This window comes from Thalassophryne amazonica, chromosome 3 (assembly GCF_902500255.1).
Source record: "Thalassophryne amazonica chromosome 3, fThaAma1.1, whole genome shotgun sequence".
Classification (NCBI taxonomy): Eukaryota; Metazoa; Chordata; class Actinopteri; order Batrachoidiformes; family Batrachoididae; genus Thalassophryne; species Thalassophryne amazonica.
Window position 1 is genome coordinate 63279980 of NC_047105.1, and position 61434 is coordinate 63341413.

Below are 61434 nucleotides of genomic sequence, written 5' to 3' on the forward strand. Positions count from 1 at the left end.
CATCACAGATGCTGGCTTTTGAACTTTGCGCTGGTAACAATCTGGATGGTCTTTTTCCTCTTTTGTCCGGAGGTCCATGATTTCCAAAAACATCTGGATGGTCTTTTTCCTCTTTTGTCCGGAGGTCCATGATTTCCAAAAACAATTTGAAATGTGGACTCACCAGACCACAGCACACTTTTCCATTTTGCATCTGTCCATTTCAAATGAGCTCGGGCCCAGAGAAGGCAGCAACATTTCTGGATGTTGTTGTGTGGCTTTGCATGGCAGAGTTTTAACTTGCACTTGTAGATGTAGCGACGAACTGTGTTAACTGACAATGGTTTTCTGAAGTGTTCCTGAGCCCACGCAGTACGATCCTTTACACAATGTAGGTTTTTAATGCAGTGCCGCCTGAGGGATCAAAGGTCACAGCATTCAGTGCTGGTTTTCGGCCTTGCTGCTTACGTGTAGAAGTTCTCCAGATTCTCTGAATCTTCTGATTATGGACTGTAGATGATGGAATCCCTAAATTCCTTGCAACTGAACGTTGAGAAACATTGTTCTTAAACTGTTGGACTATTTTTTTCATGCAGTTGTTCACAAAGTGGTGATCCTCGCCCCATCTTTACTTGTGAATGGCTGAGCCTTTTGGGATGCGCCTTTTATACCCAATCATGACACTTACAATTAGTTCCCAAATGCTTATTGAGTGTTGTTAGAAGGAAAGGTGAGGTAACACAGTGGTAAACATACCACTGTCCCAGCTTTTTTTGAAACATGTTGCAGGAATCCATTTCAAAATGAGCAAATATTCACACAAAAACAAAGTTTATCAGTTTAAACATTAAATATCTTGTCTTTGTGGTATATTCAATTTAATATAGGTTGAAGAGGGTTTGCAAATCGTTTTTATTTACATTTTACACAACATCCCAACTTCATTGTAATTGGGGTTGTACACTGCATTCCAATTTGTTATTAAATATTGTATAGTCATGCTAGTTTCCACATAAATTTCTTCCCCCTCCAACTTTCCGTGATATGAATCATCTACAGGAGTAACTTTAACTGAAATAATTGCAACACTGTAGAAATCTAACATTTGCAACAGATGACCAACTGGATTTATTCAGGTGCAAATTTCAAGTTTGCCCAAAAAACAAAACAAAACTATTTTTCATCAGGTATAGTTAAATAACATTGTTTCAATGTTTGTTTAAAGTACTTTGGCAAAGGACAGGACACACTGATCTGTGCTTCATCGCCTTGCAGCAATGTTAACTGGCGGGCGTGCAAGTGAAGAGGAAGGTAACGGGTCTTGCTCTGTTCCACTCCAAGCTTTCTCAACACCTTCTCCGGTAATATCTGTTGAATACAATATACCATTGAGCATCTGAGAGATTTAAACACTTAACATAATGAACACCATGGTTATTCAAAGTGTATTTTTCTGTGTGTATTATAAATAAGTGCATGTAGCAACATCTCATGCCTTCTGGGAATTGATTGTTGGTCCAGTTACCAAAGAGACTGTTAAGGTAATTGGGATTTAAAGGCTTCCAGTGTATTCCAAAAACTGTTCTACCTGTGGGGCCAGCTTGTTCCAGTGGGAATACTTGTGGTCACCCAAAATAGGGCATGAAAGTGCAAAAGCCATATGGACTCTCATCTGGTGCTTCACTCCTGTGGACAAAGAACCAAGTAAATTTCTGAGACCCCCAAAAATAGTAGTTTAATAGTAGTTTGCATGAACTGCCTGTGATATGTTGTGTAAATAAAATAAGCACAATTATCTAACCAGTAAGTGGCTGGAGTTCCACAAGGCTGCACCCACTGGTGCTATCCAAAACTCTGTACTTGGTTGTTGCAGGATGAGCTTGTCGATTCTTGCGGACTCTAATTTCACCGTCACCTGCATCGTTCATTTTGTAAATTGGGCTAAGGCCCATCTGAAATCAAAGGAGGTGTGAGTTTCCAGTTACTCAAAAAGGTATTGTGAAAATACCTTTACATAAAATATCAAGGCATTCAGCACATACATCTGCCCAGAACAACTACTCTAGACAAGGTACAACACTTGAGAGTTTGACATAAATTGGTTAGAATTCTTGTGAAAATTACTTTCAGTCCGATTGGGGAAAAAAATAAAAATATGCTGGCACAGTCACTGGCACATTTTGATGAATTTACACTAAATGAATGGTACAAACAGTTTTCTTTAGACAAGTCTGGTCACAGACATATAAAAATTTCCAAGTCACTGAATGTCTCTCTTTATTCACATCAATAAATAATTGGGCTGTCACGACTACGTCGACTATTGAAGCAATCGACAACTAATTTAGTAGTCAACGAGTGGTTTATTTTATTTAAAGGACATGTCGCATGTGTTTTAACGTCCCAGTTAGCAGCACAGCATCAAAGTACTAATGATTGGAAATCTCTCTGCGCACGTGCTCATAATTAGTGGTTTCTGATGCTTTTTATTCCTCTCCCAAAGGGAGGAAACTGGTGCATTTCCAAAAAATGTCTCAGTCGGCAATTCTCTCATTTCTCTGCGTGTGACCAAGATCAGAGATCAGAGCATAACAGATTCATCCCACACAGAAACACAAAACGAATCTAGTTCTGTCCGATAACAAAGCTTCTGAGCTTTTCTTTGAAAGCTGTGGCTTGGATTTACAGAGGAGACGACACACTTCACCTCAAAACTTAAATTTTTCAGAGACTGTCAGATGTTGGAACTTAAAGTGTGGTTGCGCTGCTGTTTGTATCACAGCTGCTGGTCCTGCTGTGGACATGCAGATATGTCTCCTATTACAACCCCTGGCAAAAATTATGGAATCACCGGCCTTGGAGGATGTTCATTCAGTTGTTTAATTTTGTAGAAAAAAAGCAGATCACAGACATGACACAAAACTAAAGTCATTTCAAATGGCAACTTTCTGGCTTTAAGAAACACTATAAGAAATCAAAAAATATGGAATCAATTCTGAGGAAAAAATTATGGAATCACCCTGTAAATTTTCATCCCCAAAACTAACACCTGCATCAAATCAGATCTGCTCATTAGTCTGCATCTAAAAAGGAGTGATCACACTTTGGAGAGCTGTTGCACCAAGTGGACTGACATGAATCATGGCTCCAACACGAGAGATGTCAACTGAAACAAAGGAGAGGATTATCAAACTCTTAAGAGGGTAAATCATCACGCAATGTTGCAAAAGATGTTGGTTGTTCACAGTCAGCTGTGTCAAAACTCTGGACCAAATATATGGAAGGTTGTTAAAGGCAAACATACTGGTAGACCAAGGAAGACATCAAAGCGTCAAGACAGAAAACTTAAAGCAATATGTCTCAAAAATCAAAAATGCACAACAAAACAAATGAGGAACCAATGGGAGGAAAATGGAGTCAACGTCTGTGACCGAACTGTAAGAAACCGCCTAAAGGAAATAGGATTTACATACAGAAAAGCTAAACGAAAGCCACCATTAACACCTAAACAGAAAAAAACAAGGTTACAATGGGCTAAGGAAAAGCAATCATGGACTGTGGATGACTGGATGAAAGTCATATTCAGTGATGAATCTCGAATCTGCATTGGGCAAGGTGATGATGCTGGAACTTTTGTTTGGTGCCGTTCCAATGAGATTTATAAAGATGACTGCCTGAAGAGAACATGTACATTTCCACAGTCATTGATGATATGGGGCTGCATGTCAGGTAAAGGCACTGGGGAGATGGCTGTCATTACATCATCAATAAATGCACAAGTTTACATTGATATTTTGGACACTTGTCTTATCCCATCAATTGAAAGGATGTTTGGGGATGATGAAATCATTTTTCAAGATGATAATGCATCTTGCCATAGAGCAGAAACTGTGAAAACATTCCTTGCAAAAAGACACATAGGGTCAATGTCATGGTCTGCAAATAGTCGGGATCTTAATCCAATTGAAAATCTTTGGTGGAAGTTGAAGAAAATGGTCCATGACAAGGCTCCAACCTGCAAAGCTGATCTGGCAACAGCAATCAGAGAAAGTTGGAGCCAGATTGATGAAGAGTACTGTTTGTCACTCATTAAGTCCATGCCTCAGACACTGCAAGCTGTTATAAAAGCCAGAGGTGGTGCAACAAAATACTAGTGATGTGTTGGAGCGTTCTTTTGTTTTTCATGATTCCATACTTTTTTCCTCAGAATTGAGTGATTCCATATTTTTTTCCCTCTGCTTGGTCTAAAAAAGTAACCGTTACTGACTGACTGATTTCTTATAGTGTTTCTTAAAGCCAGAAAGTTGCCATTTGAAATTACTTTAGTTTTGTGTCATGTCTGTGATCTGCTTTTTTTTCTACAAAATTAAACAACTGAATGAACATCCTCCGAGGCCGGTGATTCCATAATTTTTGCCAGGGGTTGTAGAAAAACTCAGACGCTATTTTCAGGAGATAATGGACTCTCTAATGTGCCACTAATGGACCAGTGGACCATTCCATGCCTGACAGTCGCATTTGCGATCACGCGTGCATGTGACGTGCGTGAAGGCCTCTTTGTGCTGTGGACTTATTTGGAAATCTTTAGTGGGGTGAGTGGAATGTTATTTTTTTCTTCATCTTTTTGTGTTTTCAATGAAAGTATTTTTTTCTTTGAGTCTGTGGATGTGGTGTGCGTGCGTGCGTACAACAGCTGTTTTAACCCCAAATTTAGACAGACTTCTGGCTGAATTTGAACAATATATATAATCAGTATTAAGGGTATAGACTCTCAAACATCATAAAACTGTCAATCTCTGAGGAACTTTTTAAAAGAGAATCAATGGTGAATAATCCCTTAATAAAAACAGCTGACATGCGGGTTAACGGAGGAAAACCGTCCTTAAACCCCGAGAAAAGTCAACAGGCTACATAATGTGTTCACAAATAAAAACAAACGTGACCAGCCGCTACAAGTCCCAAAAAAACTAAAACTATTTTAAAAATCCAGTGAAAAGAACCAATAGTGATAACCAGTATAAGGCATTGATGCGTACACGTTTCTTTCCACTTGGACCGAGAGCAGATTTTGGTCATTCATATTTACAAACAGATTGTGTTTGCAAATTATGTATGATCTGACTAGTCGACTAATCTCAAAAATAATCGTTGACTAGTCAACTATCAAAACAGTCGTTTGTGGCAGGCCTAGCAGTGACACACCAAAATCTAAGTCCTTTTTCTGTTTATACGAGTAAATTAATAAAATATCAAATGACAAGGATCTATTTTATTCATTATATAAAACAAATGAATGTTCTTTTTTTCATTCTTTCAATGGAATGAATACTTCATGAAGTGAAAGAATGTTTCATTTGACTCTGCCTTGTTGAATGGAATGCTCCATCTTTCACCTCATGAAATATTTGTACCATTGAACTCAAACATTCATTATTTGTATGCTAAATGGTCACCATAAATGACCACAGCTCAAAATGTATACCGCTGCTTAATGACCAACCACTAAAAAAGTATTCAATAATTAGAGTGCTACTCATTTGTGTGCACAATGCTGTCAATGTCTCAATGTCTGATGACTAGAACAAATCGGAGTCCACCTCTCTGAACCTACATTTTGACTACATCTTGGTGATAGCTCTATATTTCAGGGCTGTGAAATGAAAATTGTGAAATCCGAGGAAAATTTGCAGGGGGTAGATTGTAGAATATTTAAAAAAAAATCAGGGTAAAAATATCAATAACATACCTAATAATAAAAAGCCACACATTCTTGTGTAAATTCCTGTAAATCCACTCAAAGCCACGTCTTTTTTCCCCATGAAAAAAGTCTACATTAATAAAAACTAATTTACATTGTTGTGTAAATTCATGTAGCCTAAATTCATTCAAAACCACAATGTCTTTTTTTTCAATCAAAGAAAGTCTAGATTAATGAAAGAAAAAAGGCACAATATTTTCTGAAATCCTGTTTGAACAGCACAATGTTTATTTTTCCAGAGAGAGAAAAAAATTCTTACCAGTTCACTTTTCCTGTTTATCTTTGTGTTGATGAAGCCAGCAACAATTCCACGGATTCTTGTCCTTATCACACTTTTTCAAAACGTCTTTCTCGCCATCTACGCTCTGTCTGTCGCTCCGTAACACAGACATGCTGCAAAACTGTTCTTTTAAAAACTTGAAAGTTCTAAAAGTTTGCGATGTCCACATGCTACATTCAACTAGCTTCGCACAGGAGCCACACAGCGTCACCCCAGCAACCAACCAGCCCCGCTTTACGACAACTGTCGTAACAGCCAGGCTTTGAGTGGCATTTATTTTCCTCGAACATCCGTGGATCCGAGGAAACTGATTTGTATCTGTAACACACAGATCACTTAGAAAACTTGCATGATGTCTTAAAAAAAGAGAATGCTTTGCGATAAACATTTTAAAAACTCAGTAACGATCACAATTAAAGAGTACAACACTGACACTCCCACACCCCTCCCCATGATGAAATTTGCGGAATTCTGCGGATCTGCGGAGTTTTCACAGCCATGATATTTCTTTACACAAATATTTTCAGCTCTGAATCTCTGTCTGGACACTTAAAATATTGTGAAGAATCGATACAAGTTAGCAAGCAAAGACAACACTTTTGTTTGCAGATATTTTCAGATTTTAAAATGTTACCAATAATATGCTCCTTTTATACCCAATCATGACACTCACCTGTTTCCAATGAACCTGTTCACCTGTGGAATGTTCCAAACAGGTATTCTTTGAGCATTCATCAACTTTTCCAGTCTTTTGTTGCCCTGTCCCAGCTATTTTGAAATGTGTTGCAGGCATCCATTTCAAAATGAGCAAATATTTGCACAAAAACAAAAAAGTCTATCAGTTTGAACATTAAATATGTTGTCTTTGTAGTGTATTCAACTGAATATAAGTTAAAGAGGATTTGCAAATCATTGTATTGTGTTTTAGCAGAGTTGTAGTCTTACACACCTCTCTGCAGCTTCTGTCCCCCTGCCATCCCATTACCCCATCCCCGTAGAGACGGTGCCTGCTCCCAGACCACCAATAACCAGCAAAAAATCTATTTAAGCATAAAAATTCACAAAGAAAAAATAATATAGCACCTTCAACTGCACCACAGACTAAAACAGTTAAATGTGGTCTATTAAACATTAGGTCTCTCTCTTCTAAGTCCCTGTTAGTAAATGATATAATAATTGATCAACATTGATTTATTCTGCCTTACAGAAACCTGGTTACAGCAGGATGAATATGTTAGTTTAAATGAGTCAACACCCCCGAGTCACACTAACTGCCAGAATGCTCGTAGCACGGGCCGAGGCGGAGGATTAGCAATCTTCCATTCCAGCTTATTAATTAATCAAAAACCCAGACAGAGCTTTAATTCATTTGAAAGCTTGACTCTTAGTCTTGTCCATCCAAATTGGAAGTCCCAAAAAACAGTTTTATTTGTTATTATCTATCGTCCACCTGGTCATTACTGTGAGTTTCTCTGTGAATTTTCAGACCTTTTGTCTGACTTAGTGCTTAGCTCAGATAAGATAATTATAGTGGGCGATTTTAACATCCACACAGATGCTGAGAATGACAGCCTCAACACTGCATTTAATCTATTATTAGACTCAATTGGCTTTGCTCAAAATGTAAATGAGTCCACCCACCACTTTAATCATATCTTAGATCTTGTTCTGACTTATGGTATGGAAATTGAAGACTTAACAGTATTCCCTGAAAACTCCCTTCTGTCTGATCATTTCTTAATAACATTTACATTTACTCTGATGGACTACCCAGCAGTGGGGAATAAGTTTCATTACACTAGAAGTCTTTCAGAAAGCACTGTAACTAGGTTTAAGGATATGATTCCTTCTTTATGTTCTCTAATGCCATATACCAACACAGTGCAGAGTAGCTACCTAAACTCTGTAAGTGAGATAGAGTATCTCGTCAATAGTTTTACATCCTCATTGAAGATTGATTCTCTCCCCTCAGCCCCAACCAGTCCCAGCAGAAGACTGCCCCTCCCTGAGCCTGGTTCTGCTGGAGGTTTCTTCCTGTTAAAAGGGAGTTTTTCCTTCCCACTGTCGCCAAGTGCTTGCTCACAGGGGGTCGTTTTGACCGTTGGGGTTTTTACGTAATTATTGTATGGCCTTGCCTTACAATATAAAGCGCCTTGGGGCAACTGTTTGTTGTGATTTGGCGCTATATAAATAAAATTGATTGATTGATTGATTTTATTTACATTTCAATGTCCCAACTTCATTGAAATTGGGGTTGTAAATTACATTATGAATTAACGTTTGTTGTCAGTACATGGACTAGGAAAAGGTAAATGAAAGAGGAAGGGAAACCTTGTGATGTGGCTGAATGCCTTTGACTGCCGTTTCAATGATGGGAATGTCAATCACTCCTTCCGACGGCACAGGTACACCGACTGTGATCGCCCTGAGGAAGCATAGAGAAAATGTGTCCCATGGACAAATTAATAAAAAGATGATGAAACATGAAATCACGTTCATGGAGGCATTTTAATCTATATCCACATTATTCCAGTTACCAATATTTTGTCTGCACTTTGTTATTTCTGCGGAGGTCAAGCACATGCTCTGCTACTACTTCACTCCTTGCCAGCAGAAGAGTGCCTGACGTCTCCTTCTCCAGTCCAAGGCAAGGTAGCAGCTTGGATTTAGAGGCCATCTTCATCCCATCCATAATTTTAGCAACAACATCAAGCACTGATGTCACGGATGTGACACCAGTGTCACCTGAAAGAGTTATAATAAAAATGTCAACTCCATTCTCGTTAAAACTGTACACAACTTGATCACGTAGATGCAAAGGTAAGTAAAAGTCTCTTATTATTGATGACTGGGAGCCATTGCCTCATACTGGGCAAGAGAGAAAACTATGGACCCAAAGACCATCTGTACAAAAACATCCCTTCCTTTTTTGAGTCTGTGTAATAATCAGGCAGGCTGGAGCAATCGATCACAACAGCAATACTGTCCCACATATTTGAGACGCATCGAACTTCAAATACAAGGGTCAGCTGAAAGGTTTTAACAATCAAGATATTGAAGTGAAACTTGTACAACAGTAATACTTGTCGTGTTTGACTATCGTTACACTGCTTTTTGCCTGCAATTTCAGACATGCGCAGAAAAACCTTCACATGGACGCACATAGCAGTTGGTAAAAACAGCGGTGTACATGGCCGTTCAGTTGAAACAATGTGCTGTTATTGAATTGTTTATGGTGGAGAGTTGTGCATCTCTGGATATTCACTGATTAGTGTTGTCTGTCAGTACAGTCAACAGGTGTGCAAGGAGGGTGAAAATCCAGCGACAAGTCTGCATTACCAAGCCCATAGTGGGTTCCCTGTAACATCCACATATGCACAGCATCAAGTGTGGGTGTAATCGAACAGCTTTTACAGAGTTTTTGGAACACAGCAACACATAACTCTGATCGATATGTGGGAAGTTTTGCAAAAACTGCACGCACACATGAAGCGGGTTCATTCTGGAAAAGATGCAATTTTTCAGTATGACGACGTTCATCCACACGACTCAAACACAGGTTCCATCGCCGCAGCGCAAATCTTACCACACCAGCTGTACAGTTTGGACCTCGTGCCCTCCAACGTTTTCAAGTTGAAAGAACACCTGAAGGGGCACTGTTACACTAATGATGCAGAGGTGCAAGCTGCTGTGCGTTACCGTTGCTGATAAGATACGCAATTTCTTCACTCACAAGATGCAAAAACTTGTCCGGCACTGGTGTAAAGTGTGTGGAAAGGGAAGGTGACTGTGGGAAAGCAACAATACTGTCTGACAGAGAACAGGCATGTGATTCATGTGACCACTGCCTCAAGGGGAAGGTGATGGTCTAGTGGTTAAGTGTTGGACTTGAGACCAGAGGATCCTCGGTTTAAATCCCAGCCTGACTGGATAAATCACTAAGGGCCCTTGTGCAAGATCCTTAATCCCCTAGTTGCTCCCGATGTGTAGTGGGCGCCTTGCATGGCAGCAGCCTGACATCAGGGTGAATGTGAGGCATTGATGTGTAAAGTGCTTTGAGCGTCTGATGCAGATGGAAAAGTGCTATATAAATGCAGTCCGTTCATGTAAGTACTGTATCTTGCTCATTTTGAAATAACTGCTTGGGAGGCAGAGCTTTTCAGCTGGCCCTCATATGTAACAAAATTTTAATAGGTAGTTTGCAGCAGCTGATCTGCTCTGTGTAAGCCTGATCCCGTCAGATCTCAGAAGCTCAGCAGTGAGGTACCTGGTTAGTACTTGGAAGGGAGACCTTTTTGGAACACCAACGGCTGTGTGTGTTTCTCCAAGTTACACTGGAGTTGCGTCAAGAAGGGCATCCGGCGTAAAACATTTGTGCCAAATATGAATGTGGATCGGGCTGTATTTGCTGTGGTGACTCCGAACAAAACGGGAACAGCTGAATGGACAACAACAGTTTGCATCATCTCAGTTTCAGCAAGAGAAATTTGAGAAGCCATCCATCCATCCATCCATTTTCTTCCACTTTATCTGGAGTCGGGTCGCGGGGGCAGCAGCTCAAGCAAAGCCGCCCAGACCTCCCGATCCACACACACCTCCCCCAGCTCCTCCGGGGGAACCCCAAGGCGTTCCCAAGCCAGCTGAGAGATGTAGTCCCTCCAGCATGTCTTGGGTCTTCCCCGGGGCCTCCTCCCAATGGGACGTGCCCGGAACACCTCTCCAGCAAGGCGTCCAGGGGGCATCTGGAAAAGATGCCCAAGCCACCTCAACTGACTCCTTTCAACGTGGAGGAGCAGCGGCTCGACTCCGAGCTCCTCCCGAGTGACCGAGCTCCTCACCCTATCTCTAAGGGGGCGCCCAGCCACCCTGCGGAGGAAACTCATCTCGGCCGCTTGTACTCGTGATCTCGTTCTTTCGGTCATGAGCCAAATCTCATGACCATAGGTGAGGATCGGAACGTAGATCGATCGGTAAATCGAGAGCTTTGCCCCCTACTCGGCTCTCTCTTCACCACGATGGTCCGATACAGCGACTGCATCACTGCAGATGCTGCACCGATCCCTCTATCGATCTCACGCTCCATCCGTCCCTCACTCGTGAACAAGACCCCGAGATGCTTAAACTCCTCCACTTGAGGCAAAGACACTCCACCGACCTGAAGAGGGCAAAGCACCTTTTTCTGGTCGAGAACCATGGCCTCGGATTTGGAGGTGCTGATTTTTATCCCGGACGCTTCACACTCGGCTGCGAACCGCCCCAGTGCACGCTGAAGGTCCCGATTTGACGAAGCCAACAGAACCACATCGTCCGCAAACAGCAGAGACGAGATTCTGTGGTTCCCAATTTGAGAAGCCACAATCACTCATTTCTAAAACATAGCAAAAACAAATATTTTCCTACTTATCACATCATGTGTTGGCATGTGGCTATACTAAAATACGAAATGAGCGAAATGGAATTACGAAATGAGTGTGAAATGGAGCAGAATGACCCAGTGTCTGAAGTTTCATCTCTTGAACACCAGATGGCGCACCTGCCGAGTACATGTACTGAGCACCTTACAATTAAATAAAAGTACAGCACTTATTTGGAGTCAGTCTGCTCCATTTCCTTACATTTTAGCCCTATTTCGTATTTTAGTATGGCCCGCCGGCATGCAGTATGAATATGTAGCAGATTAATGAATTTTGCAGTACAATGTCCGCACAGCTAACTTTCCCCCCTTTAAATCTAAACCGTTATTCTTCAAAAAAGCATCTATATGAACTAGTGGACAGTCTGTGGTTTACCTCGGAGCGGGACTCCGTAGGGTTTGTTGATGATAACGTAATCTTTGTCCTGGTACAGGATGCTTCTGTGAAGGTGTTTGGCCAACACGTTAGGGTGAACGTTTTGGAGCTGCTGACTGAACCGCTTCAGGTCCATGACCCTCTTCTGATGAGCGGACACTGGAGGCTTTGACTCCTTGGTTCCAGTCTGGGTCTTCTCTTGCTGGATCTTCCGGGCCAGGTCGAAGGCTCTCAGGCGGGGTTTCTCCGCCGTAACTGAGCCCGGACCGTGTTCAGCAGCGGTAGCCTGACTCCGGCTAAGGGCCTCCGCTACCTCCGTACACCGACAGCCATTTGTTCGACGTTTAACTGGAAAGAAAATGATATTTCGGCCATAGCTCCAGTCTCTCATACACACTATTCCTTTCCAGTGGTTCATGGTAACACCGTGTGTAAGCTAGCACTGGACTACACGATGTTGATGCTAGCTAACTGTCGCCCCTTGCTTTCAGAGTAAAAGCACAACTAAAAATATCTATATAGTTTTTTTAATGCACAGTTACATTTTTTAAAATAATGTTAATGCTTTATTATATGTTGAGTATGTAACAAGCGACTAATTGATTGACTGCCTGTGTTTTAAAAAGTACTTGGAAATCCTCATGAAGTCGGACATCCGGGACATTGGCCATGTGACCTGCATAGCAACAGCATTACGCTGCATTACCCTTCCTGACACAATTCCATATTACATTGAGAGCAGGACGGGGTGGTCTCGACTCTGGGACCTTCTACTCTGTAAACAAGTTCTCTAACCACTTGTCCAGTGTGCTGTTATATTTATTCATCCATTTTCTATATCCACTTATTCCATTCAAGGGTCACGGGGTGGCCGGAGCAGAATCTTGCATAAAAGAACTGGGTAAAAATAACAGGAGGAAGCCGGAGGGAACCCGCTCAAACACGCAAACTCCACACAGAAAGTACCAGATGGGAAGATCCCACAAACGTCTTGCTGTGGGGCAACAGTGCCAACTACTAAGCCACTGTACTGCCATGTTGTTAGTTATAGAATAGAATAGAAATACTTTATTCATCCCAGGCTGGGAAATTTCTTTGCAGTAGCAGCATTTACACTTAAACAGTGCACCCTTGTTCCCACTATTAATAGTAGAATAAAAGGAATAAAATAGAAATGAAATATATAAATTAAAATTCAAAATAAAGAAAAAATAAATATGTACAGCAAAGTGTGCAATAATAATGTACAGTAACAGTATATTAGAGCCGATATATGGATTAGCAGTATACACCAGATTTCATGAGGTGTCTCAATATACTGATAAAAGATGGGTCAGCTTTTATTATACAATGTGATAGCATGTGGCAGGAAAGATTTCCTGTATCTGTCCCTCCGACAGCGGAGCTGAAGCAGCCTATGTGAGAAGCTGCTCCACTGTCCGACCACTGTACGGTGGAGAGGGTGCTGTTCATTATCCATGATGGACAACAACTTCCTCAGTGTCCTCCTCTCCACCACCATCTCCAGCGACTCCAGCCCTTGACCAAGTGCAGAGCCAGCTCTCTTAATGATCTTGTTCAGTCTATCTGAATCCCTGGCTCTGATGCTGCTGCCCCAACACACAGCAGCAAAGAAAATGGCACCGGCAACAACACTATTGTAGAACATCTCCAACATCTTGCTGCACACATTGAAGGATCTCAGCTTCCTCAGGAAATAGAGTCTACTCATCCCCTTCTTGCACACAGCGTCAGTATTAGATGCCCAGTCTAGTCTGTTGCCGATCACCACTCCCAAGTATTTGTAGTCCTCCACCTCCTCCACCACCTCCCCCCGATCCTAAGTGGCTGTAAAGTCGTCTTCTTCCTCCTGAAATCAATCACCATCTCTCTGGTCTTACTCATGTTCAGCCTCAGGTGATTTCTTTCAGACCACTCCACAAAGTTGTCCACCAATGTCCTGTACTCCCCCCCCCCACACACACACACACACACCCCCAACAACAGCTGAGTCATCAGAAAATTTCTATAGATGATATGACTCAGAGTTGTACTGAAAATCAGTGGTGTATAAGGTAAATAGAAAAGGGGAAAGCACAGTTCCCTGAGGAGCTCCTACGTCACTGACCACCACATCAGACAGGACACTGCCCAGACGGACAAACTGTGGCCTGCCCGTCAAGTAATCAGTGACCCAGGAGACCACTGAGTCATGGATACCCATCCCCCGCAGCTTCACACCCAATAGCAAAGGCTGAATGGTATTGAAGGCACTCGAGAAATCAAAGAATGTGATTCTCAGTGTCTCCTCCACCATCCAGGTGCATGTGGGCTCGTTGCAACAGGTAGATAACGGCATCCTCGACTCCTAAATGGGGCTGGTAGGCAAATTGCAAAGGGTCCAGAGATGACATCACCTGTGGCCTCAGCTGGGCTAGGACCAGTCTCTCCAAGACCTTCATCACATGAGATGTGAGAGCGACTGGTCTTTAGTCTTCGAGGTCCGATGGCCTTGACTTCTTGGCAACTGGAACCATGTAGGACGTCTTCCACAGCAGCGGGACTTTCCCCTGACTCAGACTCAGGCTCAGGCTTAATGGGATCATATACAGTGAGGAAAATAAGTATTTGAACACCCTGCGGTTTTGCAAGTTCTCCCACTTAGAAATCATGGAGGGGTCTGAAATTTTCATCTTAGGTGCATGTCCACTGTGAGAGACATAATCCAAAAAAAAAAAAAAAAATCCAGAAATCGCAATGTATGATTTTTTAATAATTTATTTGTATGTTACTGCTGCAAATAAGTATTTGAACACCTACCAACCAGCAAGAATTCTGGCTCACACAGACCTGTTAATTTTTCTTTAAGAAGCCCTCTTATTCTGCACTCTTTACCTGTATTAATTGCACCTGTTTGAACTTGTTACCTGTATAAAAGACACCTGTTCACACACTCAGTCAATCACACTCCAACCTGTCCACCATAGCCAAGACTAAAGAGCTGTCTAAGGACACCAGGGACAAAACTGTAGACCTGCACAAGGCTGGGATGAACTACAGGACAACAGCCAAGCAGCTTGGTAGAAGACAACTGTTATGATTATTTATTAGAAAGTGGAAGAAACACAAGATGACTGTCAATCTCCCTCAGTCTGGGATTCCATGCAAGATCTCACTTTGTGGGGTAAGGATGATTCTGAGCGAGCTCAGAACTACACAGGAGGACCTGGTTAATGACCTGAAGAGAGCTGGGACCACAGTCACAAAGATTACATTAGTAACACATGATGCTGTCATGGTTTAAATCCTGCAGGGCAGCAAGGTCCCCCTGCTCAAGCCAGCACATGTCCAGACCCGTTTGAAGTTCACCAGTGACCATCTGGATGATCCAGAGGAGGCATGGGAGAAGGTCATGTGGTCAGATGAGACCAGAATAGAGCTTTTTGGAATCAACTCCACTTACCATGTTTAGAGGATGAGAACAACCCCAAGAAAACCATCCCAACCGTATAGCATGGGGGTGGAAACATCATACTCTGGGGGTGCTCTTCTGCAAAGGGGACAAGACGACTGCACTGTATTGAAGGGAGGATGGTGGGGTCATGTATTGCAAGATTGTATTTCAAGGTCCTGGAGTGGCCTGGCCAGTCTCCAGACCCGAACTCAAATCTTTGGAGGGAGCTGAAACTCCAAACCTGAAAGATCTAGAGATCTGTATGGAAGAGTGGACCAAAATCCCTGCAGCATTGTGTGCAAACCTGGTGAAAAAGTACAGGAAACGTTTGACCTCTGTACAAAGGCTACTGTACCAAATATTAACATTGATTTTCACAGGTGTTCAAATACTTATTTGCAGCAGTAACATACAAATAAATTATTTGAAAAAAATCATACATTGTGATTTCCGGATTTTTATTTTTTTTTAGATTATGTCTCTCACAGTGGAGACCCCTCCATGATTTCTAAGTGGGAGAACTTGCAAAATCGCAGGGTGTTCAAATATTTATTTTCCTCACTGTATGTGAGCCTGATCCCCTCAGATCTCAGAAGCTAAGCAGTGTGGGGTCTGGTTAGTACTTGGATGGGAGACCTCTTGGGCACACCAGCGGCTGTGTGTGTTTCTCCAGGTTACACTGGAGTTGCATAAAACTTGTGCAAATACCAATGTGGATCTGGCTGTATCCGCTGTGGCGACCCCAAACAAAAAAACGGGAGCTGCGGAATGGACAACAAATATGTCTTTTCAGTGAGCGAATGGCAGTTGTCTGAAAACAGAGATAATGCATTTTAAAATAACCCATTTCAGGTACTTGTTCCTGTGCCTGTTGGTTAAATGCAGAAGACGCTGCTTGTCATGGTACGGTGCACCCGGGAAGTATTCACAGCACTTCATTTTTTCCACATTTTATGTTACAGCCTTATTCCAAAATGGAGTCAGTTCTTTTTTCCATCTCAAAATTCTACTCACAACACCCCATAATGACTGCATCAAAAGTTTTTTTATTTTATAATGTTTTGCAAATTTATTAAAAATAGAAGAATTAAGCAATCACATATACATAAGTATTCACATCCTTGGAATTTTGTTTCTCATAATCAGAGTCCTTCAGGTGCCTTTTGTCAAATTCCAGGCAGGCTGCCATGTGCCTTTTACTAAGGAGTGGCTTCCATCAGACCAGTCTACCATACAGGCCTGATTGGTGGATTGCTGCAGAGATGGTTGTCCTTCAGGAAGGTTCTCCTCTCTCCACAGAGGAATGCTGGAGCTCTGACAGAGTGACCATCGGGTTCTTGGTCACCTCCCTGACTAAGGCCCTTCTTCCCCGATCACTCAGTTTAGAAAGGCAGCCAGCTCAAACCCAAACGTCATCCATTAATGGATGATGGAGGCCACTGTGCTCCTTGGGACCTTCAAAGCAGCAGAAATGTTTCTGTACGCTTCCCTAGATTTGTTCATTGAGACAGTCCTGCCTCAGTGGTCTACAGACAATTCCTTTGACTTCATGCTTGGTTTGTGCTCTGACATGCACTGTCAACTGTGGGACCTTATATGTAGACAGGTGTGTGTCTTTCCAAATCATGTCCAATCAGCTGAATGTACCCCAGGTGGACTCCAATTAAGATGTAGAAACATCTCAAGGATGATCAATGGAAACAGGATGCACCTGAGCTCAATTCTGAACTTCATGGCAAAGGTTGTGAATCCTTATGTACATGTGATTTCTATTTCTTTTTTTTAATAAATGTGCAAAAATGGGCAGCACGGTGACTTAGTGGTTAGCACTGTTGCCTCACAGCGAGAAGGTCGTGGGTTCAATTCCCGTGGCCTTTCTGTGTGGAGTTTGTATGTTCTCCCTGTGTGTGTGTAGGTTTCCTCCGGGTGCTCCGGTTTCCTCCCACATCCAAAGACATGCAGGTATGACTGCTGGGATAGCCTCCAGCCCCCCGCGACCCTTAATTGGACTAAGCGGTAGAAGATGAATGAATGAATGAATGAATTTGCAAAAATAAAATAAAAAAATCACTTTTTTTGGGGGTGGGGGGGTTATTGTGTGTAGAAGTTTGAGGGAAAATATTATGTAATCCATTTGGGAATAAGGCTGTAACATAGCAAAATGTGGGAAAAGTGAAGCGTTGTGAGTACTTTCCGGATGCACTGTACTTGTGAGCATGTGATACAGAGCATAGACGTATGTCACAGAAGTTGAAAAGAGCCATTTGTTTCTAAGCCACCACTTTTGTCTGCATGTTCTCTCCGTGTTTGTGTGGGTTTCCTCCCACATTTAAAGACATGTAGGTTAGGTGAAGTGGAAACTTTATAATTGTGCAGGACTCCCTTGCAAAAGAGGTCTCGATCTCAATGGGACTAATCTGGTTAAATAAAGGTTAAATCAAATACAATTTTGCTTTTAGCATGGAAGATTCTACAATCACAGACTTTTATTTATTTATTTATTTTTTTTTTGCCTGTGTGAGACACTGTTAAAACACAATTCTGCTGTTTTGTCTGGAGTGTGAACATGTTAATTCTGGGTTTGGGGTCACATGCATGGAGAAAATGTCCAGATTTTAATCTGCTGTCTGGGATGTTAGAGGATGAACAGACTGCTGATTTCTGTCTAGAGTGCCTTGATTAGAGAGAATGGCACCAACCATGGTTCCAACTGCACTGAACTACTGAATGAACCTTTTGTTTTCAACATTTTTAAAAATCATTTAATCACGTACAGCAACACATTCAGGTACAGGTACTATCAAAATAAATGTAAAAATAGTTCAGCTAACAAATTTACAATTTATGATGATTTATTTAATTAATTTAAAGCCTGATTTTATGCTTCTGCTGCTCTGTAACTCCATGTCATGCAATGACATGCGTGACAGTTTTAAAGTTCTCCGTCGCTGGATTATGCTTTATTCTGGACTAATTTGACTCTCAACAAGCTTTTCTTTCTACAGTCATCACCTCCAATTCAAAAGTAAGTTGAACAATTTCCTCTTTTTCCGCTCAGTGTTGTAAAGTTGCAGGGTTTTCTAATCCTTTTGTAATCAGCGTGCGCACTGCAACAACTATTAAAATATGAATGTGTGAAAGCACTAAAGTGTCAAATCATAGCCTTTTGTGTCTGATTTAACAGGCGTATGTCCAGGCTGCGGGTCTGAGTCTGAACACGATGTGAAAAAAAGTAAACGGTCTGGCTTTTAATCACAGAAATGACTCCGGTCCCACTTTCCACAAATCGGTGAGCGTCAGCAATGAACTTTATTAGTACCTCTGTTACTGTGCACGTCCAAACTGCTTAGGTTTTTTGTTTTTTATGGAAATACGTACATTGCGATCGGAGGGGACATTTTATCCAATGTGGATGAAAATCCGTTATACAAAATCTGTTATATACGGTGTTTATTACATGGAAAACAATACAAAAACACTGGGACTTGTTTTGTCCGGTGAGTGTGAATATCCAGTTTATACGGTGATGATTCAGGTGAGTTTCACTGTACATGGGACTGAGCAATAAATTTACCTCTCAAAACTTTGATGATGATGTCAGCTTCCATCTCACACAGCTGACTTTATTTTCCCAAATTTTTCTCTGTTCGTATCTGAAGGGAATCTGTACATTTTGATGCCCTTGTTGTGTCTATTTTGCATCCAAATGCACAGCAATGTGGCATTTTCAGCAAAATATAAAAATAAAAAAAATAGCTGGATTTACATGCAGATACATTAACAACAAAAGCTATTTTGAACCCAAGATGGCACCATGAGTCACGTGACTGATTTTTTTCCACTCGTCATGTCGCCACTTAGTGAAGCAGATAAGCATGATTTCTTGCCAGAATTGTTCACTTGGTGATACAAGCATCAGATTTTACATGAATGTTCCTCATAAATCAGTGTTTGAGAAAAAAAAGTGCTGGCCACTTGAAAATCCAATATGGCGGCCAGGTAGGGGTCAATGAAGAATTACACAGGGGTCAAAATCTAAAAATGCTCCAATCATATTGAAAGCTATACCACATTATGTGTCTGGTCACAAAGATTGCAAAAAGGTATAGTTTGGACTACCTATGACTGAATGTTCTGGAGTTATGGGGTAAAAACAGCAAGAATGGTGACAAAGGTCAGTTTTGGTTTGTACAGGGGTCAAAAGTTAAAGTTGCCCCAGTTTCAGTAAAACGTGGTGCAAATTATTGGTTGAGTTAATAGGGTTTCAAAAAAGAATAGTTTGCACCATGTGTCATGCTCAGTTGTCACGTTACAGGGTAACATCTGTCACATGCCATAGAATCCAGTGGACGTCGACATTGTTTGACATTTACTTTGCAAACCAAGCATTCAACATAGTCAAAACTATTCCATTTATTAATCCTATTAGTTCAATCAATAATTTGCGCCACGTTTTACCGAAACTGGGGCAACTTTAACTTTTGACCCCTGTACAAACTGAAACTGACCTTTGTCACCATTCTTACTGTTTTTACCCCATAACTCCAGAACATTCAGTCATCAATCATCCAAACTATACCTTTTTGCAATCTTTGTGACCAGACACATAATGTGGTATAGCTTTCAATATGATTGGAGCATTTTTAGATTTTGACCCCTATGCAATTCTTCATTGACCCCTACCTGGCCACCATATTGGATTTTCAAGTGGCCAGCACTTTTTTCGCAAACACTGATTTATGAAGAACATTCATGTCAAATCTGATGCTTGTATCACCAAGTGAAGGATTGTTTCAGTTATCTGCTGCACTAACTCTCTCAATTTCTGTCAGGTATGCAGCAACCTCACAGGTTTTTATTTTGAAATACAGGCTCTTATTGTGAATGTGCAACATTAGCACTTGTTATCTAAAATGACTGATTTCTCAAAAAAAAAAAAAAATAAAATATATATATATATATATATATATATATATATATATCACCTTGATGTTTTCACGACTTGAAGCCTCACAAAAAATACACAAGTGTGCCAAAGGATGAAAGTCAGCTCTTTCTGCTTTGGATACACTACACATATAGTGCAGCAGATAACAGAATATTTACAGAGGAATCCTGCAAATGGTGATAGAAGCACCAAAGTTCATCATAAATACATTACTCTTTTGAATAAAACGATTGGCGTTTGAATTTTCAATAAGCTGCCAGGTAGGGGTCAATTGAAGAATTACACAGGGGTCAAAATTAAAAGACGCTCCAGTCATATTGAAAACTATACCACATTATTTATCTGATCACAAAGATCCCAAAAAGGTATAGTTTGAACTATCTGTGACTGAATGTTATGGGGTAAAAACAGCAAGAATGATGATAAACATCAATTTCAGTTTGTACAGGAGTCAAAAGTAAAGTTGCTCTAATTTTGGTTAAAAGTGATGCAAATTATTGGTTAAGAGGGTTTTAAAAATGAATGGTTTGCACAATGTATAATGCTTAGTTATCATGTTAAAGGTTAAGATATGTCACATGTCATAGAATCCAATGGTTGTCGACATTGTTTGACCTTTACTTTGCAGACCAAACATTCAACACTGTCAAAACTATTCAATTTATTAATCCTATTAGCTCAACCAATAATTTGCACCACATTTTACCAAAATTGGAGCAACTTTAACTTTTGACCCCTGTACAAAATGAAATTGACCTTTGTCACCATTTTTGCTGTTTTTACCCCATAACTCTATAAGATTCAGTCACAGACAGTCCAAACTATACCTTTTTGGAATCTTTATACTCAGGCACAAAATGTGGTATAGTTTTAAATATGATTGGAGCGTCTTTTAATTTTGCCCCCTGTGTAATTCTTTAGTTGACCCCTACTGGCTTCTTATTGAAAATTCAAATGGCCAATCGTTTTTTTTTTTTTCAAAAGAGGAATGTCAAAGAAGTATTTGTCCCGGATTTGTTGCTTCTATTGTTTCATTTATCTGCTGCACTAATAGAGGAATCCATATCCCAGACATGCTATGCAAAAACAGAACAGGAGAATAAAGAGCAAGATTAAAAAATTAACAGGAAATGTAACTGGGGACAATACTAAAACTTTTACTCCAAATTAGTAATAGCAATCTTAAAAAAAAAAAAGATTTAGCTACGTTTCGAAACCTTTGCAACATGTTTCGGAGCATGCGATCAGGAGTCTGTATCAGAAGAGGAAGATGTGCTTAACGCTGGCACCTGATGGGCGGCTCATGAATATGCACCCATATCAAATGATGAATTTCATACTTAAAAGTTCACTAGAATATGTGGTGTTGTTGTTGTTAAGGCCACGGATAAGAGAAAGGAGCACCTCATCAGTTCCCATCTTTCCCGGTATACCTCCATCCACCTGGTGGCGGTAATGTACAATGTTGTACTTTGCCAACTCCCATTCAACATAACAAAACATCACCAAGAAGAAGACTCCCACTCGCTCCCTTCCTTTTTTTAAGCTAGCGGAACTGCTGTTGTAAATGTGTCCATTAATTTAATGTTTTGAGTCGAATGAGCAAACAGAGCTGAAAGACGAGCTGAATGCGCGTCTCCCAAGAGGAGGAAAGGTTCTGTTTTTGTGTTTGTTTGTAAACAGTAGACTGTTTTCCCCCGCAGTCATGCACATCACAGACAGCGTTCTGAGAAGCTTCAGGGTGGCCAGAGCTTACAGAGTCAACTCCAGGAAGGTCAACTGTGTGGACTACAGTCCGAACGGAGAAAGTGCAATATCAAGCAGCGACGACGACTGCATCGTTTTGTATGACATCCAGGAAGGAAAGTAAGTTGAAGTAGCCTGTTTGACAGGCACACATTTGGCCATAGTGATGTCGCCCCCACTGAAACTCGCCCTAGGTGAAGTTACCCCACTGTAGTAACGTAATATCTATAGTCTGTGTTCTTGTAATAAATTATTTATACACAACAGTGGCATAATACACTGTTCTTACTCAAGTTTTGTTGGTGAGGTGATGTATTAGGGTAGAGGAATGTAATTGTCAGGTAAAAAAGCCATGGGAGAAGCAGGGAGCACTGCCCAGTTCTATACATCACACCGGCAGGTCCCTTTAAACTAGTCCTTCTTAATGATTTAAAAAAATAAGCATGGATAGCTGGAGTGGGGTGACTTTGCCTGGACTGGGGTGGCTTCACTTGAGGCAAGTTTGCAGTGGGGCGATTTCACTCGCTCCCATTGATGGGAGAAGCAGGGAGCACAGGGAGTTCTATACATCGCACCGGCAGGTCTCTTTAAACTAGTCATTCTTAATTATTTAAAAAATAAGCATGGATACCTGGACTGGGGTGACATCACCTGGGGTGAGTTTGCAGTGGGGTGACTTCACTCGCTACTCCTGAGATACTTTAAGCTTCATACAGTGGCCACACTATTACACCACTAGCAGCCTGAATTACAATGCAGGATGGATTCATGCTTTCATATTGTCCACACACATTCTGAACATACAATCTGAATGTTGCACCAGAAAATGAGTCATCAGACCAAGCAACATTTGTCAAGTCTTTCATTATTTCTTCAGTTTCTTGTTCTTGAGTGGTGTGGTCTTCTACTGTCGTAGTCAGTCTGCTTCGGCATCCATCTACAGATGCTTCAGTGTCCATCTACAAACACATGACTATTTGTAGATGTTCCTTAGGTATAACAATTGCATGTGTTCTACGCAGGGTGTGAATACCTCAAAATAACAAACAAAGATCCTCATTCCAACTCCAGAGTTGTTAAGACGAACAGATTCAGGAGTCTGTAAAAGTCAGAGTTTCTCCCATTTTTCCTAAAGAGCTGCTACTCACAAGATGTTTGTTAGAGACCTTTCTCTGTAGACCATAGAGATGATTGTCATTTGTGGAAAAAAAAAACAGTACTTTTGCAAAAACTCAGATGAGCTTATATGGCACAAACAACCACGTCATGTTAAAAGTCAGTTCAGTTGTCTTTCTACTTTATTCTGATGCTGGGTTTGGATCTCCACAGATTTTCTTGACCATGTTTACAATGCCTAAAAGCATTTAGACAAAAAGGATAAAAATCACATGTAAATAAAAAAGTTAAAAGCACAAAACATTGTTTATTACATTATAGTTACAAAAACTGCTGGGATAAAACAAACTGCTGGGATAAAACAAGGCAATTGGTGAAGTAATTATAGGCAACAGAATAAATATGTTATATATTCTTTGTCTATATTTAAAGACAACAGAATGTGATTACCTATTGTCAACTGGCAGGCATTTCAGAAACTGAAATCCAGTGAACAGAATGTAAGGTACGCCACATTGTACGTTCTGATTTTAGTTTATCAAATGATTGACATGTTTCATTGTTCTGTCTTTGTCAGGCCTAAGCGGACCCTGTTCAGTAAGAAATATGGAGTTGACCTCATCCGCTACACATACAAAGATGCACAGACGGTGGTTTATAGCTCCAACAAAGTTAATGGTACTGAATGAGAGCACCATGCAATCCTAAAGTATATGCAGTTATACATATGTTATATATGTCACATTAACCTTTTGGTATATGTTGTTGTCTCCTTCCCCCCCCCCTTTTTTTGTGTGCTTTTTAAGATACAATCCGACACTTGTCACTCACAGACAACAAGTATATTCGATATTTTTCTGGTCATACTGAGAGGTGAGTAGAGGCAGCTGCATGTATTTATTCAGAATTCAGTACTTTTTGCATGTTTTCACTCTAAAGTTATCATAGGAGCTGTCAAGCTACCTTCTTGTACAATGAGGGTTTTTTTTTTATTACCTGCCCAAAGCTTTTATTTAGCCGTCAACATAATTCTGTCACTATCTGATATCTGGTGTTATTTTGCTGTGTTAAAAATGTATTTTTTTGCTTGCAGTGATAAGAGTTTTGTGTGAGTTCCCATGGCAAATGTTTCTGGGTTATTTTTTGTTGGATTTAGTCTGTGGTCTGATTTCATGATGTTAGTTTTTGTAAAATCATTTGGAAATGTCTCTGATGAGCAGTGATGCCGGTAATGCGTTACTTGGTAACGTGTTACTTAGTAACGCGTTACTCTAATCTGACCCCTTTTTTTAGTAATCTAACGCGTTAATCTTTCCAAATCAGTAATCAGATTAAAGTTACTTCTCCAAGTCACTGTACGTTAGTGTTATTTTTGCATTGTGGGTCGATAGCAGCATTAAACTTGGTCCGTGGGCAGGGGGTCGGGGTTCGACTGAACTGTCCACTTTAAGCGAGCTGTGAGCTTTTCATCCGCGGTTTTCTGCAACAGCTACGACTCGTCATCACCTCTTAAAGCGCGGTGACAACAGCACACCTACACTGAGCTTCACAAAGACATTTTTATGCTTTTTTTCTCCTTTATTTAGAATTCTGAGCTGAGCCGCTCCGTATCTGCTCTTTAAAAAACAGCTGATCCTCCGTGACACGTCAACAACTAACACTATTTTCCACTCAAATGCACCTAAACTCTATTTCTGAGGACCACATGATGTGAAAACGCAATAACACTTTCTTACCTGTAAATCTGGTCATGTTTTCTGCATAAATAAATGTTATCCATTCTTTGTGCTCAAACACCAAAGCAGGGGCAAATCCAGATGGAATGGGGGCGTGGGGCAGGGATGTGCCCCCCCCCCCCCCCCCCACAATACCCCTAGATTAAAGGTCCAGTTTTGAAGCCTTTTTTTTTACTAGAACTACTAATACTACTTATAATCAAATCAAATCAATTTTATTTATATAGCGCCCAATCACAACAAACAGTTGCCCCAAGGCGCTTTATATTGTAAGGCAAAGCCATACAATAGTTACGGAAAAACCCCAACAGTCAAAACGACCCCCTGTGAATAAGCACTTGGCGACAGTGGGAAGGAAAAACTCCCTTTTAACAGGAAGAAACCTCCAGCAGAACCAGGCTCAGGGAGGGCTCCCCCCCCCCCAGCAGTCTAAGTCTATAGCAGCATAACTAAGGGATGGTTCAGGGTCACCTGATCCAGCCCTAACTATAAGCTTTAGCAAAAAGGAAAGTTTTAAGCCAAATCTTAAAAGTAGAGAGGGTGTCTGTCTCCCTGATCCGAATTGGGAGCTGGTTCCAGAGGAGAGGAGCCTGAAAGCTGAAGGCTCTGCCACCTATTCTACTCTTACAAACCCAAGGAACTACAAGTAAGCCTGCAGTCTGAGAGCGAAGCGCTCTATTGGGGTGATATGGTACTATGAGGTCCCTAAGATAAGATGGGACCTGATTATTCAAAACCTTATAAGTAAGAAGAAGAATTTTAAATTCTATTCTAGAATTAACAGGAAGCCATTGAAGAGAGGCCACTATGGGTAAGATATGCTCTCTCCTTCTAGTCCCTGTCAGTACTCTACCTGCAGCATTTTGAATTAACTGGAGGCTTTTCAGGGAACTTTTAGGACAACCTGATAATAATGAATTACAATAGTCCAGCCTAGAGGAAATAAATGCATGAATTAGTTTTTCAGCATCACTCTGAGACAAGACCTTTCTAATTTTAGAGATATTGCGCAAATGCAAAAAAGCAGTCCTACATATTTGTTTAATATGCGCATTGAATGACATATCCTGATCAAAAATGACTCCAAGATTTCTCACAGTATTACTAGAGGTCAGGGTAATGCCATCCAGAGTAAGGATCTGGTTAGACACCATGTTTCTAAGATTTGTGGGGCCAAGTACAATAACTTCAGTTTTATCTGAGTTTAAAAGCAGGAAATTAGAGGTCATCCATGTCTTTATGTCTGTAAGACAATCCTGCAGTTTAGCTAATTGGTATGTGTCCTCTGGCTTCATGGATAAATAAAGCTGGGTATCATCTGCGTAACAATGAAAATTTAAGCAATGCTGTCTAATAATACTGCCTAAGGGAAGCATGTATAAAGTGAATAAAATTGGTCCTAGCACAGAACCTTGTGGAACTCCATAATTAACCTTATTGTTATATGGCTGGGGGGGCCTGGCTGCCGGTTTGTTGCTGTCTTTTGGTTTTCCTCCCAGGTGGCGTGCGTTTGGGACTGAGTGGCTGTGTTGCTGAGGCTGTCAGGACCTCACCCTGATCACCTGCGACTCGTCAGGACTCACAGCTGTGGTGCATCTGGATGGATTGGAACATGTTGGCATTTAAGACTGGAGTGCACAGTGTGTATTTGCCAGAGACTCGACCTTGTGACCAGACGGGTGAGATCGTCGTCTTGGGAGCCATCTCATCAGCAGCGGATGCTGAGAACGTCCAGGTTTGATGCACAGTCTGTGAAAGAGGAGGGGGTGAGGTCTCACGCTCGTCAGCACACTTCCTGAGGTACGTTAGATTTTGTGACTAACAGTTATACAGTCAGTAAATGTGGTGTCCCTCACACCTTATTGTATTGAGCTGTTTGTTAGTCATGTATCAGCTTTCACTGCAGTGGAGTTTTGTGAACTGATTGTTCCATGCCTGCAGGTTGGGAAGCTGATCAGTAATCAAGCCAGGAAGTGTTTGCTGTTTGTACACCTTTAAGTGTTCTGTGTGTAGAGTGTGGACTCACATAATGGTTCCTTCTTTCACAGACTCGGTTGTTGCGGCCACCTGGGGGGTGTCGGCGGGGTCCTTGGGTCCGAAACAACTTCTGGCTCCGGACCGTTAGCGCTGCTGGGAGCGCACCACGCCAGGCCGCACCTTCTGTTATTATATTATCACTGTTATGTATTAAATTCAGTTAGCCTTTGAACCGTGCTCTGCTTATTTCATACTGGGTCCTTCAAACGCTGGTCGGTTCTCCGAGCTGCGTCCGACACATAACACTTATTCTGTGAAGAATATTCCCCATTTACATGAACAAATTGTAATCTATTAGATAAATATGATTCAAACCACCGCAGCGCAGTGCCTTTAATACCTATGGCATGCTCTAATCTCTGTAATAAAATTTTATGGTCAACAGTATCAAAAGTAGCACTGAGGTCTAACAGAACAAGCACAGAGATGAGTCCACTGTCTGAGGCCATAAGATCATTTGTAACCTTCACTAATGCTGTTTCTGTACTATGATGAATTCTAAACCCTGACTGAAACTCTGAACTCTGAACCCTGACAGAATAATAATAATAATTTCGACAAGTAAAATGTTTAGAGATTATTTAAATGTTAGAAAAATGTTAGAATTTAATAGTTACATTTATAAACAATGTAGGTTAGAAATTGCAAGTTTTACCGTCACAGTGCTGTCAACAGTTAAATATGAGGTCAAGAAAGAGGTCTTTATTTTACTTTTTATCAAACAAGTATTTATTTTCATTGAAGCCAAGAAAGGGTGACTGTAAAGTGAGTTTTGGCAAAACAAGTATCATTGTCATGTTGAGGTGGCAGAGGGTTGTTGTCGGCAGCTGGAGAAAGTAACTAAAAAGTAACTAGTAATCTAACTTAGTTACTTTTACAATTGAGTAATCAGTAAGGTAACTAAGTTACTTTTTCAAGGAGTAATCAGTAATCAATAATTGGATTACTTTTTCAAAGTAACTGTGGCAACACTGCTGATGAGATGCCACAGTGGATATTAAGTCTCACATTTCACGTCCTGATCTGAGACTGAATGATAAAGTGTAACGTGCTGCCGCTTGTCCACACAGCAGCAAATGTGAGACGCCGTTACAGATTTTGCTCTGAAGTTTGCGTCGTGTTGAAACTACAAACAAATGGATGGAAGCATTGTTCTGCTGCAGGGAGATGATTTAAAGTTCATCAGCAATAAATTCAAATGGGTCTAGTTCAAGCAAAAAGGACCAAAACACTGACCTGAGGTTTTTTTAATCATTTATAAAGAAAAGCTAACACTACTGGTAAGTCTTTGATCTTATAATATCATGTTTTGAGAGACTTTGTTGTCAGTCGACAATATTCAAGTTATTTCACACAAACCAAAATACGTCTTTGGAATGAATTTATTTAAAACAGTCTCTGTGCAAACATGATATTTTAGTCTGCTAAATGTGCATTTTATAGTTTTTTTCTGTTAGTTGGCCATGAAATATTCATGTGGAGGAATATATGATAAGCATTTAACATGCTCATAGAAGTCAAACATTGATGTGAAAAACGTTTGTGCATTGTTTTGCACAACATTTAAGTTGCTAGTATCCCAGAAACGCTGACGTCAGCACTGGATGGAAAAATCCGGGTTATTGTGTTTCCCATTTATAGGAGAGACTAAAAATCCAATTTCTGTAGTCAAATGTTAGATAAATGTAGAGAGAGAACAGTAACAGTCCAATGCAAATATGTGGTTTTATCAAATAGTAATGACGCCATATTCTAATCAATGTGACACACTGTGTATTATAGTTCTGTAATCATGCCAATATGGGAAAATATACTTTTTATGAGTAAATGAGAAGTAGCTTATTAATCAAATTGCATGTAATCTTTCAACATTTTCTGAGGGAGGTTCCTCAGACCCCCCACTGGTCAATGTCATGAAAAAAATTGTTTTTTTGTTTTTCCTTCCTTTCTTTCTTTTTCAAAGGCCCACTCACATCACTGTGCTTGTGTGGATATTTTCAGAGTTATCGCTCTTTCCATGTCACCAGTGGATGATACATTTATCTCTGGTTCCTTGGATAAGACCATTCGGATTTGGGATCTGCGCTCTCCTGATTGTGAGGTGAGCAATCAGCCAAGAAAATAACATTCACAGTCTCTACATATGTATATTTAATGCTGCACGTGTTTAGAACCTTAGATCTGAACTTCCCAAGTTACTACAGTAAAAGATATCAGTAATAAACAACACCATTTGAGTTTTTGATGTGACCACTGGGTGTCCCCAGACCTGCTTTGGAACTCTTGTGACACCTGGACGATTGCAGTCTCAGATATCAGATGGGATCATCACACAGTAGACAAAACTGCATTACTGGAATATAATATGCTGTAAGCAGAGAATTAAGAAAAAGGTGCTGTAATGTCTGCAGAAGAGACGTTAATCACCTATTCAGTCCCTTGATGAGAAGGATAAAATGTGGATAGGGGAAGAGACATGATGATGGCCTTGAACAAGCCACTGAGGTTTGTTACAGTTCAGCGAGTAGCTAAATTTTGATTCTTTAATCTGTAATTCACAAGATCATAAAAGCTCACCGTTTAATTTGATACATGTTAGACTTCTGTAGTAAGGAAAGTGATTAAAAAATAAAACTGTTTTTAGTCATCATGATGATAAGAATAGACACTTGAACTGGGACATAATTGTTGACAGGGGCAGATATGAGTAAGTACATGAAGTAATTGTTTTGAGTTAGACAAAAAAAAAAGTCTAATTTTGTTATTAATTACATACAGCTAATGCATACAGTTTAACATGAATGAAGTAAAAAAAAAAAACTATTGTTGAAGCATTGTTTATACGTATGCTGAGGTGCTGCAGAACATTGTTCTTGAACTGCATTTGAGTAAACATTTGATGAAAAAAGCAATATCTGTTTAGCTTTCCTTCGATGATGTATTTGTGTTGTTGTTGTTTTAGGGTCTGACTAACCCACTTGGAAAGCCCGTCTGTTCCTTTGACCCTGATGGACTGATTTTTGCTGCAGGAGTAGAATCGAAAGCCATTAAGTTATATGATCTTCGTGCTTTTGACAAAGTAACTGACCTTTCATGTGTATGAACAGGACAAGTGTTTGTTTTTTTTTAAATGACGTGTCATCTGTCTGTTTAAAGGGTCCCTTTGCATCCTTTGAAACAAGGTTTAGTCGTATCTGTGACTGGACCGGACTCAAATTTAGTAACGATGGGAAGCAGATTCTCATTTCAACCAATGGAGGGATGATTCGTGTCCTTAACGCTTTCAATGGATCTGTGCTGCACACGTTTTCTGTAAGAGGCAAATGGCTGCTTTCCTACTGAATTGCACTTGTTTGTATTTTAGCCTGACTTACATTTCTGAAAACGTTAATTGTTTTACTCATTTTAAGGGTTACAACAACAGTAAAGGCATATCCCTCGAGTCCTGCTTCACTCCTGACTCACAGTTTGTCATGACAGGTAAGCCTCAGTACCTCAATGTGGCAGGTGAGCGTTTTCCTGCAGTGACCATTTTAAACTGTATCCTGGTGTCCAGGGTCAGAAGATGGGAGAGTCCATGTGTGGAGCACAGAGAGTGGGATGAAGGTAGCCGTGCTGGACGGGAAACATCCAGGACCCATCAACACTCTGCAGTTTAATCCCAGATACATGACTTTCGCTAGTGCCTGCAGTAACATGGTAAAATAAACCGTATCACATATAATACCATACTACTACATACAAGCCATACCACATGAAACCATACTAAATAGAAGACATACTACATAAAACCGTACCACATACAAGCCATACCACATGAAACCATACTAAATAGAAGCCATACTACACAAACCTATACTACATGCAAGCCATGCCACATAAAACTACCACATACAAGCTATACCCCACAAAATCATACTAAATACAAGCCATACCTCACAAAACCACACCACATGCAAACCATGTCATAAAACCATACTACATACATATAAGCTATACCAAATAAAAACCATACTGCATTACAGCACTTACTGAAAATTTCTCCTCTCACTCTTAACAGACTTTTTGGCTCCCGTGTGTTGACGAGTGATCATGGAAGTTGTCACATGAGTTGCCGTTCAGGAATGCTTCAGTGTTATGACCAGTTAGTTAATTTTTGCAGACAAAAAGGTTTTTAAAAACATATTTTATCAGGGTTTACAGTTTTGTTTTGTTTTTTACATTTATCTGCACAGATGTATGAGCAAAATCTATTTGTGTTTTGAATGGCTTTTTTAAAATACAGCTTCTAGTGTATATTTGGCTAATATTTTTATAATGTATCTTAATGCATCATGTATAACTCATGTACAGATTCTTTTAAAATTTGTTTTCATTTAAATATATGAAAAGAAATGACAACAAGAGCTGCTGTTTTTCTTCTTTTTTTTTTCTTGTCTTGTTTGTTTTGTTTTTTTGGTCATCAAAAAATTAGGTAGACCAATAATTAAGAGGCACCTCCACAAATATAAAAATTTTAGAAAGATGTTGATAACATGCTGAAAGTTGTTCTTTGTGTTTAAGTAGTTCTGAACTTATATAGTGAGAATATCAATGGGTAAAAGTTATGAGTCAACTAGTCAGGTGCCATTAGTTGTTGAGTATTGGACTAGTTGTTGAGTACTCGAATAGTCAAGGAATAATCCTGAAGAATAATGAGGGCCAATCTAAGCAGTGAAATTCCATATTGACTTAACAACTATTAGTTGAAAACGTTGGTTAGTGTAGTCATTAAAAAAAGAATCAGATACTCAGTTGGGGCATGTTAAACTGTGCATCCAGTGCTCACATAGTTGTGACCAATTGTGAAATTTTTAAACAAGTTCAAAATTATCATGAGGCTGTGACTTATTGTTCCACAAAAGTGAATAATCTGTAATTTGCACAGATATTGGATGTTATGTGTCCTTAATTTTACAGATGCCTTTGGTTTTTATTTCATTATTGCATCTAGACATAACTTGTTAAACATACATTTTTGCTTTGTAACATGTTATGACCAGGGGTGAAAGTAAACCGGTGCGGTCCCGAACTATGTACTGGTGAAAGATTGAAAGTTGGTACGTAGCTGTGGTAAGACCAGAGGGCTGTTGCCTGCCAAAACCCACATTCAAAACCAGTCAGGACCACAGTTTCACCATAAACCCATCTACATTCAATATGTCATGTGAAACGCACGTTATTCTCCTCGTCAAATGCTTGTAAGTCATCCTGAAATCCCTCTGAAGTGTCCATGCAGTGATTTTGATCGGTACGTGAAGGACTTTAACACCTGACTGTTACTCACTGTCACTGTCAGATTTTGGCAGGAGGACGTTTAGTGTCAAAAATCTCCCAAATAAAATGTGTGGCTCTCACAGTATTTTGTACTTTTATTCCAACATCACAGTATGCAGCTCAGACATTTTTTGATAGATGATTGACATAACATAAATGTGTGCTGCATGAATGCACTACGGGGATGCGCTTGGTTTTCTCACCACCACATTGTGTACTGTGGGCTGTTAGTGGTCTTTGCACTGGGACAAATAAGATTCTGACAGAATTCTAAACATTTTTGTAGTTGATTTACGTACATGCTGTCACCTGTTATGTTAGGCAGCCTGACTTGACTATTTTTAGGACGTTTCAGGGGAAGAAAAAAGGAATAAAACCAAACACTGTAAAAAAGTTAAAAAAAAAAAAAGTTGAGTCAACTTAAAAATGTAACGTAACAAACTGTGAAAGGTTTTATGTTGTTACGATTTAGAGCCAAGATCCCCGATATGCAGACAGCCGAGACTCAAGGGTGCATTCAAACAGTCAGGGATTTATTTACAGAGAGTTTAGTTAAACTCAGGAACAGGTAGGTGTCACAACAAATATACAGACTAACCCAACTCTGGGTGAGGGATTCCAAAAACAGCAGATATGGGGAAAAGTGTCACAACCAAAAAAGATTTAACTCCACTCTGGGTGAGGGATTCCAAAAACAGCTGATGTGGGAGTGGTTCTAACAAAATATATTCTAACTCCAAAGACAGGGTAAGGAGAAAATCCAACAACAAAAGGTGTGTCACAAAAGTAGATAAATATTCACAAACCCAAGGAAATAACTGCTCACAAAAAACTAACCATAAAAAAAACCCAGAAAACTCACTACAAAGAATTCAGTGATTACATACCACTGAAGTAAACACTGAGAAACTCAAAACTAGAAATTAACAACCTGACACGCTGACTAGACATACAGAAAATTACCGCAACCAGAGATGAACAAAGTAAATCAAAAAACTACATAATCCACCTGGATTACAAAACTGAAAGAACCATTAATAACAAAATGACAACATACAGCAGAGACACACATACGGCAAGCAAGGAGGGACATAAACAGACATGCAACAATGCAGAACGGTCCACACATAATTGGCTGGGAACAGACAGCAGAAGCATGACAGACTGTAGGCGCACGCGCCCACATACACAGCAACATAGAACGAGACACGATAGGCACACAAGCCAACACAGGGCACAGACATAATCACAAAGGAGACAGCTAAGACATGAAAGGGGACCAAACGTCTAATGCTCAACACACACACGTATGCACACAGGAAGAGGGAGGACTGAGACAAAACCCACAGACACCACTGACAGCCCACAGGGCGTGTCCGAACACACACACAGCTTTACAAACGCAGAGGACTCAGACAGACAATCAGCAAGGAAGCACAGACACAGATGACATCACAACATAGGGTTTCTTAACTTCAGGCCTGATATCTGTGCTGACCTGTTCTCAGTAAACGGAGGTTAAGTTGACTCAATTTTGCATTACAACTAGCAACTCATATTTGGTTCAGATAGAAATGATCTTATGAATGAACTAGTAACTCAGAAAAGCCAGACGATTTAACTTCATGCTTCCTGAAGTTGAAAAATTACAGGTCTTTTGCAGCATGTTGCGTTCATTTTTTAGTTGGATTAACTTTACATTTTAATAAGTCCTTTCAGCTCAGGGTCACCGCAGCATCTGAGGTGGATCTGCATGATGATTTGGCACAAGTTTTACACCAGGATGCTTTCCCAGACACAACTCCGTATTACATGGGCAGGGTTTGAGCCGGGAACCTTCTGCACCGGAAACAAGTACACTTAACTGCTTGGCCACCACCACCCCGAACTACCTCATTTTATGCAACCTGTTTTTAGCATTTAATGACAGAGACAAATAGTTTGACTCAATCCAAGTGTTTATTCTGTTTATACGTAGATGCCAGAGAGTAGCTGTTCAAGATTTCTTCATTGTTGTCAGTGACTCCAGAGAGTCAGAATCTGTTTATAATAATCTTGTTCAGTGCTGAATGTGATGTTCTGAAAAGAGAGAGAATTAACTGTTCATGTGTTAACCAGTCATTGAAATTAAAATAAGTTGCAAGGATTCTGAATGTTCTGAATATTTGCTCATAAGCCTCTCACAGTAAAATATTTAATGTCATATGTCACGTGTTGGCATACCGTACTGTTGTAACGTAAAGGAAGCTGAGCCAAAAGGTGAAGCTCTCGATCTACTGCTCAATCTTCATTCCTACTCTCACCTATGGTCATGAGGTTTGGGTCATGACAGAAAGAACTAGATTGCGGGTACAAGCGGCTGAAATGTGCTTCTTTAGGAGGGTGGCTGGTGTCTCCCTTAGAGATAGGGTGAGAAGCTCGGTCATCCATGGGGATCTCGGAGTAGAGCTGCTGCTCCTTCTTGTTGAAAGGAGGCAGCTAAGGTGGTTCGGGCATCTGGTAAGGTTGCCCCTTGGGAGCCTCCCAAGGGAGGTGTGCCAGGCACGTCCATCTGGGAGGAGACTATGGGGAAGACCCAGGACTAGGTGGAGAAATTATATCTCCACACTGGCCTGGGAACGCCCCCGGATCCTCCAGTCAGAGGTGGTCAGTGTGGCCTGGGAAAGGGAAATCTGGGGTCCCCTGTTAGAGCTGTTGCCCCGCGACCCGATCCCGGATAAGCGGTTGAAGATGAATGATGAGTGATGTTAAGTGTTTCAGTTTGTTTTTTTTCTCCATACATGTACTAAAATATTAAAATGTTTTGGGTTTTTTTCCCAAGGATGCTCAAGGAGCAATGGACAATATAAAGCGATAAAGCAAGAAATTAAAACTACTTTCACCTCTGGTTATGGTACAGACATTAGCGAATATGCACACTGTGAGCACATGGTGCTGAGTTCAGTGCTACTTGTAATTAGTAGTAAGTTAGTAACCTGTAATAACTGTGTGACAGAAAACCTTCAACTGTTGTTGTGGACGGTTGTACTCTATTACCTTGTATGTGGAATCAGGATGTTAGTTGGTGCCGAAAATAGTCAGGAGGAAACCACCCTTAGCCTCTTTCCTGGCAGCACGGTGGATTAACGGTTAGCACTGTTGCCTCACAGCAAGAAGGTCATGGGTTTGATTCCCATCTGTGGCCTTTCTGTGTGGAGTTTGCATGTTGTCCCTGTGTTTGCATGGGTTTGCTCCACTTTCTGCCCACGTTTAAAGACATGCAAGTTGAGTGAATTGGAAATCATAATTGTGCAGGTCCCCCTTGCAAAAACGGTCTCGATCTCAAAGGGACTAACCTGGTTAAATAAAGGTTTAGACAAAAACTTCAATTCATCTTTATTCTTTGCTGGAAGCATACTGAAACTTAAGAGAGTCTTGGAGGTTTCCCAGTGCTATGACATAAAGTAATCAGCATTCAAGTCAGAGGGCATTGTAACTCAGCTATGGGGGGATTAATGCATTAAATTGTCTCACTAAATTGAAATACTTAAAAATGTTATTTGAAACAGATTATTTTTGTTAATAATTTACCCTTAAATTGTTGGAAAATTATGCTGCCTGAATTACCCGACTAGAAGAAAATTAGCTGATACTGCAAGTCTCAGTTGACTTGTCGGTCCAACTATAGATAAAATGGGAAGACAATATTGCTTCAGTATAAACACTAAAATTAACTCTGTAGATGTAAACAAAAGGCAAATCAGTTAATCAATCTGTGAAGGAGTGACAAAAACCTGCTCAGTGTCATTGTGAAGAATGTGAGGTTTTTTTTGTTTTGTGTTGGTTTTTTTTTGTTTGTTTGGGTTTTTTTTGGTGCACATAAAGTGGCGTGGGGGAGGCTCTGTTGAATAATGTATAGATGCTTGGGTTATGTACTCACCACTAAGTGAATAATGGATGATCTCATCACAGGTAACCTCACAGGTGCACACTTCTGTTTCTCTTACCAACCTGTGTGCCTGAGTGTGTGCGTGTACTTGCATGTACCTAAAGGATGTGACCCCCCCCCCCAAAAAAAAATACTTTTGCTTTTTAATTGAATTGGTGTTTTTAATCTATATTCATTGCAGGCTAAAGTCGCCTGCCTCATTCATTCCTTTTAATTAACATTTAAAGGTAATTCTATTTATGAGCATACATAAAATGTACGAATGCTAAATCCCTGAAATCCACCAGTGATGGTGAAATGTAATGGTCAGTTTCTTGCTTGGTGTCACATTTCTGTGACCAGGTGGCTGGAATTTGAGATCATGCTGTAGCGTCTGCTTGAGCTGATGGTGCCCGTCTATATGAATGAGTGAGTGCCCTGTCCATGCTGCCATCAGAAGTGGATTCCTCAGAGGTATCCGAGTACCATGTGACTATAGGTGTCTTGGGAGAGGCTCCCCCACCAAGACTTATAAACTTGTCATTGTTATGCAAATGGTTTTAGATTAGAGGTTAGAGCGGCATATCCGCTGACAGGCACGTTATTACATATCACCCGCAAGTTCCGCAGATTGTGTTTCAAGTGTTTGGAATCTCCTGAGACACCCACGAGGCATATATGTCAGCGGTGTGCGTGGGTCCGTCTATCTGCCATCAGAGGACAGGGAGAGTGCCTGCTGAGGAAGAAGAGCAGAGGCAAGTAGGTCTGGACCTCGTCTTTACTGAGTGAGAAGATTGTGAAGTGGTGAAGCTGACTGCCAAAAGATGTCACACCAAACTGGAATTATTGGTAAGAGGCTTTTTAAAGTGAAAATAGAAACTGTGTCCTGTTTGTGGTTGCAGAAATTTTAGTTTTACATTTAATTTTACATTTACTTTGAATAATTTGTTATTCGTATCCTTTAAGATGTGTCACTCTCAGTTTCAGCTCCTTGTGATGTTTCTGATATGGTGTCATATTTTGTGCTGTCCTCTAAAAGCTTTCTGGCTCAGATTGTTACTTGAATATGTACTGAAATGTCTCTGGCATCACATATCGTCTGGATGTTTCTTTTCACATGCATCATTTCATGCAACACTGCTACTACTGCATGTATAAACCTCTAACCATACACAAGATTAAGTCACATTTAACACCTCTTTGGCATTGTGATACACGCATGCACAACAGTGAGCTTCTACAGATGTATAGTTCACTTCTTGTCTGTGTGTTATGGCATTTGGTAATCGGAGCGTTGGAGGGGACGGGCTGGCGGAAGCACCTTTCTCAGCTGATCTTACATCATTTATGAGAATGTTGTGTTTGGTTTCCAAGGTTACAGGGGAAGGGAGTATGGACATTTGGAGTCTTTGCAATGACTTGGTGTGTGTGTGTGTGTCACCTGTCTGAGTCACTGCAGGTGCAGGTGTGATAGTGTGACCACCTGGCCGTGGATCAAATTTTCTTCCTGAAGTAGAGTCTCAGGTTCTTGCTTACCCAACTCTGTCTTTACTTGCTGTCACACCCCCCCCCCCCCCCCCCCCCCCCCCCCAAAAAAAAATAAGTTTTGACTCACTTGCCTTATATCTGATTACCTTAGCAACACCTGAGCTGAAACTGTTTCTGGCCCGAGCAAGAGGAGGTGCCGTCAGAATAATGAAGATTGTTATCAGAAATGGTAAACATTTTGTGCATGTCTGAAAATGATTTCAACAAGTATAAAGCTTCAGGTGACGTGATCTTAACCTGAGATGTTTACTGACACATGCTTTTGACTGCAGAGGAGCTGGTTTTAGATTCATACAGAGAACCGGTACAGAGCTGGGACAAGGATTATGACCAGTTCCTGCTTCCTTTGCTCACGCCTCAGCAGCCCTGCTACATCCTTTACCGTCTGGACTCCCAGAATGCACAGGGATATGAATGGATCTTCATTGCTTGGTCTCCTGACCAATCACCAGTATGTCTGGAGACTATTTCTCATGTCACTGCAGAAATCCAAATGTTTGACTTCAGATGAAAAATGGGGTGCAGTGAGAGAGTGTGTGCACAGTCTTCAGATTACGCCATCTGTTTATCAGAAGGATATCTAAAAAAAAGGCAGCAGTGGCCACCAGGACCCTGTGATTAACTAGTCTTTATAAAACAACTTGATAGGTCTGTCTCGTGTTGCACAATAAAAGATGCCAACATGGCCCAAAATAGGAGGTTCACTGGTTCTTACCTGTGCCCATCAATACTAAATATTTCAGAGGTAAAAGTGCAGTACTTTCTATCCCCCACAAAATATTACTAAAATCTGACCATAATTTTATAAGAAAACCTGCTGACAAACAAGGTAAAAAGATGCATTTACACAAATATCTAGGCTTTCAAAACCAGTATTATACACAGGATTAACAATAAAACCACACACACACACACACACTTACTTAATTCTTTGTGGCATAGATTCAATAAGTTATTGGAAACATTTCTCAGAGATCTTGGCCCATATTGACATGATAGCATCATGCAGTCGACCATTCTACGAGTCTACCCATTGACATCAATAAGGTATTTTTCTCACTAGATATCGTCTCTTTTTTGGACCATTCTCTGTAAACCCTAAAGACAGTTGTGTGTGAAAATCCCAGTAGATCAGCCCGTCTGGCACCATCAGCCATTCCACATTCAGAGTCATTTAAATCCCCTTTCTTCCCCATTCTGATGCTCGCTTTGATCTTCAGCAAGTCATCATCACCATGTCTAGATGCCTAAATGCATCGAGTTGCTGCCATGTGATTTAGCTGATAAGCTGTTTGTGTTAACAAGCAATCGAACATGTGTACCTAATAAAGTGGCTGGTGAGTGTCTATATGTGCATATATTTGATGTTTTTTGTTTTTATTTCATCAGCAAGTCACCAGAGAAATAAATATAAAATGTGCAATAAAATCAACTCAAATGTGAGATTTTATTTATTTAGTCTGCTTAGTTTAAAAAAAAGAAACAGTCAATTTCCATCCATCCATTTTCTATACCCACTTACTCAAATTAAGGATCATTGGGGGGTTGGAGCCTATCCCAGCAGTCACAGGGTGAGGGGTATAGGTACACCCTGGACAGGACGCCAGTCTGTCGCAAAGCAGTTGATTTTCAAATAATGAAACTCACACACAGAGTGGTAAATGATTACTCAATAATACAGTTATTGTAAAAGATGAAGTTAATACAACTTCATAAAAATAATTTGTTTATAAATCTTAAACATTTAGTAGTTTTTTGTATTCACAAATTTATAGATTTGCACAGTATTTTACATCAGTCAAAAATATATAAAAAAAAATGTTAAATGAATATTTGATGAAAAATCACAAACTATAATGATCCTGGATACAGTTCTTTATTTGTGTCTGTCCTGGTGCCCACTAGGTGAGGCAGAAGATGGTGTACGCAGCGACACGTGCCACACTGAAGAAAGAGTTTGGAGGAGGTCACATTAAAGATGAAGTGTTTGGCACAGTCGAGGTTAGTAAAGCACCTCCATCATGATGTAAGTGAAGGTCATAGTGAAATTTAAGTCCCGTGCTTGTGTCGGCAGGATGACCTGAGCTTCCAGGGATACGTGCGCCACATGTCGTCGTCCTCCACCCCAGCTCCATTAACAGCAGCTGAACAGGAATTACAACGAGTTAAAGTTACAGAGGTGACGTTAAAAGAATGCAAAGTGCCTGAATAACATTGTCATATGTTCATATCATGTTTGTTTTATTTTGCTTTCTTTCTGCAGGATAAAGTTGTGTGGGTATGTTGATGTTAATTCTTTTATTATTAATAAAAAAGGCTTTATTGTAGATAGACAAATTTTAAAACTCTCTATCCACAGGATGAACGTAGACGAATTGGAACCCCAACGGCACGAGCGAGGGTTAGTACTGTCATTTTTTTTTCAGTTCATGTTGTTGTTTGTTTACATACAGTTGTATGCAAATGTTTGGGCACCCCTGATAATTTTCATGATCTTCCTTTATAAATCATTGGATCATCAATTAAATAAATTATTAAATATATCATACAGCAGACGAACACACTGATATTTGAGAAGTGAAATGAAGTTTCTAGTATTTACAGAAAGTGTGCAATAATTATTTAAACAAAATTAGGCAGGTGCATAAATCTGGGCACCCTTGTCATTTTTATTGATTTGAATACATTTAGCACTAATTGGAACACTAAATTGGTTTGGTAAGCTCACTGACCCTTGACCTCCTTACACGGGTGAATCCAATCATGAGAAAGGGTATTTATGGTGACCATTTCCAAATGTTTCCCCTCTTTGCATCTCTTCTAATGAGTGGCAACATGGGAGCCTCTAAACAAATCTCAAATGACCGGAAAGCAAAGATTGTTCAACATCATGGTTTAGGGGAAGGATACAAAAAGCTATCTCAGAGATTTCAGCTGTCAGTTTCCACTGTGAGGAGCATAATGATGAAATGGAAGACTGCAGGCACAGTACTAGTTAAGGCCCGAAGTGACAGGCCAAGAGATATCTCAGATAAGCTGAAGCGAAGGATGGTGAGACCAGCCATAGTCAACCCACAGACCTGCTCCAAAGATCTACAACATGATCTTGCTGCAGATAGTGTCTCTGTGCATCATTCAATACAGCGCACTTTGCACAAGGACATGCTGTATGATGCTGTAATACAGAGGAACTCTTTTCTGTGTACACACCACAAACAGAGTCGCTTGAGGTATGCTAAAGCACATTTGGACAAGCCAGCTTCATTTTGGAATAAGGTGCTGTGGACTGATTAAAATAAAATTGAGTTATTTGGACATAACAAAGGGTGGTATGCATGGCAGAAAAAGAACACAGCATTCCCAGAAAAATGCTTGCTACCTACAGTAAAATTTGGATGTAGTTCCATCATGCTGTGGGGCTGTGTGGCCAGTGCAGGTACTGGAAATCTTGTTAAAGTTGAGGGTCACATAGATTCCAGTCAATATCAGCAGATTCGTGAGAACAATGTTCATGAATCAGTGACAAAGTTGAAGTTGCACCGGGGCTGGATCTTTCAACAAGACAACGACCCTAAACACTGCTCAACATCTACTAAGGCATTCATGCAGAGGAACAAGTATAACATTCTGGAATGGCCATCTCAGTCCCCAGACCTGAATATTATTGAAAACCTGTGGTGTGATTTTAAGCGGGCTGTCCATGCTCTGAAACCAATAAACCTGAGATGTTTTGCGTAGAAGAATGGTCCAAAATACCTTCAACCAGAATCCAGACTCTCATTGGAAGCTATTGGAAGCGTTTAGAGGCTGTTATTTCTGCAAAAGGAGGATCTACTAAATATTGATGTATTTTTTTTCTGTTGGGGTGCCCAAATTTAGGCACCTGCCTAATTTTAAAGAATTATTGCACACTTTCTGTAAATCCTAGAACTTCATTTTACTTCTTAAATATCAGTGTGTTCATCTGCTATATGATATATTTAATTGAAATTTTTGATCCAGACAATGATTGATTTATAAAGGAAAATCATGAAAATTATCAGGGGTGTACAAACGTTTGCATACAACTGTATATATCCAGGCATGCGCATAACTAGTGCTCATGCGTGCTAAAAAAAATAAATAATGCATAGCAGAAATAGAATTTATCACCGATAAAAGTCATAAAGTGCTTCACAAGAAACAGTAAAACTACAGTCATAACACAAACCATATCAAACACAATAAAAATAGGAAACAGCATAAAAACTATATTAAAAACAACAAATCTATCTAAAAGCTTGTCTGTATAAAAGTGTCTACAGCTGTTTTTTTAAGAGTCAACCGAGCCTGTGCAGTGTAAAGACAGAGGAAGAGCATTCCAGAGACTTGCTCGAAATGATCGAAGTGTTTGGGACCATCAGCAACCTCTGACCTGATGATCTAAGGTCCCAGAACAAGAATAAGGTTTCAGCCAGTCTACGGTATACTGGTGACCTTGTCCATGTAGGGCCGTAAAAGTTAAAACTAAAATTTTGAATTCTGAAATGTACTGGCAGTCAGTAAAGAGAGGCCAGAACTGGAATGATGCTCACATCTCCCGTTTGCACAGATTAGCTGTGCAAACATGGTACACTGCTTGGATACATTTATTTTTGGTTAAAGGGCCAGCTTGTAGGAGTGCACCATATTTATTTTTTGTCATACACGAGCACCAGTTATGTGCATGTCTGTATATATCATGGATGTGTGGTGACAGAAATTGGATCAAGATTGAAATGTTTTGTTGTCCCTGCAGGTTACAATGGAGTTTGGCTTAGATAAAAGGGCACAGACTCTACAGGGTCTTGCATTCCCTTTACAAGAAGAGGCCAAACGTGCACTGCAGCAACTCAAACAGAAGCACATCAACTACATACAGCTGGTAAAATAATGAGCAATCATGACTGAATTTGTATTATGTATCAATCAAGCACTATGAAAATGAAATCTAAATGTACAGTGAACTGTGCAGGAATGCTTGATAGAAGGAAGGATAATGACCTGTGCATTGCAGAGACTGGATGTTGACAGAGAGACCATTGAGCTGGTTCATACTGACCCTACAGAGACCCATGAGCTTCCCTACAGAATTCCCACAGATTCACCGAGATACCACTTCTTCATCTTCAAGCATTTCCACCAGGGCCAGCTGCAAGAGGCACTGGGTCAGTATAAAGACTCACTGTACTTTTGACCGGACGGGTTCATGCACAAGTGGTAAAGCGATCAGATGATATGTGCACACACACATGCACAGCAGGGTGTGCGGATGATCCAGCCTGCCATTCGTGCAGTACTTCGATCGGTTGTTCTGAACACACACACACGCGCGCGCACACAGTGGTTCGAGCACTTACGATTAGATGGACGTGTGTGGTCTGATCACCTCTGAGGTCTGGGTGGAAGGCAAGCGAGGGGTGGAAGGGTGTGGCAGGGTGAGCGCTGTGGCCCCTCTGTTGAAGACCTGCTGTGTCACACTGCTGGGTGTCGAATGACATCCAACCCATGGACTGATTACATGTAAATCAGGGTCCCCTGATTATTGCATCACTGTAGTGCATGGTGATCAGATTATTACTGATGTGCACACTCACAGCCGTTATTACCAGTAATAGCCACCAGTCACAATGCAGTGAACCCGTGTACAGGGGACCCTGTATGAGACACAGCAGTCCATATATTGGATAAAATATGAGAGATAAGGCATGCCCAGACATTAATGCATCAGCGCCCCCCCAGTGCATGTGTGCTCTCTCTTGCTGTCTCTCTTACCCACCAGAGACTCAGCTGTTTCGCATGGGTGCACGTACAGGAAAGCGATCAGCTGTTTATGAGCACACAAACATGCAGCTGAGCGAACATGTGTTTCCACCACACACACGTGCAGTGGTTCGTGCACATGAGAGAGCCCCACGCCTTTCCTTTCTCCAGGATATGAGGTCCATGAGCTGACCACACCTGGTTCACGTGTGTGCCCTGGCAATCAGTCAATGCTTCGGACTGCGAAGCTTGGGATCACGTGTTACATGCTGTGACGTGCAGCGGAGCATCACACCATATGGGAATTATATTTCGTGGTGGACGAGGCATTTGTGAGCTGCTGTTGGCAGCTTACAGCGCTGCCAGGTTGAGAGGGTGGACCTCACAGGCTTCAGCTCCTGCTGGTGTTTGCCCTGCGCTGTGACACGCACCTGGAGACATTCTGAAGGTGAGGTTTATTTATGTTGTGAAGGTCTGGTGAATCAGTTGCCCCATCCTTCCTCCTACAGAGGTCCATGGTGTCCATGTCATGATGGGTGTTTCACAGCTGTCACATCCTGTTGAGCTGCGTTGTGGTGCACCGCGCCGAGCCTTTGACACGCATTGACTCACCGTGGGACAGCAGCACATTGTGGCGCACCTGCACGTCATGTTACAGCTATGCTGATCATATTATTTCACATACGTTCTCTAACCCATCGGAGGGAATGACAATGTATGAGGTTCTTTGCGGGTATGACAGCCCGTTCAGCTGTGCAGGCTGGGCTGCGGCTCTGAGACGCATTGACCTGCAGTGACACACGGTGCTTTCGATGTGATTGTGCATTGTCCACATCTGGTCCACAAAATGAATGCGTGTCACAGACATTGCACATAACAATATTTCATTTGCAATCCCTGATTGGAATCCAGTGGAAGTGCACATACTGCTCATCTGTGCCACAATCGGGACATGCCGGCAGGATGTGCCATGCTTGACCATGGCCAATTACCCTCAAACGCAATCACACTATTTCGAATGCTGTTTTGACGCCATCAGTTCATTTAGAACCCAGATCTATGCTATGATGGTTCTTGGTCCAGTGAGACATCGGCATCAATTTGACCAGTTAACACTCAGTCTAGGCTCGTGTGTCATACATCACACTGACAAAGTGAGGAACCTTGGGGTAATTTTTGATCCTTTGTTGTCCTTTGGTCTCCATATTAGAAATATTACTAGGACTGCTTTCTTCCACCTGCAAAATATAGCGAAGATTCGTCCCATTCTGTCTATGGCTGATGCTGAGACCCTGATCCATGCGTTCATCTCTTCTAGATTGGACTACTGCAATGTTCTATTTTCTGGTTTACCGCAGTCTAGCATTAGGGGTCACCAATTGGTTCAGAATGCTGCAGCCAGACTTTTGACACAAAGCAGAAAGTTTGACCACATTACACTCATTTTGGCGTCTCTTCACTGGCTTCCTGTCCCAGTGAGATCAGATTTTAAGGTTCTGCTACTAACCTATAAAATTACCTCCCTACCTAGCTGACCTAATTAAACCTTACGTACCGGCCCGGGCTTTACGTTCTCAGGGTGCAGGACTACTTTGTGTCCCTAAGGTGAATAAGAAGTCTGCGGGTCACAGAGCTTTCTCTTATCGTGCCCCTGTTCTGTGGAATGATCTCCCTGCATCAATAAAACAATCAGATTCTGTGGAGACTTTCAAGTCCAGACTTAAGATGCACTTATTTTCCCTTTCATATGGCTAGCATACTGGTGCAGTTTTGTTTTACGCTTTTTACTCTTTTAATTCATGTTATTAGTAATTGAAGTGGGCCGCGGCCTCAACTTCACCTAAATTCTGGGTCTTTTAGTGAAGCTTAGGGCTAGCTTGTTGATTAATGCTGGCAAATTATACAGTATTTTTTGTCTTTCTGATGCCTGATTCTGTTTTTTCTCTGTTTAAGGTGCAGCTCCATCCAGAGATGGGAGTTGTGTTTGTGTTGGCGATCCTCCTGTCCTGTGCACCAACAGCAATTCTTGTATATTCGTCTGTGAATTGTTCTGTGAATTATTTCTGTATTTTATGTTTGTAGCATGGCCCAAGCAGAGGGTCACCCCTTTGAGTCTGGTCTGCTTGAGGTTTCTTCCTCAGATGGAGTTTTTCCTTACCACTGTTGCTCTGGGGGTTGGTAAGGTTAGACCTTACCTATGTGAAGCGCCTTGAGGCAACTCTGTTGTGATTTGGCGCTATATAAAGGAAATAAATTGAATTGAAATAGATCAGTCTGCACTCTGACCGCCGTTCCACGTTTCCTCAGTTTGAATGCAGCTCGACAGTGGTGTGCATGTGCACTACATTCATGATGGCCACGCGATTGTGCCCGACTGTGTGGCATGCACTCAAGAATGCTGTACGTGGATTTCGAATGCAGTTCGTATTTGCCCGACTGTAGTTCGGATATCCATTTGTGCGGCATAAATTGGTAAATGGACTGCATTTATGTAGCGCTTTTCCATTTGCATCAGACGCTCAAAGCACTTTGCACACTAATGACTCACATTCACCCCGATGTGAGGGTGCTGCCATACAAGGTACTCACTACACACCGGGAGCAGCTACGGGATTAAGGACCTTGCCCAAGGGCCCTTAGTGATTTTTCGGTCAGGCTGGGAGTTGAACCAAGGATCCTCTGGTCTCAAACCCAACACTTAACCACTAGACCGTCACCTCCCCTGTTAGGGCATTTGGGCTCATTTGTGCTCTGGTGTGATGGGGAGGTGTATGCAGGCACGGTTGAGACATTCGGCCAGGATTCGATGTGCTTGACCAATTCGAACAGCTCCGCATTCGCTCTCCGAATGCTTAAAATTGCATGCAGATTGCCGTAAGAATAGTCAGATTGCGGTTCAATGGCACCTTGACCGCTGTTCAAGTGTTTTCCAACATGAGTGTAGAGTGCATGTCCTCTGGCCACAGGTATGTGCCGAATGCTGTACAAATGCTGCGCGAGGGTTTCGAATACAGCTGAAATTTGCTCGACTGTGGCTCATATTCATACGGCATTCGGGGTCATTTGTGCTCTAGTGTGACAGGGTTGAAGGAATGGTTCTGGAAGCCTGGCACAGCTGTAACTCTGAGCTCTGAATTTTAACTCTTAATGCAGGAGATGACTTTGATTGAGAGATGATGAATATAAGGTGTCAGAGTAGCCATTTTGCGCACGAGCTAAATAATAGTAAATGAGAACAGACTTATTTTTAGTCTCTGTGTACAACGTAAAAGATCCAGCAGAATGACATGATTACATCAGCAGGCAAGTTATTCTGGAGAAATAGCAAGATAAAAGAATGCCCTGTAACCTGCTGACTTCTTTTTCATCTGTGGGTCTTTGAGAAGTGAAGTAATTATACATTTTGAGGATGCATTTTGCATCACTACTCTTAGCTTCATAGTGGAGTAGAGCAGAGAAAGATATTCTTTCACCAAAACAGCTCAAATCCAGGCTTGCATCTCAGATGTACCTTCTGGCAATTTGTAGCTAAACTTTCAGGTCTTCTTTTTAAGAAAATCCTCCATTATACCGCTTCATCATGAAGCTGTACAACTGGTGATACAAAATGCAAAGCTTGCACTGTGCACAATTTCTCCAATAACAGCCACATAAGCCTATAACTTCTTCTGGGTGTCTTGGTGGCTTCCCTCACTTTTCTCCTTCTTGCACAGTCACTGAGTTTTTGAGAACTGTCTACTCCATGTAGATTTAGCACAGAGTGCCATACTGGTTGTATTTCTTCGTAACTGATGTAAATAAAATCCAAGACATATTCAGTGGCAGCTTTAACATCAGAGAGCCTCGTCCACAAAAGACTCCAAGCTGTCATTAATGTTTAGGGGGCAACACACGGTATTAAGAACAGGGGTGGAAACAGATATCTGTTCACCATTCGATCCAAAACACAAATTGTCTCAAAAGATTGATACAACTAACGCGGTTCTTATTCACTCTTGTGAGGTTTAGTCAAAGCACCATCCTTTGTTTCTGCTTATGTTTGTTTTTGTTTATGTTCATATTTGTTTTTGTAAATGTTTTAAAAATCAATAAAAACTTAAATTACAAAAAAAAAAAAAAAAATAAAAAAAGGAACAGGGGTATGTAAATTTTTTATCAGGGTCATTTGTGTAGTTTCTGTTGTCATTATAATTTAAAAAGAATAAACAGAGTTGTTGGGCTTCACCCAACCACTAAACATGAGTTAAAAAAAGGTTGTGTTATCATTCATATTCTCTGAAAAATGGCCAAAAAAAAAAAAAATTCTGCCAGGGTGTGTGTGTGTGTGTGTGTGTATATATATATATATATATATATACACGAGGGCTGTCAATAAAGTAACGGTCCTTTTAATTTTTTTCAAGAACTATATGGATTTCATTCATATGTTTTTATGTCAGACATGCTTGAACCCTCGTGCGCATGCGTGAGTTTTTCCACGCCTGTCGGTGACGTCATTCGCCTGTGAGCACTCCTTGTGGGAGGAGTCGTCCAGCCCCTCGTCGGAATTCCTTTGTCTGAGAAGTTGCTGAGAGACTGGTGCTTTGTTTGATCAAAATTTTTTCTAAACCTGTGAGACACATCGAAGTGGACACGGTTCGAAAAATTAAGCTGGTTTTCAGTGAAAATTTTAACGGCTGATGAGAGATTTTGAGGTGATTCTGTCGCTTTAAGGACTTCCCACGGTGCGAGACGTCGCTCAGCGCTCTCAGCCGCCGTCGTCAGCCTGTTCAAGCTGAAAACCTCCACATTTCAGGTTCTATTGATCCAGGACGTCGTGAGAGAACAGAGAAGTTTCAGAAGAAGTCGGTTTCAGCATTTTATCCGGATATTCCACTGTTAAAGGAGATTTTTTTAATGAAAGACGTGCGGACGGGTCCGCGCGTCGGGACGCAGCCGCCGCGACGCTCTGCCACAGGAAAAACACTTCTGTTGAAAGCCTTAAGGACAAGTTGGAACATGTCCTGCCTGTTAAACAATTTCTCATATACTCACTCCACTGAAAGCCATCAAAAGCCGCCTGGATTTTACAAATGGTTATCAACACGGAGGTGTTTTTCCTGTGCCGCCGCACCGCGTCGGCTGCGTCCCGATGCGCGGATCCGTCCGCACGTCTTTCATTAAAAAAATCTCCTTTAACAGTGGAATATCCGGATAAAATGCTGAAACCGACTTCTTCTGAAACTTCTCTGTTCTCTCACGACGTCCTGGATCAATAGAGCCTGAAATGTGGAGGTTTTCAGCTTGAACAGGCTGACGACGGCGCCTGAGAGCGCTGAGCGACGTCTCGCACCGTGGGAAGTCCTTAAAGCGACAGAATCACCTCAAAATCTCTCATCAGCCGTTAAAATTTTCACTGAAAACCAGCTTAATTTTTCGAACCGTGTCCACTTCGATGTATCTCACAGGTTTAGAAAAAATTTTGATCAAACAAAGCGCCAGTCTCTCAGCAACTTCTCAGACAAAGGAATTCCGACGAGGGGCTGGACGACTCCTCCCACAAGGAGTGCTCACAGGCGAATGACGTCACCGACAGGCGTGGAAAAACTCATGCATGCGCACGAGGGTTCAAGCATGTCTGAGGTAAAAACATATGAATGAAATCCATATAGTTTTTGAAAAAATTAAAAAGGACCGTTACTTTACTGACAGCCCTCGTATATATATATATATATATATATATATATATATATATATATATATATATATATATCATTTCCATCTCACCCTGTCCTCTGTAACATCCTCTGTCACACCAACCACCTACATGTCCTCCATCACCACATTTGGCCTCCCTCTTCTCCTCCTGTCTGGTGGCTCCATCCTCAACATCCTTCTCCCTATATACCCTGGGTCTCTCCACTGCACATGTCCAAACATCTCAATCTCACCTCCCTGACTCCAAACCGTCCCACCTGATCTGTCCCTCTGATATGTTCATTCCTAATCCTGTCCATTCTCGTCACTCCCAAAGAGAATCGCAACATCTTCAGCTCTGCCACCTGTCTTTGTGTGTTAAATCCAGAGGTGTCAAATCCGGCATCAGAAAGTAAAAACCCTCCCATGCGTTGCTCCTACCTGTGCACCTAAAACAGGTGACCTTCCTGAAGAGCTGAACTAATTACAATCAGCTGGTTTATTGGGAAGATGGAACAAATGTATGGCTGGGCTTTTACTTTCTGAAGCTGGATTTGACACCTCTGGTTAAATCTCCCTGAAGTAGGCAGTTCTCAGAAACTGGAGTTATAGATAATACAAACGCATATAGCATCTTTTGAGGTGTCCCGGGTGCCTTGATAGCTTTCCTCAGGAGTCTCCTTGCACGGAGATGGAGATAGCAGTGATGCATTTTGTTTGCTTTTTTTGTTTGTTTTGTTTTTTCTTGGGTCATAAAAGCTGAACAGTTAACTTTGAATAAATTCTAGTAAGGTAGCACATGACAAAAAATTCAGTAACATGCACACCTCTCTTCCAGTGTTCATATATTCGATGCCCGGGTACACTTGTAGCATCAAGGAGCGGATGTTGTATTCCAGCTGTAAGAACAGGCTACTGGATGAGGTGGAGAGAGACTATCAGCTGGAGGTTACAAAAAAGGTGATTCTCTGTGATTTAAGTGCCTTTTATACTCAGTTACATTTACTTACAAGTTACCAGTTACTTTTGTTCTGTTTGTTCTGTTTCCTGCAACCTCTCAGTTGCTCATAAGTTAGTTATTTCTGTAGTTACCTAAAGCCTCTTAGTTTCTGTTACTTTTAAGGAACTTGCGTTTGATTAATGATTGAAGACAAGCTATTCCCCTTGATGTGGATGCACTTGAAAATTTAATCAGCTTTACTTTGGGCCAGTGTCCACCTGTCCATTAAGTTTAATTGAAATCAGTTTGTCATTTTGAAGCATCCTGCTCTCAAATGAACAGCAACAAAAACATAACCACATCAGGAAGGCTAACTGGAAGAGTACGTATATAGACTCCTCTATTAACATCACCTCTGCTGAGATTTTCTTTTCTTCCATCCTGTGTCAGAACTGCATCATACTGTTCAGAATATATGCAAATTGTAACATTGCAACAGGGATGATCCTCTGTGATTTTAAGGAAGTAACTAGCATATTTCCTGTGGGGGATCTACGGGGTCTAGATTGGGTAACGTTTATAAAATAGGTAGCTGACATTTTCAGAAAAGGAGAGAATATCATTAACCATGTCTGCGATGGGAAAAACAACAAAGACTGTTTCCATGGCAGTAATGGGCTGGGCAGCATGGTGGCTTAGTGGTTAGCACTGTTGCCTCACAGCAAGAAGGTCATGGGTCCAAAGACATGCAGGTTAGGTGAATTGGAAACTTTAAATTAACTGTAGGTACGAGTGTGAATGAGTTTGTTTTTGCATATGTGGCCCTGAAGCAGACTAGTATTCGGTCCAGGTTGTTGGGAAAGTGTAGGGACACGGACCCACAACAGGGGGCGTAAATGAACGGACAATGGATGAGCCAAAAGTATAACACTTTACTGTTGTGAAATGTGCACAACGAAATACAGACAATTGCAGACTTTGGAATACAGCCAAATATACAAAGGTGACGTGCGGGCAGGCTTGAGGATAGAAGACGTCTGTCCAGAGAAGAGCCGGATCCCACACGATTTCCACTGCCAGCGGATCTGAAGCACACCGGAGCCGCCAAGTCCTGAGTCCCCAGGTGGCCACCGTCTTCAGCTGTCAGACTTGGTACTGCTGGCAGGAAGAACAGACAGATGATGGTGGGTGCGTGAACACCCAGCAAACAGTCAGCACAGCACAGTTCTCTTCTGGTGGAATACCTCCACCTCCTAATCACAATTATCCCAAGAGTTCGTGCAGAATCCAAATGTCACACTAGCGGAGTCTGGGATGAGGAGCGGAGAACACCAACTCCCCAAACACACCTACAAACTCTCGTGTACAAAGGTACGTCTGCAAACTCAGAATTTAACATAGTTAAACGCAGAAGTAAATACGTTACGACTGTCTTACGTTTAGCTGAACAATTCGTGTTCAAAGGCTGAGTGTTTACCTGACGGGTAGACGATATCTCGGCAGCGAGGTGGAGATGCTGCCCGGCTTTTATGGTGGTGGTGGTTGATGAGTGACAGCTGGTGTTGATGATGAGTGACAGCTGTCACTCCCAGTTGCTCCCGTGGGGCAGATGCGCCCTCTCGTGCCTGAAGCCCGCACTTCAGGCAGGGCACCCTCCAGTGGTGGGCCAGCAGTACCTCCTCTTCAGCGGCCCACACAACAGGAACCCCCCCTCAACTGGCGCCTCCTGGCGCCCGACCCGGCTTGTCGGGGTGACGGTTGTAGAAGTCGGCCAGGAGGGCCGGTCCAAGATGAAGCTCCTCTTCACCCAGGAGCGTTCTTCAGGTCCATACCCCTCCCAGTCCACCAAATACTGGAACCCCTGGCCCTGTCGACGGACGTCCAAGAGCCTGCGCACCGTCCATGCAGGTTTTCCGTCGATGATCCGGGCAGGAGGCGGCGCCGGTCCAGGGGTGCAGAGTGCTGAGGTATGGCAGGGCTTGATGCGGGACACGTGGAAGACTTGATTTTATTTTATTTGATTTGATTTGATCATTTATTTAGTCCCCATGGGGGCAATTCAGGTGCAGTCAGCAGTAAAAATTACATTACATTCATAAAACCACATCATACAAATTCATAAAAAACATAAAAACACAGCAGAATAAATATACAAAACACAAGACAGGGTGAATCCGCAGTGAAGCTGGTAGCTTCAGCTTCACTGCGGCCGGACTGAGGACTTTGAGGATGGTGAATGGTCCGATGAATCTGTCCTTGAGCTTTTGGGATTCCACTTGCAGGGGGATGTCCTTGGTGGATAGCCAAACCTCCTGCCCGGGCTGGTATGCCGGGGCCGGGGAACGCCGGCGGTCTGCGTGGGCCTTGGCCCTCGTCCGGGCTTTCAGCAGAGCAGAGCGGGCAGTACGCCACACCCGATGGCACCTCCTGAGGTGGGCTTGGACCAAGGGCACCCCGACCTCTCCCTCCACGAGCGGAAATAATGGGGGCTGGTACCCCAAACATACCTCAAACGGGGAGAGGCCGGTGGCAGATGAAATTTGGCTATTGTGAGCGTACTCGATCCAGGCCAGATGGGTGCTCCAGGCTGTCGGGTGTGCGGAGGTCACGCAGCGGAGAGCCCGCTCCAAATCCTGGTTTGTCTGCTCTGCCTGTCCATTCGTCTGGGGATGGTACCCGGACGAGAGGCTTATGGTGGCCCCCATTTCTCTACAGAAACTCCTCCAGACTTGCGAGGAGAACTGGGGACCACGGTCGGTGACAATGTCAGATGGAATCCCATGCAGACGTACAACATGGTGGACCAGGAGGTCTGCTGTCTCCTGGGCCGTCGGGAGCTTTTGGAGGGCCACGAAGTGGGCCGCCTTGGAGAACCGGTCCACTATCATGAGGACGGTGGTCATGCCCTGGGACGGCGGGAGGCCCGTGACGAAGTCCAGGCTGATGTGGGACCAGGGGCGATGAGGCACAGGTAGCGGCTGGAGGAGTCCCTGTGCCTGTTGATGGTCAGCTTTTCCCCTGGCGCAGGTGGTACAGGCCTGGACATACTCCCGGATGTCAGCTTCCATAGACGCCCACCAGAAGCGCTGCCGGACCACTGCCACGGTTCTTCGAACCCCTGGATGACAGGAGAGCTTGGAACCGTGACAGAAGTCCAGGACTGCAGCTCTGGCTTCTGGTGGGATGTACAACTTGTCTTTCGGACCAGTTCCCGGGTCCGGGTTCCGTGCCAGGGCCTCCAAGATGGTCTTCTCCACGTCCCAGGTGAGAGTGGCCACGACAGTGGACTCGGGGATGATGGATTCCGTTGGATCTGACAGCTCGGTTTTGACTTCCTCTTCGTGAACCCGGGACAAGGCGTCAGATCTTTGGTTCTTGGTCCCGGGGCGGTAGGTGATCTGGAAGTCAAAACACCCGAAGAACAATGACCAGCGGGCTTGCCTGGGGTTCAGACGTTTGGCGGTCCGGATGTACTCCAGATTCTGATGGTCCGTGAAAACCGTGAATGGCACTGCAGCTCCCTCCAACAGGTGTCTCCACTCCTCAAGAGCCTCTTTCACCGCAAGGAGTTCTCGATTGCCCACGTCATAGTTTTGCTCAGCCGGGGTCAACCTGCGGGAAAAATAGGCACGGGGTGGAGGACCTTATTGGACTCCCTGCTCTGGGACAGCACGGCTCCTATCAGTGAGTCAGAGGCATCCACTTCAACAATAAACTGGTGGTTAGGATCGGGCTGCACCAGAACTGGCGCAGTCGAGAACCAGCGTTTCAACTCCCTAAACGCGGCTTCGCACTGATCCGACCAGGTGAAGGGGACTTTGGAGGAGGTCAGGGCTGTCAAGGGACTAACCACCTGACCGTAGCCCTTAATGAACCTCCTGTAGAAGTTTGCAAAGCCGAGGAACTGTTGCAGCTTCCTACGGCTTGTTGGTTGGGGCCAATCTCTCACCGTCGCAACCTTGGCCGGATCAGGGGCGACGGAGTTGGAGGAGATTATGAACCCCAGGAAGGACAAAGAAGTGCGGTGGAACTCGCACTTCTCGCCCTTCACAAACAGCCGGTTCTCCAACAACCACTGCAGGACCTGACGTACATGCTTAACATGAATCTCAGGATCAAATCAAATCAATTTTATTTATATAGCGCCAAATCACAACAAACAGTTGCCCCAAGGCGCTTTATATTGTAAGGCTAAGCCATACAATAATTACGGAAAAACCCCAACGGTCAAAACGACCCCCTGTGAGCAAGCACTTGGAGACAGTGGGAAGGAAAAACTCCCTTTTAATAGGATCCGGGGAAAAGATGAGTATATCGTCCAGGTATACGAAGACGAATCGGTGCAGGAAGTCCCGCAAAACACCGTTCACCAAAGCTTGGAACGTCGCATGGGCGTTGGTGAGGCCGAACGGCATGACCAGGTACTCAAAGTCACCTAACGGGGTGTTAAATGCCGTCTTCCACTCGTCTCCCTTCCGGATCCGAACCAGGTGGTACGCATTCCTAAGATCCAGCTTTGTGAAAATTTTGGCTCCATGTAGGGGCGTGAACACTGAATCTAACAGGGGCAACGGGTATCGATTGTGAACCGTAATCTCGTTCAGCCCTCTGTAATCAATGTATGGACGGAGTCCGCCGTCTTTCTTGCCCACAAAAAAGAAACCAGCACCCATCGGGGAGGTGGAGTTCTGGATCAGCCCGGCAGCTAACGAGTCCCGGATGTAGGTCTCCATTGATTCGCGCTCTGGACGTGAGAGGTTGTACAGCCTGCTGGACGGGTACTCAACGCCCGGGATCAAATCAATGGCGCAATCGTACGGCCGGTGCGGGGGAAGAGAGAGTGCCAGATCTTTGCTGAAGACATCAGCAAGATCGTGGTACTCCTCAGGCACCACCTTCAGATTGGGGGGGACTTTAACCTCCTCATTAGCAGTTCAACTGGGGGGAACCGAGGATCCTAAACACTCCCGGTGGTAGGTTTCGCTCCACTGAGCCACAACCCCAGACGGCCAATCAATCCGGGGATTGTGTTTAATAATCCATGGGAAGCCCAGAATTACGTGGGAGGTAGAAGGAGTTACATAAAACTCAATCTCCTCCCGATGATTCCCAGACACTTCCAGAGTTACTGGTCATGTCTTGTGTGTGATTAAGGGAAGAAGGGTGCCATCTAGTGCTCGTATGTTCAATGGTGAGGGGAGCGCCACCAGAGGGAGCCCTACTTCCCTAGCCCATCTGCTGTCCAGCAGATTCCCTTCTGACCCCGTGTCCACCAGTGCTGGGGCTTGAAGGGTTAAATCCCCACTCAGGATTGTAACTGGGAGATGTGCGGATATGCATGTGTGTCCCACGTGAATTTCTTGGCCCACCCTTAGCCCAGTTTCTGAGGGCAGGCGTTGGTGTTTAACCGCTTGGGGCAGTTTTTCTGCAGATGTTCACTCAAGCCGCAGATGAAGCACTCCCCGTGGGCCAGTCTCCTCTGTCTATTTGAAGCTCTCAATTTAGCCCTGCTCGTGTCCATAGCATCTTCAGCAGGGGGAGCTGTAACCACACGGAGCGCTGAGGCTGTGGAGCGTGGGGAGGGCGGAACCCTTTGGGACCCAGAAGGGAGAGGGATGGTGCGTCCCCGGCCACGTCCTTCGTCTCGCTCCCGACGACGTTCGTCTAACCGATTGTCTAATCGTATACCCAGGTCGATGAGCCTGTCTAAATCCCGCGGCTCATCCTTAGCCACCAGGTGCTCCTTAAGGACCGACGACAGTCCGTTTACAAAGGCGGCGAGGAGTGCAGCAGCATTCCAGCCGGACCTCGCAGCCACGATGCGGAAGTCGACTGCATACTCGACTGCACTCCGACGCCCCTGTCGCATAGACAGTAGCACTGTTGAAGCGGTCTCGCCTCTATTTGGATGATCAAAAACCTGTTTGAATTACTTCACAAACCCAGTATATGTCGTTAGGAGCCGGGAATTCTGCTCCCAGAGCGCCGTAGCCCAGGCGCGTGCCTCACCTCGAAGCAAATTAATCACATAAGCCACCCGGCTGGAGTCCGACGCGTACATGACGGGACGCTGTGCGAAGACGAGTGAACACTGCATCAAGAAGTCTGCGCACGTCTCCACACAGCCTCCGTACGGTTCCGGGGGACTTATGTATGCTTCAGGGGATGGTGGGGGGGTTCGTTGAACGACCATTGGAATGTCTATATTTGGCACCAGGACAGCAGGAGGAGGAGCAGCAGCCGCACCCAGCGCGCGCGCTTCCACCTGTGCGGTGAGAGCCTCCATCCTATGCTTGAGTATGACGTTCTGCTTGGTCATTAAATCCAACCGAGCAGTGAAGGCGGTGAGGATTTGCTGCAACTCACCTACCACGCCTCCTGCTGGCGCCTGTGCACCCTGCTCTTCCATTGGTTGTTCAGCCGATGGTTGACGCCCCTCGGAATCCATGACGTTGGCCGAGATATCCTGTTGGGAAAGTGTAGTGACACGGACCCACAACAGGGGGCGTAAATGAACGGACAATGGATGAGCCAAAAGTATAACACTTTACTGTTGTGAAATGTGCACAATGAAATACAGACAATTGCAGATTTTGGAATACAGCCAAATATACAAAGGTGACGTGCGGGCAGGCTTGAGGTTAGAAGACATCTGTCCAGAGAAGAGCCGGATCCCACACGATTTCCACTGCCAACGGATCTGAAGCACACCGGAGCCGCCAAGTCCTGAGTCCCCAGGTGGCCACCGTCTTCAGCTGTCAGACTTGGTACTGCTGGCAGGAAGAACAGACAGATGATGGTGGGTGCGTGAACACCCAGCAAACAGTCAGCACAGCACAGTTCTCTTCTGGTGGAATACCTCCACCTCCTAATCACAATTATCCAAAGAGTTCGTGCAGAATCCAAATGTCACACTAGCGGAGTCTGGGATGAGGGGCGGAGAACGCCAACTCCCCAAACACACCTACAAACTTTCGTGTACAAAGGTACGTCTGCAAACTCAGAATTTAACATAGTTAAACACAGAAGTAAAGACGTTACGACTGTCTTACATTTAGCTGAACAATTCGTGTTCAAAGGCTGAGTGTTTACCTGACGGGTAGACAATATCTCGGCAGCGAGGTGGAGATGCTGCCCGGCTTTTATGGTGGTGGTGGTTGATGAGTGACAGCTGGCGTTGATGATGAGTGACAGCTGTCACTTCCAGTTGCTCCCATGGGGCGGATGCGCCCTCTTGTGCCTGAAGCCTGCACTTCAGGCAGGGCGCCCTCCGGTGGTGGGCCAGCAGTACCTCCTCTTCAGCGGCCCACACAACACAGGTTGTACCTCGCTTCTCACTCTATATATAGGGGTATAGAAAATAAATGATCAAAACTTCAAAGCACTAAATAGAGGTCAACATGATGATAATAGTAACCATTAAAGTCTGCAAAGCTTTACTTGGGTTAAAAGGTACATGAATGTGTGTGAGCGAGAGCTATACAAGCCCTGGCAAAAATTATGGAATCACGGAGGATGTTCATTCAGTTGTTTAATTTTGTAGAAAAAAAGCAGATCACAGACATGACACAAACCTAAAGTCATTTCAAATGGCAACTTTCTGGCTTTAAGAAACACTATAAGAAATCAGAAAAAAAATTGTGGCAGTCAGTAATGGTTACTTTTTTAGACCAAGCAGAGGGAAAAAAAATATGGAATCACTCAATTCTGAGGAAAAAATTATGGAATCATGAAAAACAAAAGACCGCTCCAACACATCACTAGTATTTTGTTGCACCACCTCTGGCTTTTATAACAGCTTGCAGTCTCTGAGGCATGGACTTAATGAGTGACAAACAGTGCTCTTCATCAATCTGGCTCCAACTTTCTCTGATTGCTGTTGCCAGATCAGCTTTGCAGGTTGGAGCCTTGTCATGGACCATTTTCTTCAACTTCCACCAAAGATTTTCAATTGGATTAAGATCCGGACTATTTGCAGGCCATGACATTGACCCTATGTGTCTTTTTGCAAGGAATGTTTTCACAGTTTTTGCTCTATGGCAAGATGCATTATCATCTTGAAAAATGATTTCATCATCCACAAACATCCCTTCAATTGATGGGATAAGAAAAGTGTCCAAAATATCAACGTAAACTTATGCATTTATTGATGATGTAATGACAGCCATCTCCCCAGTGCCTTTACCTGACGTGCAGCCCCATATCATCAATGACTGTGGAAATTTACATGTTCTCTTCAGGCAGTCATCTTTATAAATCTCATTGGAATGGCACCAAACAAAAGTTCCAGCATCATCACCTTGCCCAATGCAGATTCGAGATTCATCACTGAATATGACTTTCATCCAGTCATCCACAGTCCACAATTGCTTTTCCTTAGCCCATTGTAACCTTGTTTTTTTCTGTTTAGGTGTTAATGCTGGCTTTCGTTTAGCTTTTCTGTATGTAAATCCCATTTCCTTTAGGCGGTTTCTTACAGTTCGATCACAGACGTTGACTCCAGTTTCCTCCCATTCCTTCCTCATTTGTTTTGTTGTGCATTTTCGATTTTTGAGACATATTGCTTTAAGTTTTCTGTCTTGATGCTTTGATGTCTTCCTTGGTCTACCAGTATGTTTGCCTTTAACAACCTTCCCATGTTGTTTGTATTTGGTCCAGAGTTTAGACACAGCTGACTGTGAACAACCAACATCTTTTGCAACACTGCGTGATGATTTACCCTCTTTTAAGAGTTTGATAATCCTCTCCTTTGTTTCAGTTGACATCTCACGTGTTGGAGCCATGATTCATGTCAGTCCACTTGGTGCAACAGCTCTCCAAGGTGTGATCACTCCTTTTTAGATGCAGACTAACGAGCAGATCTGATTTGATGCAGGTGTTAGTTTTGGGGATGAAAATTTACAGGGTGATTCCATAATTTATTCCTCAGAATTGAGTGAGTCCATATTTTTTTTCCCTCTGCTTGGTCTAAAAAAGTAACCGTTACTGACTGCCACAATTATTTTTCCTGATTTCTTATAGTGTTTCTTAAAGCCAGAAAGTTGCCATTTGAAATGACTTTAGTTTTGTGTCATGTCTGTGATCTGCTTTTTTTCTACAAAATTAAACAACTGAATGAACATCCTCCGAGGCCGGTGATTCCATAATTATTGCCAGGGGTTGTAATAATGTGTGATAACCTAAATGAATGTGAGCAGCTGAATGAGTACCACACAGCCCCCAAACTGTGGGAGCGGCACTACAGTCTCACATAAACCCTTCAAACACAACAGGCATTGCTGCCCCACCTTTAACCAGTATCATGCACCAGCAGGACACAAGGAGGAACCACTGGAACACAGACCAGCCACCCAATGAAGTGGTGCACACAACCACCCTGAACACTACAGTAAACCAGCCCTATGAGGACAAGACCCCTGTCCAAACAGCAAAAAGGCCGCAAAACTTCACAGAGAGTCAATGCCCCATCTGAGACCACCCCCCAGGGCAGGAGCTGGCAACAAGTTTGAGCAATACTGCACCCCTGAGGCCAAAGGTCCTGCACCATAGCTAGTGGGAGGATGTCCCGCCAGTGCCAGGATCACACACATTCCAGAAGTCCCGAACTTGCTGCACCCAGGCACAAGACATGAATCAACTCTTCCTTGGCCCAAAGCTGACTCCTCCAGCATATTTCTTTGAAATTTGTTCTTATACTTTTGAGAAATTCTGCTATCAAGTGCACAAACATACTAACAGACAAATGGTAACAAAAAAACTCCTTGACAGATGAATATAAAATAACTGCATTTCCATGGAGAAACAGATAACACATTCCATTTTGTTTATTGCTTTGCCTCATAGATTGTGTTTCTAAGTGTCTCTTGTCCGTTAGTATTAACAAAGTTTATAGTAATCTGTTTTTGTGTTCGTGTAGATGGAGATTGACAGCGGTGATGGTCTGACAGAAGACTTTCTCTATGAGGAGGTCCACCCGATGGAGCACACCTTGAAGCAAGCCTTCTCTAAGCCTTGTGGACCAGGAGGGAAGAGGGGCAACAAACGAGTAATCAAGGGTGCAGGAGAGAACGGGGAGGAAAGTTAGGCATTCTATACACATCTACAGGTATACAGTGAAACTAAAAAGATGTCTGTGAATTGATTTGTATTATTTGATTCTTTTGTTTCTCGTCATTTATTCTTTATTTTTACTTAAGGGCACACATTTCACACAGGTAAAAGCTCCTTTAGAAAATTGTCTGAATGCAAGTTACTAAAATGATTACAGAATCAAACTGTCATCAAAAGACACTTTAGTAGCACCTCTGTAAACGGAAAACAAGAAATCCATCACTGGTGGTTTCATTCTAACTATGGTGAGTGTACAGTCACATCTCTTGGTTTCTGATGGTTAACACTGCAATAAGTTGTAATTTCATTCTAATGTATAATGCAGTTTACACTGGTGGCCGTGTGATGTAAAGTGAAATACAGTTACGTCCAGAAGTGGTAACGTTCAGCTTTGAGGGGAATTAAAGTAAAACAGCTGAATGGTGTTGGAAATAAACTATCTTTAGTAACCTACTGTCTATTTTTAATGGTTGAGAAATATTTAGACAAAGAGCTGTTAAATTGTTCTCTGACCAGCTGTGTATTATTCTTGCATTATTCCATGTGCAAGTAAAAGGCATAACATCCCAGTTAACGAGAGCTAAACTGCATGGGCAATCCAAACGTTGCACATTGGGTGGAGACAGTTTTGTGAGTAAATGCATAATTTATTGCGTGGTGGTAATGTGACGTAGACAGCAGTATGTAAAATTTGAGAATATTGAGGATTTTGCGTGCATTAATGGCCGTAAGCGCAAAACAAAATTAAATCAGCCATTTAAGTTACTGGATGCAGATGCAAGGGTCCTCTTTATCCAGATCTAATATAAATGGAAGACAATTCAATACTTGAATAGCAGTATATTTTATTGATGTATCTAATGCTGTCTATATCATATTTACCATCATCATTTATCAAATAATGTGTCTAATCTATTTTTAAAATTAATTACACTTGGCGTTGTTATATGTCCTCTGACCGGCTGTTCCATGTATCCACCACTGTCGTAAGCAAGAATTTCCTCAAATCTAGACGTGACCTACTTTTAAATACTTTTTTGCTGTGACCCCTTCTGTTGTCTTCTGATAATGGGAGATCAGGAGTACATTCACTTGCAGTATGTGCCTTGCACTTCATTACACATGAACTTGCCCACATAACTGCATGTTCATGCACTAACTATTAAAAAGAAAAGGAAAAAGGCAGTCCCCTATTTGTGAGGGTAACATATTCCTCTATCCACGGTATTTAAGCAAACTGGTGAATAACTATGCTGAGCTCTGCTGACGCAATGCACAGCTGTCTGTGTGCACTCTGTGCACACAGTGACGCA

The 61434-nt window shown here is 42.4% G+C and overlaps 2 protein-coding genes across 5 annotated transcripts; one reads left to right on the forward strand and one right to left on the reverse strand.

Moving 5' to 3' along the window:
• Positions 1 to 1076: 1076 nt before the first annotated feature.
• rpusd4 (RNA pseudouridine synthase D4) lies at positions 1077 to 12289 on the reverse strand. 2 transcript variants are annotated; one of them, XM_034166521.1, is made up of 6 exons: positions 11807 to 12289; positions 8555 to 8762; positions 8349 to 8442; positions 1781 to 1931; positions 1568 to 1665; positions 1077 to 1347 (listed from the first exon to the last, which is right to left on the reverse strand). In XM_034166521.1, the coding sequence occupies exons 1-6, from the start codon at positions 12222 to 12224 to the stop codon at positions 1153 to 1155; spliced, it is 1164 nt and encodes a 387-aa protein (XP_034022412.1). In that variant the 5' UTR covers positions 12225 to 12289; the 3' UTR covers positions 1077 to 1152. The 2 variants fall into 2 exon arrangements, with proteins under 2 accessions (XP_034022412.1, XP_034022410.1); XM_034166519.1 differs by having other exon boundaries at positions 8555 to 8771.
• Positions 12290 to 21707: 9418 nt separating this feature from the next.
• Positions 21708 to 60677, forward strand: LOC117506860 (WD repeat-containing protein 82-like). Of its 3 annotated transcripts, XM_034166524.1 has the most exons (17): positions 21708 to 22074; positions 23648 to 23748; positions 23877 to 23943; positions 28845 to 28944; positions 29806 to 29922; positions 30000 to 30155; positions 30254 to 30323; positions 30400 to 30542; positions 37892 to 38065; positions 39520 to 39615; positions 39689 to 39793; positions 39878 to 39892; positions 39974 to 40015; positions 42392 to 42517; positions 42650 to 42800; positions 49910 to 50031; positions 59928 to 60677. In XM_034166524.1, exons 1-17 carry the CDS (start codon positions 21914 to 21916, stop codon positions 60093 to 60095), a joined length of 1914 nt encoding a protein of 637 aa, XP_034022415.1. In that variant the 5' UTR covers positions 21708 to 21913; the 3' UTR covers positions 60096 to 60677. The 3 variants fall into 3 exon arrangements, with proteins under 3 accessions (XP_034022415.1, XP_034022414.1, XP_034022413.1); XM_034166522.1 differs by lacking the exons at positions 21708 to 22074; positions 23648 to 23748; positions 23877 to 23943; ... (3 more) ...; positions 30254 to 30323; positions 30400 to 30542 and adding exons at positions 36375 to 36915; positions 37706 to 37783 and having other exon boundaries at positions 37887 to 38065; XM_034166523.1 differs by lacking the exons at positions 37892 to 38065; positions 39520 to 39615; positions 39689 to 39793; ... (4 more) ...; positions 49910 to 50031; positions 59928 to 60677 and adding an exon at positions 30904 to 32244 and having other exon boundaries at positions 21713 to 22074.
• Positions 60678 to 61434: the final 757 nt, after the last annotated feature.

Bases quoted from the DNA above. Each gene is read 5' to 3' on its own strand.
- rpusd4 (XM_034166519.1), bottom strand. From the start codon at position 12,224: ATGAACCACTGGAAAGGAATAGTGTGTATGAGAGACTGGAGCTATGGC. The intron at 8,443-8,554 runs GTAACTGGAATA...ATGCTTCCTCAG, and splicing joins AAAGTGCAGACAAAATATTG to GGCGATCACAGTCGGTGTAC. The intron at 1,932-8,348 runs GTTTCCCTTCCT...CTTTGATTTCAG, and splicing joins GCATTCAGCCACATCACAAG to ATGGGCCTTAGCCCAATTTA.
- LOC117506860 (XM_034166524.1), top strand. From the start codon at position 21,914: ATGCACATCACAGACAGCGTTCTGAGAAGCTTCAGGGTGGCCAGAGCT. The intron at 30,324-30,399 runs GTAAGCCTCAGT...CCTGGTGTCCAG, and splicing joins CTCACAGTTTGTCATGACAG to GGTCAGAAGATGGGAGAGTC. The intron at 42,801-49,909 runs GTCAGTATAAAG...CCTCTCTTCCAG, and splicing joins CCAGCTGCAAGAGGCACTGG to TGTTCATATATTCGATGCCC.